The sequence below is a fragment of the Sinocyclocheilus rhinocerous genome, unplaced genomic scaffold, assembly GCF_001515625.1.
Source record: "Sinocyclocheilus rhinocerous isolate Xijiao unplaced genomic scaffold, SAMN03320098_v1.1 scaffold153, whole genome shotgun sequence".
Taxonomy (NCBI): Eukaryota; Metazoa; Chordata; class Actinopteri; order Cypriniformes; family Cyprinidae; genus Sinocyclocheilus; species Sinocyclocheilus rhinocerous.
The window spans coordinates 2,047,121-2,118,484 of NW_015660878.1; the positions used below are offsets into that span (position 1 = coordinate 2,047,121).

General features: G+C 35.3%; 6 protein-coding genes and 1 pseudogene across 9 annotated transcripts in view; 3 read left to right on the top strand and 4 right to left on the bottom strand.

The window, feature by feature from the left end:
- The first annotated feature begins 1,620 nt into the window (after positions 1–1,620).
- LOC107725687 (uncharacterized protein KIAA1644 homolog) lies at positions 1,621–32,247 on the top strand. Of its 2 annotated transcripts, XM_016535060.1 has the most exons (5): positions 1,621–1,845; positions 10,846–10,985; positions 19,231–19,444; positions 22,683–22,973; positions 31,832–32,247. In XM_016535060.1, coding segments are annotated over exons 2-5 (573 nt in total). In that variant the 5' UTR covers positions 1,621–1,845; positions 10,846–10,918; the 3' UTR covers positions 31,833–32,247. The 2 variants fall into 2 exon arrangements, with proteins under 2 accessions (XP_016390546.1, XP_016390545.1); XM_016535059.1 differs by lacking the exon at positions 31,832–32,247 and having other exon boundaries at positions 22,683–22,977.
- Positions 32,248–41,519: 9,272 nt separating this feature from the next.
- On the bottom strand, positions 41,520–46,802 carry LOC107725671 (zinc finger protein 2 homolog). 2 transcript variants are annotated; one of them, XM_016535030.1, is made up of 10 exons: positions 46,603–46,802; positions 46,176–46,381; positions 45,986–46,063; positions 45,760–45,855; positions 45,566–45,676; positions 44,805–44,928; positions 44,154–44,703; positions 43,239–43,288; positions 42,545–43,121; positions 41,520–42,499 (listed from the first exon to the last, which is right to left on the bottom strand). In XM_016535030.1, the coding sequence occupies exons 1-10, from the start codon at positions 46,634–46,636 to the stop codon at positions 41,812–41,814; spliced, it is 2,514 nt and encodes an 837-aa protein (XP_016390516.1). In that variant the 5' UTR covers positions 46,637–46,802; the 3' UTR covers positions 41,520–41,811. The 2 variants fall into 2 exon arrangements, with proteins under 2 accessions (XP_016390516.1, XP_016390515.1); XM_016535029.1 differs by having other exon boundaries at positions 41,520–43,121.
- Positions 46,803–47,577: 775 nt separating this feature from the next.
- On the top strand, positions 47,578–50,343 carry akr1b1.1 (aldo-keto reductase family 1, member B1 (aldose reductase), tandem duplicate 1). Its single transcript, XM_016534999.1, has 10 exons — positions 47,578–47,773; positions 48,009–48,176; positions 48,446–48,562; positions 48,656–48,733; positions 48,818–48,940; positions 49,042–49,148; positions 49,225–49,306; positions 49,457–49,540; positions 49,658–49,740; positions 49,845–50,343. The coding sequence occupies exons 1-10, from the start codon at positions 47,711–47,713 to the stop codon at positions 49,885–49,887; spliced, it is 948 nt and encodes a 315-aa protein (XP_016390485.1). The 5' UTR covers positions 47,578–47,710; the 3' UTR covers positions 49,888–50,343.
- A 2-nt stretch (positions 50,344–50,345) lies between these two features.
- akr1b1.2 (aldo-keto reductase family 1, member B1 (aldose reductase), tandem duplicate 2) lies at positions 50,346–54,892 on the bottom strand. The gene is made up of 10 exons (XM_016534998.1): positions 54,707–54,892; positions 53,820–53,987; positions 53,573–53,689; positions 53,349–53,426; positions 53,049–53,171; positions 52,398–52,504; positions 52,195–52,276; positions 52,032–52,115; positions 51,804–51,886; positions 50,346–50,758 (listed from the first exon to the last, which is right to left on the bottom strand). Exons 1-10 carry the CDS (start codon positions 54,791–54,793, stop codon positions 50,716–50,718), a joined length of 972 nt encoding a protein of 323 aa, XP_016390484.1. The 5' UTR covers positions 54,794–54,892; the 3' UTR covers positions 50,346–50,715.
- Positions 54,893–55,223: 331 nt separating this feature from the next.
- Positions 55,224–62,411, bottom strand: LOC107725682 (PR domain zinc finger protein 4-like; annotated as a pseudogene).
- A 357-nt stretch (positions 62,412–62,768) lies between these two features.
- Positions 62,769–66,596, top strand: LOC107725669 (26S protease regulatory subunit 7-like). The gene is made up of 12 exons (XM_016535026.1): positions 62,769–62,935; positions 63,266–63,303; positions 63,402–63,483; positions 63,579–63,699; positions 63,907–64,023; positions 64,115–64,187; positions 64,271–64,366; positions 64,476–64,640; positions 64,938–65,025; positions 65,795–65,997; positions 66,121–66,217; positions 66,315–66,596. Exons 1-12 carry the CDS (start codon positions 62,866–62,868, stop codon positions 66,470–66,472), a joined length of 1,308 nt encoding a protein of 435 aa, XP_016390512.1. The 5' UTR covers positions 62,769–62,865; the 3' UTR covers positions 66,473–66,596.
- Positions 66,597–67,469: 873 nt separating this feature from the next.
- LOC107725620 (prestin-like) overlaps positions 67,470–71,364 on the bottom strand; it is a 15,545-nt gene continuing 11,650 nt past the window's right edge. For both annotated transcript variants that reach the window (XM_016534948.1, XM_016534949.1), the window contains exons 12-19: positions 71,243–71,338; positions 70,943–71,049; positions 70,308–70,377; positions 70,015–70,107; positions 69,726–69,854; positions 69,218–69,430; positions 68,731–68,785; positions 67,470–68,046 (exon numbers count right to left, since the gene is read on the bottom strand). In XM_016534948.1, the coding sequence (XP_016390434.1) occupies positions 67,907–68,046; positions 68,731–68,785; positions 69,218–69,430; positions 69,726–69,854; positions 70,015–70,107; positions 70,308–70,377; positions 70,943–71,049; positions 71,243–71,338 (903 nt within the window). In that variant the 3' untranslated portion in view covers positions 67,470–67,906. The remainder of the gene's footprint in view (positions 68,047–68,730; positions 68,786–69,217; positions 69,431–69,725; positions 69,855–70,014; positions 70,108–70,307; positions 70,378–70,942; positions 71,050–71,242; positions 71,339–71,364) is intronic.

Below are 71,364 nucleotides of genomic sequence, written 5' to 3' on the forward strand. Positions count from 1 at the left end.
AGACATGTTTTTTAATGGCATCTAAAAAGAGCAATTTCATTCTGGATTTGGGAGTGTGGGCAATGATGTGCACACACTTTTATATATTTACTAAATATTTAACATATGCTACCTGAATGTATCAGTCTAACCACACAACGTACCAGAGACCTACCATTATCCTGCAATGACCAATGTTCACCTTATTGAGTAGCCAGTCATTTATATGACCTTTCTAGCTCTTAAGCTTCTGTTTCATATTCCAGCTTCACACAGAGATCAAGCAGAATAAATGTGATAGTAATGCTTTACAACTGAGAGAGCTGAACTGAACTGTATTACTGTTAGGTTTTGAATGTTCTCACTTGGGTCATATGAGGACAGAAAGATCTTGACCTCACGCACACACATGCTATTCATCTCTCTCTCTTTCTCCTTTTTCTATCAGGAAGGGAAGATCTTCGTCCATGGAACGGGAGATTTTGAGCTACACCGAGGAGGATGATTGTGTATGTGTGTGTGTTTGAGAAAGACTGGTTGATTGAGCTCTAGCGAGCTGTCAGAATCACACCCAGACCATCCCTCATTAGTAAGCCAATACTGACCTTCTGCCTTCAACTGCTGGACTATATCCAGATCCTGCTACACATGATCTGGATACTCACCCACTCACTCTCTCTCTCTCTCTCTCTCTCTCTCTCACACACACACACACACACAGATTCAGCAGCATCCACCCACTCACAAACACACACATAGATGTTTAAATCATCTATCTATCTATCTATCTATCTATATCTATCTATCTATCTATCTATCTGGAGCGATGCACCAATATTACAATTCTAGCTAGTACCAATAAACTATTTTTTTTCATGTTATGGCTGAATATTAAAATTGTATACTATGTAAATGAATTGTTTTTTAAAATAATAATAATAATAATAGTAATAATTTTCATAAATGAACAACAATAATATAAACAAACAATAAAAAAACTGTTTTAAATACTACAAGTGCATTCACATTAAATACATTTATAGTATGCACTATGAAAAATGGATATTCATTAATTATTAGTGATTTTAAAAATGAACTTTTGAGTGTTAGTTCATAGCAAAAGTAAAAACAGACCGAAATGAGCAGGCATAATGAAATATCTAATACATACATACATATCCAATATGGGCTAATTTAATCAATAAATCAACCAATATGTTAGCGCTATATTGTGCAAAATAAAAATAGAAAAAGGAATGATTTTAAAAATTATTAAATTGATTTTGAATGTTTGCTGCATGAAGTGTAAACATTTTCTGAAATTAATTACTTTTTTATTTATTTGTTTGTTTATTCATTTATTCATTCATTTATTGTTTAATTTTTCTCATTATTTAAACTCTTGGGTGGGGGGTGTACTTCAAGAATTTCAAATATTTTCTGCATTTTGAAATTTTCAATTAAAACATTTTGCATGTTTTTCTCATGGACATGGACCTTTGACTGCTCCACACAATGTAGGTGATTTCAGGTTTTACTATCCTCTCAATATAGGGCAAAACCTTACCCACACACACACACACACCTCCCTCCCTCTGCCTCTCACTCTCTCACTCGTTCTGTTTGTGCTCAGTTTAAGTGCAGGGACCCAGCGCATGGAAGGTAGAGGGCAGAAGTGCGTGTTTCCTCTCCTCCCCTTTACCTCCGTTCATCTTCTCTTTCAGATGACAGGCTGAACGCTCAGTGGAAACAGCAGGATGAGTGTGTACCTGTGTGTGTGTGCCGTACTCCATCGGAGAGCCTCATTCAACACGCTGTAACATCAGGCAAACTGGCTCTACAAGAGAGAAAGAGACACAGAAAGAGGTAAGACTGACTCTCTGCTTCTCATTAACGAAAAAAAACACACGCTTTTCTTTCTGTTTTCAAAAGCGCAGCCAAATGTTTAACTCACATGTGCTGAACTTGGAACAGACCTTTTGGTTTTATTGAACTCACAGGCAAGTTGCGGTACGTTATTGATATTTCTGAGCATTGATTGGGTGAAGAGCTTGACTGTTTTGAGCTAATGTGGAATATTGTGGGAACGGATATGTTTGGTCACAGGATATCAATACATCAGGGCTTCAAGCTTTAGATAATTAGACAGGTTAAAGAGGAACTGCTATTTTGGGTTTCCTGAGTGTCTGAATATTCCCTTTGCTCGGCACTGGAAAGGGAACATCTAGAGAGATGGTAACTTGGAAACAAGCGAGTTTCTTGTTTTTACAAGGGATTGTGGGGAAATGTAATGAACTTGTCTTAGTCAACAGCAGATGGGCATCCATTCAGCCTCTGTGTGTATTTGTAGATGACAGAAGCATCCCAGCAGCACTTCACAACTACTAATTGGGTTCCCCACCTCTGTTATTTCTCAGACTGTGTGCGAGTCTGCGTGTGTTTGACAGCTCTCTTGTCGGTGAGAGGTTGGGATGTCAGTTAATGTACTTTAGTTTATCAGAATGCGTCCTCAGCTGAGCAGTGATGAGTGATTTTGGACGGAGTCCTCGAGCTGGTTTTTATAGAGTGCCACAGCATGCTGTCAGAAACCCTCACAGCTCGATCAGACGCATCTAGTGTCAACATGACCAGAATACTACTGCTCTAAGCTTCTGGGTTTGGGTTTGAATGATTCATTTTACTCATTTAAAAAATGTAATATAAATAAATACATATAAAATATAAATATTAAAAATATAAAATATATCAAATAAATAATTTAAATGAACTGTTGGGATTTCTTTAAAACATCATATATATATATATGATTATTAATCATTTTTCATAATAATTTGTTATTTATATAAACTTTTTTCAATTTATTTAGATGTATTTAAATAGTTTTTAATAATTTTAAAATGTTTTAAAGCTAAATATTAAAACTTAATTCAATTAGGGGATAATGAACAGTCAGTTGGAAAAATAACAGAGCGATATACCTGACATGAAATATGAATTATATTACTAATTGTATATATTTATATACATGTATAATTGTATATAAATGAATGCTATATTATATTTCATTATCATACCTATACATTATCCTATGTAGAAAATGCATTTTCTAATAAAGAAGACGAACCTCTAAGGTCATTTTCACTATAAGTCAGCATTCTATTCTATTCTATTCTATTATTTTAAATGAGTTATTATTTTATATTTTTATTTGCATTAATTTTAGTTAGTTTGAATCATTTTGTTATGTGCCTTTGTCATTTTTTTATATTTCTATTTATCTTCAGTTTTTATTTCAGTTTTAGTAATTGCAGTAATTCAAACTTTTAACAGTTAGTTGCTTAAGGTAACATTTTTAATTTTCACTTAAGTTTTCCATCTAATATTTATATTTTATTTAAACTTTATTTCAATTACAAAAATTTTTTTCCAGTCAGTGATGTTCAGTTACCCGGATCTGCTGTCTAATAAATAGCATTGCCATGGACAACAGCAAATATTAGGAAATATCTTCTGAATACTTCTGTGACTGACCAATCAGAATCAAGTATTTCATAAAGTAATAATATTACTGTTGATCTTTAATAGCAGCAAAACACATCCCTTTTTGTGACTCAACCTGGATTGCCAGCATGGGGTTAAAGGCTTTTGAAATCCCAAAGTTTAAATTCAGAAATGTGACATTATTATTTATTCTCAGACCTTTAGGAAACACTGTCTAGAAAATGTTCTCTCTGAATCAGAAGCCAAATTTATGCTCCTAATTTTAGTCTCGACACGTCATCTCTCTGAGGTGAGAAATACATTTAGGAGGAGAACAAAGGGGCTAGTATTAATGAGAGCCATATTTCAGCCCCCTTTTGCCCCAGCAGCATTGGTTATCTGCCTTTCACAGAGACAGAGAGAAAAAGAGGTTCTTCTCAATTACAAACAACCCGCTCTGGATGTCTCTGACCAGTTTGCTTTGAATACATGACTTGAAAGGCAAAAATCTGTGCAAGTCTTACACCTGATGCTCTGCTTTAAACACCAATCCGTCTGAGGCACTATAGCTTAAAGCTACGAGCAGTCGATCACACTGCAGGTAAGTCTTCCCTCGGGTTCATGATGTACACACAGGCCATCTGAGTATCTTAAAGACGCAGACAGTGTGTTTAATGAATAAGCCTTTCTGCATCACTAACATTACAGCAGAAACCTGACACAGAGGAGCAATAAAAGAGCTCTTTAGTAACACAGCAAAAAAACAACAACAGAGGGCTGAATTGGACAGAGAACTGGGTAAATGGACAGAGAAGGAGGGGATATGTCTCTCATTTAAATGGACAATCAGTGCAGTCAACCTTTATGACTGAAAAAAGTAGGATCAAAAGCTGGTCATAGTAAAACAACCAATTTATTATCATATTCTCCCCAGACTCTTATTTTTAGGATGGCTCCCACCAACGAGCTACTTTATTATACAACTTTTTAATGAATAATGTTATTATTATTACATACAATATATTTTAGTAATATTAAAATAATAATATTTAATTATAATAAAATACATTTTAATTTAATAATAAAAACAACAACAATAGTTATTTTATTAGTAAAAACAAATGATTACATTATAAATAAATAAAAAAGATATAATAATAATCATAATAATAATAATTTATTAATTATTAATTATGATCTTTTTATTGTTTCATTTTATTTTAAAAATAGTATTTTGTTATTAGATTTTTTAAAATAATATATTTAAAAGGCTCATGATAAAATATTTAATGTCAATAATAACAATAATAATGATGATGATGATAAAACAATAACAACAACAACAATAATAATAATAATATCATTATTAATTATGGCCATAATGTCTCCAGATTTCTCTGATTTTAGGTTGTTTTCCCATCAATGAGCCATTTTATTAAAATAATTATATTTTATTATGAGAAATATACTTTAATATTTTAATATAAATAATATAATAAAATAAAATAATAATATTATTTTAAATAATAATAATTTTTCATTCTGAATAGCAAAGAGTAAATTCAAAGCAGAACACAACAATACTAGTTCTCTGATGTTTAAGTTGTTTGAAGGTGCTTCTCCCTGTGATTTTAGGTAAGGGGTATTGATGGTAACTATGGGGATGAGCAGAGAACAGACTGTACCATCTGCAGTGCTAATGACGTTAGTTCATGTTATCTAAATGTACCCTTCCCTCTGCTCAGTGTTCAACACACATTCTCAATTCATCCCAACACATTAATCCCTGGACGCATAGAGGGTTTTTTCTTCTTTTAGACTACCATAAGCATAAAAGTAAAAATCTGACATTTTGGAAAATCATTTTCAATTAACCTCATAGATTTGCATTTACTAAAATGGACTGCTTTTTGTGAGCTGACGGTTGACTTTATGGAAGTTTTTTGCAGTTTCAAATTTGCAGTTTCCAGGCAGAAAGCAAAAGACCAATAACTGAAGGACATTTTTGAAATTCTTTGTCACTTTGCATTTGGTCCTGCGGTGCTTTTGAATATGAATAGTGCGGTCGGGTAGTGAGCGTTGAGCACTGTAAAGGCTCTTTTTGCGTGCCAGATCCATCTCATGCACATTTCAGAGACCTCAGAGAATACGTGACCCTGGAGCACAAAACCAGTCTTAAGTAGCATGAGTATATTTGTAGCAATAGCCGAAAAAACATTGTATGGGTCAAAATTAATTTTCCTTTAAAAGGAATGTCTATAGAGTCTGACCAGTCAGAGCAGGTACTTTACCCACAAGTTTGGCTAGTTAGCATGATCCAGTTAGCAACTGCCGATGCCAACTATAGCATCTTGTGAACAAAAAAAGCATCTTTCTCCAGAGACGGGCATTTAAATTAGACATGTATGCTTTGCAAGTAGCATATACGTATTCTTTGTTGTATATTTTTACCTGTCTGCTACTTCTGGGAGTCCTGCGCCAAAAACTGCCACTGAGATGAATGGGGATGCTAACGGATACCTCTCTTCAGGTATTACAGACCTCCCCTACCCAATTCTGTCAAAAAACTCCCCTCGAAACCAAAAGAACAGAAAGGAACTTGTCTCAAAGGATTATGTTGAATCTTCTCACAATCTGGCATTGTTTCCCTCTAAACTGACATTAGTTTACAAAGCATTCTGTAGGCTAATAAAATATTAACAAGCAACAGAACATTCACAAACAATTAGTAAGTAGCTACTCTATTAATCAATAGTCAGAGGCAGCGGGTGTGTGGAGGAGCATATGAATATAAATATTAATTGATCTTCAGAGAGGAACAATGACTTCAGCGCAGTTCTAGGAGAATTTTGTGATTTCTGGTTTGCTCAAAGACAACAGGAGCGTCTCCCATTCTCTCCTACATTCTCACACATGCACAAGGGTCTGGAGGGGATAGATAAACACAGTGTAGTGTAGCTCTGGGAGAAGAAAGTCCTTCACACTCTTCTGTGCTTCTGTGAAGCGCTATGTGATGTACTGCCAGGAGAGCCACTGCTAGTAGATTTGGACACAAATGTCAGAGATTTCAGAGCCATATGCACCACACTTCTGTTTCTGAGGGACTGATCCATCTGAGGAACACAATGTATCTTTCTTTGTTTTCAGTTTTGCTGAAAATATGAAAAACTTTCGGGTTTAAATGGGGGAGATCACAGATTTTCACCTGTAAAACAAGAGCCATTCTACACCTGATACCAAAAGATGATCTTTTTAAAATCTTGTTTTGTAAAGAAGAATTATAAGAAAATATAAAAAATAAAAATAAAAATATGTATAATATTTAAATCAATATTAATATATTAGAATTAAATTAATATATTAATATTATGTATAAAATATATTTAATATTAATTTTCTTATTTACAAAGCAGAATAAAAAGATATTTTGAAAAATATCTTCGTCTTCTTTTGTTGTTGTCATCGTTTGTTTTGTTTTGTTTTGTTTTGTCTTGTTTTTACTATACAAAACTCCACAGACTTTTCCTGTGGACAAAACAGTCTTGAAACAGTCTTGAAAATATCTTTTCCGTGTTACAAAAAAGAAAAAGTCATACAGGTTTGGAACGCCATGAGGGTGAGCAAACAATGACGTCATTTTCATTTTTGGCTAAACTGCCCCTTTATTCTTCACATACTTTCTGAATGTCTCTGAGTTTCCACGGTAACACTAAAGCTGTTTGCATGTGCGTAGGACCGTGTTTTCTGCTTTTAGCATATAAAAGTGCAACTTTGGTCTCATCTGAGCCACACAGCAGATGCTCGGTATCTCCTCAGACCTCGGTGGAGTATTAAAGCAACAATAAACACAAACAGAGCTGCTTTCTTTATACGATTAAGATATGAAGATATCAGCTTTGACTTAAGGCATAATGACTGAGTAAACAGTCATTACCTCATTTGGAATTCAGAAAAAGCGGGAAATCTGATTGCTGAGACTCAAGGGTGTTTTTTTATGATTCTGTAACTGCACAGTAATATATGATTTCTGTAAAAACATATAATAACACACAGTGTTGATTATTGATTATTTCCACACTGGATACAAACAAACATACCTTATCTGTTACCAGGAGGATTTGAAATCAAATAGATATGTCTGGAAGCTAATATTTTAGGGTGTGTTTATCTGTGCCATAGGTTTATCTGAATAAGAATGCATATGGATACACGTTATTAGCTTCTGGTGTGTGTGTGTGTGGTTTGTTTTCTTCATGTTGGCAAGAGGGAGTGTTTCTCACTGCCAACAAGCCATTCAGAGGCCTGCATGGGTGACAGAGGCGGATTGGCATGGTGACGTGTTATGACAGACGGCCAGCTTTGAGTGAGTGTAGCTGTAAACCAAACACAGACATGCTGACTGCTGTATAAACACACAGAGAAAGATAAGAAAGATTGATGATAAATATATATCTGGAGAGACACACACACACACATATACACACACCAAGCACAGGAGATCACAGATTTTCACCTGTAAAACAAGAGCCATTCTACACCTGATACCAAAAGATGATCTTTTTAAAATCTTGTTTTGTAAAGAAGAATTATAAGAAAATATAAAAAATAAAAATAAAAAAATAAAATATATATATATATTTATTTGCTCAACTCTGGCCCTCAAGGTCCACTGCATTTCAATCCTAAACAGGAGAGAAAGAAAGAAAAGAGAAATAGCATATATATACGTTCTATTTTTTTTCTTTCAAAAATACTATCTTTTTGTTATCCATACATGGGTTAAAATATACAGATTAATTTACATTTACTACACAATCCGTGTGTTTACACGGTACATTCTTTATTTATTTATTGTTTTTCTTTTTAAGTTTTTATTTATGTTCACATTTAATTTAAATATAAATATTTAAAAATAAATGTTGTTGTTTATTCTTTGTTATGCCTTTTCCAGTGAAATGATACCAATTACCGTGCCAGTTTATTGGCGAAATATTGAAGCCAGTGCTGGTCCTGTGTGACCTCTGCTCCATATTTGTGATAGCAAAAAGATGTTGTGATTGACTCCTTATAACCTGCAAGTAAACAAATGGTACAAAGTTAGTATTACTAGAATTAATTAGTTTAAGTATTATAACAAATAATACAAGGGTGTTTTTTTACGCAATATGATTCTGTAACTGCACAGTAATATATGATTTCTGTAAAAACATATAATAACACACAGTGTTGATTATTGATTATTTCCACACTGGATACAAACAAACATACCTTATCTGTTACCAGGAGGATTTGAAATCAAATAGATATGTCTGGAAGCTAATATTTTAGGGTGTGTTTATCTGTGCCATAGGTTTATCTGAATAAGAATGCATATGGATACACGTTATTAGCTTCTGGTGTGTGTGTGTGTGGTTTGTTTTCTTCATGTTGGCAAGAGGGAGTGTTTCTCACTGCCAACAAGCCATTCAGAGGCCTGCATGGGTGACAGAGGCGGATTGGCATGGTGACGTGTTATGACAGACGGCCAGCTTTGAGTGAGTGTAGCTGTAAACCAAACACAGACATGCTGACTGCTGTATAAACACACAGAGAAAGATAAGAAAGATTGATGATAAATATATATCTGGAGAGACACACACACACACATATACACACACCAAGCACATATTCTCATAAACCCCTTTAGTTCAACCCATGCATTATGCAGTGCAGCTCCATTTAACTAATAGTTGGTTGTGCTTAAGGGACATATTTCCTCTCTTCCTGAATGAAGATCTCTGTCTTAGATAGGTCACATGCATCTATTCCATTTGGTCCTCCTGTCAGCCCCTTTCAGCGTCCTTTGCTAGTCTTTAGGTACTGTATAGAATACTGCTTTCACTATTTTTGCATCATGAAGAACACATACTGTGCACAGTATGTGAAGTTTCTGTTTGATTGATTGATTGATTGTGATTGGACTGCCAAACATTAGAACATTTTTCTATTTGACAATCAAATGGGGGAAAAAATATTTTATTAAATTAATAATCAATTAATTAATTTTAATTGATTATTAATTCAATAAAATATTTCCCCCCCCATTTGATTATGCAAAAAAATTTTTTAATTAAATTATTATTAACAATTATTAAATGAATATCTTAAAATATATAAATCTATAGTATTTAAATTAACCAATATTACTGTACGATCATTAAATTTAGTATTTGCTATTATCTATCTTGTTTTACAAAGCATTGTTTTGGCTTTTTTGGCACTTTTATTAAAATAAAAACTGCAATAGTAATGGGAAAATACATATGCCGGATTTGAGCTCAGGCCCACATTGTTCACATGATATAATAACCACAAGGCCATGGCTCTGACCATATACAACACACACAAAAGTATGCAGTTATACTGCATGGCCTGCAGTAGCAAGTACGTTAGAATTATATTCCAAACACACCCTCTTTGGCGCATCTTATATTTTTTCTTATGTGTCTCACGACAGTTGCACCAGGGTCTGGGAGGATACGGAGGCTTTGAAAAAGCTTTAGACAGAGAGATTTGATTTGATGTGTTGTGTTGGGACTGGAGAGCTTTATTCATATTGCTCTGTTATAAAATGTGCTTTTCATCAGAGAGAGCACATGCAGAGACAAGCACGGACGGAATCATCAATAAGGAATTATCGCATTTAATCCTTTGCAACATGCTGTATCTATTTGTCATGAGCGCATATTGTGTGGTATTGTTCAAACCAAGATTCCCCTCATCAATATTCTCAAATCTCAAGTCTTCATCATTAATCTCTCAGAGTTCCCTTTTGACAGCAATAATGAAAGGATCGGTGTAACACCAGCTGTAGCTCCATCTTATCAGTTTATTGCATGTGTAACTCAAGCCCAACAGATGTCTTTGTTCAAATAATGCATGAGTTGTTCACTCCATTACATTTCATGTTGGAACAACATGGGGGTTAGTAAATGATGACTGAATTTTTAAGTCTTGATCAGAGAATATAAAGTTTAAACACCTGTATATTGTCATTGTGTGTGTGTGTGTGTGTGTGTGCGCGTTTTTGTGACAAATGAGGACATAAATTTGTATAATGACAAGGGTATGACATAGGTATTACAAGGGGAAGGTGACTTTTCAGGACATTACCCCATGTCCTCACTTTTCAAAACGCATATAAATCACACAGAATGGAGTGTATTGAAAATCTGAAATAGCACAAAGTTTCCTGTGAGGGGTAGGTTTAGGGGTAGGGTTGGTGAAGGGCAATAGAATATACGGTCTGTACAGTAGAAAAACCATTACGCCTATGGAGAGTCCCCACTTTTCACAAAAACAAACCCGTGTGTGTGTGTGTGTGTGTGTGTGTGTGTTTTCTTCCAGAGCTTGCAGAATAAAATGACCACCAGGCGGTGAGAAATGAGTGTGTGTTGACTTTCTTCATGAGGGCTGAGAGATGACCATGAACGGCCGCTGGTCCTTCAACACCCTGGCCGTCATCTTTATCCTGCTGTCCACTGCAGGTAAGACCAGATCAAACAGGTGTTGCATATTTATATTATTTCTATTTTACATTAGAACACAATCTCAGTCAGGCACATGCCCTCAGAAGTCATGAAACGTTAAAGGTAACCGTTAGTTTACCATTTGTGTAGCGTTCCAAGAAACAACTGCCATTTTTGGTCTAGTAACGGCGCAAACACAGTCAAAAAGTCTGCTATTTATTTATTATTAGATTAAAAAACTTTAAAAAAAAAAAAAATTTATTAAAGAATTAAATTGAAACAAATTTAAATACAATAATTAAAAATTTAAATTAAATACATGTTAATAATTTTGTGTGTGTATGTATGTACAGTATACACACACACATACACACACACACATATATATATATATAGTATATATAGTTACTATATATAGTTCATTTGCAAAAACAGAAACATTGTTTTTGTTTAGAAACTTTTGTTTTTGTTTTTTTTCATTGTGTATTCCAATTAATCTCAAACTGCAGTTGGGTTATTTTGATTAGGTAAAAAAAAAAAAAATTACTAAAAAAAGACAGCTAACTAACACAATAAAACACAATAAAAACATGATAACATCATAAAAAACACCCACAAAGCAATTAAAAGATGGATGCAATTATTTTTTTTATTAATAAATTATCATAAAACCCTGATTTATAAAATATGATACATACAGATATACGCAGATTATTATTTTAATTCATTTATTCCAAAAAGCAATTGCCATTTGTGGTCTGCTAACCATCCTGGAACAAAAACCTGCAAAAAAAATGATTTACTTAGGACTTCATGGTCATAAAATGATGCATTCCTGACCCTAAAAAACAAATATATTATTGTACACTATATTTGTATTTGTATTTTTGATTAAATAACAATTGTCTTTATTATGAAGATTCGATCACATACTTGAAGCTGTGGAGTTCATACATGGTTTATTCTGGTAAATTTGTCATACAAATGATCTCATCTTTTCTGACTTTTTAATAAACCTCTGGTTCAAAACTTGCATCCAACTCACATTCAACTGAATTCAATCTGAATCTAATCTGCTTTTTTTACTCTTCAACTCCCAGCAAAACTCACTAAATGGAAATCTTAATGCAAAGCATAAGCCGCTACTACTGTTCATCTACTCACTAGAATCTCGCCAAACATTTCATCAGATGGCCCTCAGATTAATTCAATACCTACATCCACATTTCCCGTAAGACAAAAAGCCAGTACAAAAGCCTCAAGCCTGATTCTGCCATTATATTAAAGGCCAGGGCCATGACAGATGTGTGTTTGGATCGAGCTCCGAAGACTATGCTGTTGTTACAGGATGTAAGAGAGGGAGAGAAACTGAATGAGAGAAATATTTGGGGAATATTTATACAAATACCTTTTCATTTTGTAGTCCCGTTCACTCGCTCTGTAATGTTTCAAGACAAGCGGAGCCAGACGTACCTTACTCAAGGGGAATTCACTAAGAATGAATTGTGCCTGCTGACAGTCGTTTATTTGCAAATGCTGTTTGTGTTGTTTTAGCACCCGATTCACTAAAGGAATTATGCAAATCAGGTAACGTCCCAAACATGGCCAAAAAAATTGCCTGAATGCAATTTGCACAGAGCAATTCTCAATCTTGTAAGCGAGGTTTGAGCGCTAGGTTATGGATAATTCAGGAGACTACCGCAATCTGGCATATTTGACTGTACAGCATTGCTCCACTATATATACTGTATATTTATACTCCAATTCAAAAGTTTGGGATCCTTTGTTTTTTTTTGGAAAGATATTAACACTTTTATTCAGCAAAAATGCATTAAATTGATCAAAGTGACATTTATAATGTTACTTTTTTTCTTTTTCTTTGTTCAAATACATTTCAAATAATCCAGAAAAAAATGGATATGAAAAAAATGGATATACAACCTTTTTCAACATTGATAATAGTAAGAAATCTTGAGCACCAAATCAGCATATATATGATTTCTATATGACACTGAAAATTCAAAAGACAGAAAAAATCAGCATTGCCATGACAGGAATAAATGGTATTTTAAAATATATTAAAACAGAAAACAATTATTTTAAATTGTAATATTATTTCACAATATTGCTGTTTTTACTGTGATTTATTTATTTATTTACAAATAAAAGCAGCCTTAGTGAGCATGTGAGACTTAAAAAGAATTACAAAATCATATCAACCACAAATTTTTGAATAGTAGCATGTATGTATATTTGCATAAAAGTTGATATTTATATACTAATGGAATTTTGTGGCTGTTTTTGACTGCTAAATAAAAGCAAAGATAGTTTCTTTATAAACAACTAAATTAAACCAAGAGAAATTCTTCAAAGATTGCAAATGCAATGAAAATATTTTTGTTGTGATTAATAAATTACCATTAAACGCTAATTTATCAAATATGATACACACATACAAACATTTTTATTATTATTATTTTTTTTTTTTACATATTTTGTCTAAAGGTTCAAAGTTTCAATAAACTTCAAGTTAAAAAAAAGAAAAGAAAATGCTAATTACTCAAAATGTCACATTTCAATGCATTTAGCGTCTGCTTAAACTGGATTGAGAGTGTTTTTGTGCTGAATTAGTGCACACTGAAGGGGCACGACTGTTTAGTGAATTCACCCCAGGATATTTCAACACACAAGCGGAGCCAGAAGTATCACACACACAGACTTTTGAGATTGTTTATGTAACTCCTGAGCCATATCTCACCCGACACAGAAGAGATAAATATCTCAAATGAAGCGAAACCTGTCCCCAAAGTGAGCACGGCAAAAAGCGGAGAACACAGTTCTTTTTTTTTTCACAAACCTAATGGCTGAACATCATGGAGAAATGGCGCACAGTGTCATTCATAAACCATTTTGCTGCCATTCTCCAGTGAGTGCAGACATGTTAATTCTAACATAGACAGACACAATTACCCAAAAGTAACTTGAGGACAAGGCCCTTATTCAAACATCTGTGAATATTTAATATTTCTTTCATGGAATGTTCTTTGCAGTGCAGTCATGTAACTAGTTATAATGAGTGAGAGCTACAGTCCACCATCATTATAAAACACAAGCAGGTAGATCTGCTCTCTCTGCCAGAAAACACATGCTGACTTCCTTCATCTGCCAAAACTCCCACAAGAGGGTGAACTTTCACCTTTACGAGTCCACACAGCTCGTGTTTGGCTTCATGAGGCATTCTACCCCATCCAAAATCTGCCGTTCCCTGAGGTTAATAGTCATAAACCTATCCATTTATGGTAACGTCAGTATCCTTAAAACATTTAGTAGACTCTCTTGACTGAGCTCACTTCAATAGGCATGAAAGAGTTCGCTATTCATCTTTGGTTTTCTCTGAGCAATTGTCTTGTGCGCCTTTTGTATGCAAAGAGAGAATCGTCATGGTGCACTTTTTAGCATTCAGACACATCTCTCTCAGCTGAACTATCTGAAAGAGCAGAAGTCTGAGGAAAAGCACTTGCCAAGCTCAGTGTTAAGTAGGACTGGGAACCGGTTCTATGGTTTAAAAAACACCTGAATTAAATGATTTATGACTTTTGGTTCTGTTTACGGTTCCTGAATGTGCATTCTTCCACCAACACAGATAAAACACTGTACTTTTGCACTTAGAACCTGGGAATTCACAAAACATACAGCCGACACAACAGTCTGGTTGTTTTTCAGTGAATCAAAAACACTTATATCTGAATGGCTACTGAATTAATTTGTCTCACTTACTGAGCACAAGTCATTAAATCAGTGTTGCTTTTGACTTGTTGTTTATATGACAATGTTTATTTACTGATAACACATTTGAGTTTGATTGCATCAAGGAGTTATTTATACTCTAAAAGTGACTTAATTATTCAATGAACACAAGTGAACAATGTTTTTATTTATTCAGGGCTAATTAACAGATTGCATTAACACACATTTTTGTGCTGAATTAAAAAGAATAAAAATGCTAAAGAATGAACCATGGTGTTGCTCTTTGCATGCTAAAATTGCATTTGATTTATTCATGTTTTGCAATATCTATTTTGTTGAAGACTAAAATGTTCTCATCATTTATCATCAGACTGCTGAAGGCAGTAAAGATTACATCACTTATTTCCAAATATTTCTTTCACTAACTAGACTAGCACCAAACCAACATTAAGATATGGAAGCCTGTTTCCACCTTAAGAGTACAAAATAAAAATGGTAATCATGAGAAAAAGTTTTAAAAAATAAATAAATAAAGTGACACTGTGAAACATAAAGTAGCAACTAAATGATATAAAGTCAAATTGCAACAAAGCCACATTGTGAGACATAAAATCACAATTAAAATACATAAAAACAGTAATATTGTGAAATATTATTACAATTTAAATGAGTTGTTTTATATTTTAATAGATGTTAAAATGTAATTTATTCCTGAGATGACAAAGCTGAATTTTCAGCACCATTACTCCAGTTTTCAGTGTCACATGATCCTTCAGAAATCATTCTAATGTTGATTTGGTGCTCGAGAAACCTTTCTTTTTATTATCAATGTTGAAAACAGCTGTACTGCTTAATATTTTTTGTGAAAACAGTGATATTTTTTTTCCAGGATTTTTTCATGAATAGAATGTTTTTAAAAATCTGCATTCATCTGAAATGGAAGTCTTTTCTAACAATATAAATGTCATTGAATAAAATTATTAATTTCTTTAAAGGGGTCATATGATGCAATTTCAAGTTTTCCTTTCTCTTTGGAGTGTTACAAGCTGTTAGTGCATTGATAAGATCCCTAAAGTTGCAAAGACTAAAGTCTCAAACCCAAAGAGATATTCTTTATAAAAGTTAAGACTTGTCCACGCCCTCCTAAAACGCCTCGTGATCCTTCAGAAATCATTCTAATGTTGATTTGGTGCTCGAGAAACCTTTCTTTTTATTATCAATGTTGAAAACAGCTGTACTGCTTAATATTTTTTGTGAAAACAGTGATATTTTTTTTCCAGGATTTTTTCATGAATAGAATGTTTTTAAAAATCTGCATTCATCTGAAATGGAAGTCTTTTCTAACAATATAAATGTCATTGAATAAAATTATTAATTTCTTTAAAGGGGTCATATGATGCAATTTCAAGTTTTCCTTTCTCTTTGGAGTGTTACAAGCTGTTAGTGCATTGATAAGATCCCTAAAGTTGCAAAGACTAAAGTCTCAAACCCAAAGAGATATTCTTTATAAAAGTTGTTTTATTGTTTTTGCCTCGTTGCTCCGGCCGGGACACGGCATCACAGTCATCACATGTTAAGGGGCGTAACATTTCCGTAACACGCTTGAGGTATTCAGCCAATCACAACGCACTGGATAGCTGGCCAATCAGAGCACACCTCGCTTTTCAGAACAATGAGCTTTGTAAAAATCGACGCGTTTCAGAAAGGCGGGGCATAGAGGAGAAACAATAATGTACAGTATGTGGAAGATAATGTGTTTTTTTAACCTTAAACCGCATAAACACATTGCATTACACCAAATACACAAAATAATGTTCTTTTTAGCAACGTCATATGACCCCTTTAAAAAATATATATTGACCCAAAATTTTTAAACAGTAGTGTACACACCAAAAACTGTTTCTGTAGTAAACTTCGGCCCTCAAACAGGCAGTCATACATGATTTTAAGGGTTAATGTTATGGTTTCAGACCTGTTAGAAAGGTCTTTGTCCGCCTGGACACATCGCACATACATTCACATTTCATTCTCACTGTACTTCTGGTGAAATGAGCATGAACCAAGGTGCTGCCTGTCAGCGCAGAAAACCATAGTAGGTGCTGATCATGTGGCGTACCAAAATAAAAACAATTAAATACTCCCGCTGCCACGGTGGAAAAGAGAACGAAAAAATCTCCAACAGGTGGTTTTCATTTCACACCCCAGCTTTTTCTTTTGTTCTTTATTCCCCCTTTCCAAATATAAGAGACCTGCCTTATTGACTGACTTTTTGCCTATTTGGTTGATGGATACATAGCCTGAGCACTGCCAAATAACTTCCCCTGTAATACTGGGCTCTTTATAGGGTCAAAGGTGGCACTGGAGAGCTCTCTGGCCCACGCTGCTGTCAGCGCTGATTTATTCCGATCATTACCAGGCTCTCTGTATGCCTGCGCACTCACGTAATTGGACGCTTTGGTCATTAGCAAGAGGTCAAATGCGGCAAACATTAAACTGTTTCCTGTGTCATAATATTTTTTGCCTAGCTTATTCAACTTCGATTCACGGCAATTAACGTTAAAAGTTGTTGTTTCTATTCCAGTTCTTGCGAGTCTTTTCCAAGCCTGAACCCCTTCTCTGCTCATTCATTGTTGTAGTGTGAATCAGAATAATTGCCTTGAAATAACTGGAAAACGTAAAAAAATTGTCCACCCGAAATGAAAAATTGCTGAAAATGTATTCACCCACAGGTCATCCAAGATGTAGATAAGTGTTTCTTCATTAGAACAGTTTTGGAGAAATGTAGCATTACATCACTTGCCCACCAATGGATTCTCTGCAGTGAATGGGTGCCACCAGAATGAGAGTCCAAACAGCTTATAAAAACATCACAATAATCCACAAGTAATCCACATAATCAATTAACATCTTGTGAAGTAAAAAGCTGCATGTTTGTAAGAAACAAATCCATCATGTTGTCAATTTCATTGTATTAAAATATATGTCCTCTATCCATAATGCTCCTTTCTCCAGGGGAAAAAGTTGTCTCGTCTGAATCAGGAGAGAAATATGCACAGATCAGGCACTGTTTACAAGTGAAAACAGTCCAAAATTGTTCTAAACAAATCTGTTGGTGGATTTTGATGTGAGAGGACAACAGGGGATGGACTTTTTCACTGGAGGAAATGTTATGTAGGCCTACTCAGATTTTGTCCAGAAGTGACAGTTTAAAGTTAAAAAACCTTAATGATGGATTTGTTTCTTACAAACACACAGATATTCACATCACAAGACATTATTTGATGGACTGGAGTTGTGTGGATTACTTGTTGATTATTGTGATGCTTTTATCAGCTGTATGGATTCTCATTCTGACGGCACCCATTCACTGCAGAGCATCCATTGGTAAGTAAGTAATGTAATGCTAAATTTCTCTAAATCTGTTCTGATGAAGAAACAAACTCATCTACATCTTGGACAGCCTAATGGTGAGTGAATATTCAGCAAATTTTCATTTTTGTTGGACTATTCCTTTAATGCAGTTTCTCAAGGAAAAGCTTGCACATGCTTTAAAAAATACAGTAATTTTAACAGTTAAACTTTTTAAACTGTAATTTTAAGTTTAATATATAAAACCTAAATAGTTCTGGCAACCATATAGCTGTTTTTTTTACCTTAAATTTCACAGTTTTATTATATTTTTTAACAGTGCATAAAATCTCAGCAATTTCTTCCACAACAGTACTGACTCTAAGGTGTAGCCTACAGTTCAGAGCAAGAATGCCTCCGGCACAAATATTAATACACTGTAAAAACGGACAGCGAGGTCCATCAAATTCACAGAGATCCAACTCTAGTGTTCCTGTCCATTCTACTTTACCAATAGTGCATTCTCAGACAGCTCTCATCTATATGCAAATGACGGCACAGTGCTTTCTTCTTTTCCATAAAGCTCAATATGAAGCTTTAGAGATGAGCAGGTGCACTTTGAGAGTGAGTCTATGAACATTGCTGATGAGCAGAGAATTTTTCATTGGAAAAAAGAGGAATGTCCAAGATACTTGCTCATTCATTTGCCTTGCCATTAGGATGTTTTCCGAGACTCTGTGAACTTCATTATCTGAGCAATTACTGGTGCCAGGATTGTTTGACAGTGAGTTAGTTCATGAGTTGAGAAGCTGTCCGCTTTGGCGCGAGAGGAACATGTTTGTTATGTCACTTATGATATTAAAAACTCTCACTTTACAGTGCTTATGGTTCTGGAGTTGAAATGTGCCACATGACAGACTTCAGAAAGTCAGAAAGGACGTATTTAATGAATCTGGCAGCGTTTAGCAGCCAGAGCTCTAATTACTGAAGACATGAAAGATCTGCTCCGTAAATCTCTCCCTCTGTTCCACCCCAATAATCTCTATCTTGCACATATCAGAAGTCATTCATCCTACCTTGAATCAGATCTGTTTGAAATCACTCAGCTCTATCGACCCATGAAAGACTTGCTTTATTCCCTCATACTGCATGTTTTATCTCTCTGCAGCTCTCTCTGCGCACTTCAGGGTGTGTGAGCCTTACTCCGACCACAAGGGGCGCTATCACTTTGGTTTCCACTGCCCTCGACTCTCAGACAACAAGACCTACATATTCTGCTGTCACCATAACAACACGGCCTTCAAGTACTGCTGCAACGAAACTGAATTTCAGAGTGTGATGCAACTCAACCTCACCACCAACTCAGACGGCTTTGCCCACAAGTGAGTAACTGTTTTGCTAGCATGCACTTTGCTTTGTTGGGCTCTGAACCAACAGCCATCATAAGGGTCAACATTTTTTTCAAATGGTGTACCCCCATCTAAATTTTGCATGACGAGTTGTCAACAAAATTATTTAATTGAGTTCAATTTTTTTTTTTTTTTTTCATGTTTTTTTTATTAATTTTTATTTTAATGTTTTTGAATATTTTTCTCAAATTTTTGTCAAAGGTATATTTGAAATGTATTTATATTTGTATATTCCCTTTTTATTTTTTTTGGTCAGCCTTCATTACGACCCAAAAAAATAAAAAAATAGAATATACAAATAAAAATATAAATACATTTCAAATATACCTTTGACAAAAACTTGAGAAATGTATTAAAAAAACACTAAAATAATAAATAATGTTGTAATAAATAATGTTCAATAATGGCATTTTTTAAATGTTGATACTTGTTTACGTGCATAAAATGTTTGTTTGTTTATTTATTTATTGTCAACTTATATTAGATTCCATTTGAGTAAAACTGACTAAAATTAATGAATATGACATGATAAAATATTGACAATTTAAAGTATTTGGAAAATACTTATTCTGTATTAAGTATAACATATTGTAAAATATTAATATCATACAAAAGAAGAGATATTAAAAGTAAGTACATAATTCACACAAAAAAATGCAGATTCGTCTTTAATTCACTAAGTTAAACTTTGGTTTCAGTAATATATATACACATTTACAAAATATTTACAAAATATATACATTTTGTCAAATATTTTAAGCAACCCCTTTGAAAATCCTTGAATTAAATGACACTAATAATTTTGTAATAGATTAATAAGCATATGATTAATGAGAGATTAAAAAACATATATAATAATTTACTTATATTGAGAAAAACAAATAACAACTGAAAATGATATTTGATTGTATTGTCATGGCCAAATATTCAAACATAGAAAATTTGAATATTTAGTTCAATTTTATAATTTTTTTGTCAACTTTTATTAGATGCCATTTGAGTAAAACTAACTAAATTTAATGAATATGGCATGATAAAATATTGAGAGTTTAAAGGATATTTTTCTCAAAAGACAAAAACTGTGACTAAAAAAAATAGATGCAGTTGCAGTAATATTACGCTGTTTTAAACATATTCCTCACACTCAGTGAATATACCAACTACTGCATGCAATATCTCCATCTCCATTTCAAACTCTTCACATCCTAAAACATGACAAATAACCTCTGATGCTGCTATGGTGTGAAATAAATAGAGATTTTCTGAACATTTCTCATTCACACTTTCTGCTACTTTTTATTTTATTCATTGGGAGATAAGAGATAAAAGATAGACAGTGTAATCTGCCCTCTGCCCTCAGTGCAGTCCAAACCCTACCACAGCCAGCCTGCACCCAACCAAAACGTCCTCTTACAGGGTCCTGACCCGTACGCTGTGTTGTGAAAGTGCTGTAATGACCACAGAAGGTTAGCAGTGCCGTTCAGATTTTCCCACAGGCTGTTAAAATAACGAAGTCTGAAAAATGACTCCCGGTCTCTGGTGCAGTGAACCAGACCAGAGATCAGTAGAGTGATGCCTTTCTTCTGAATATCATCACGGCTTGTTTATCCCTCCAGCTGACTGAGAGGGAGGTTAGAAAAATATGACAATCAGATGGACTCGCTTATTTGCGGCAGGCCTGATTTTGTCTGCCATCCTCAGACATATGCAAACACGGTTCAAAATGCATAATGCCACAGATTCAAATCTACATGCATGCAAAAGATACAGAAAACATCTGACAGAACAGGTTAAAAGCAGGTTCATTTAAAATATTTTTCATTAAATCGGGGATTTCCAAACTTTTTGATGTCAAGGACCTGCAAATATCATTACCCAGTTGTGAGGGATCCCCTACCTAAAATATAAAGGCACTGGCAGCTATTTATTTTTATATGTAATGACCCATTCATACTGTGTAAGAAAAATATGTGATGATATAAAACCGTTCCAAAATTCAATAATTGTAATTGGCCAAAAAGATAAGAAAAAAGCTCAAAGAAATTAAGTATATTATTAAGTAAAAATTAATTAAAATATACTTGCTATTAAGTATAACATATGAATATAAATCAAGTGAATATTTGATTTTTTGAAGGAGAGAACTTAGAAATAAACAGTTTTCTCAAAACATATGCAGATATGTGTGTGTGTGTGTGTGTGTGTATACACTGTAAAAATTGATTTCCCAAAGTTGTAAATAAAAAATAATATTCAATCATGTTTTACAAGAAAATACTCTTATTTAATTAATATAGTTAATAGGTTGTTAATATAATATGTACATTATTTTATTCTAATATATACATTTTTTTAAATATATTTTGTAAATATTAAGTGACATGAATAAATTTTTTAATCACCTCCTAATCTTGAATATTTGAGCACATCCATGACTAGGAAATGACATCAATGCATTAAAAGAGGATTTGAAAATATCAGCACAATATCTTGATAAAAACAAAAGTGATGTATGATTGTACTGTTGCTGCCTGCGTCTGCAGTTTCTGAAACATCTCTGTTGATGCCTGCTGTGTGTGCAATTTCCTAATCACTATTCCCAAGTGAACCACGCATCCAGATCAAATTGTCTGTTCCGATAATGAAAGAATTCCTCTGACATTAAGCCTTCGCAAAAGAGCTCCGCAGGCTGCAATATCTTACTCAGTCACAGCCTCAGGTGTATGCATGAAAAACCAAGCCCTGTTGTTTCAGTCAAGCATCTCTGTGAGAAACATGGCAGTACTAATCCACAACAAATCAATTAATTTTCAGCCCCACGATAGGACATGAACAATGAAGCAGTGACATAAAGGCCAGTCTGTCACCATGCCCTGAATCAGGTCAAGCATGAAAATGTTATTTCACCGCTCAAGATCAAATTGATCCCGCTATAGAATCCCAAACCACTGGGTAGCTGTGCAAAGTCTGCCCCACCTGCACACTATCCTGCCAAAGCAATCTGAAAGGCCAGTGGAAAGCAATTACAGCACTTTACTTCCACTGCATGGGCACTGACCTCTCTTTTATTTGCACCGGTTGATTTAAATGAGGAGAAAATCAGGCCTATTCTTCCTTGTAATGATATGATTATTCCCGTTTCTTTTTTTGCTTCCTTGTAGAGCATAAGCAACACCACTAACTTCCATCATCATCCTTTCTTTCACTTTAGTAACTACACTGCTCTCATCGGCGTGTGGATTTATGGCTTTTTCGTCATGGTCCTCCTGGCTTTGGACTTCCTGTACTATTCGGCTATGAACTACGAGTTGTGCCGGGTCTACCTGGAGAAATGGGGGCTGGGAGGACGGTGGCTCAAACAGGCCAGGAGTCAATGGCACAGCACGGCTCAGGAGGGCGAACACAACATGGGATCAGGCCTGAGTCAGCACCATGCGCGGCACAGTTTGAGAGGAGAAGCACAGAGCCCTACGCTCTTGACCTTCCAGACCTCAACAGCCTGGTGAGTCAACCAACAGGGATAAAGGAGAACTCCCAGATAACTAAACACCCTTATGTAATACGCAGAGAGTCAATGTAGCAGAACACTAACTGATTTCTGATCTTGACTATCGGTGGACTGTATGGAAGCCCGTTTCCGCCACTGAATAAAAAATAAAAAAGGGAATTGCGACTTTTTATCGGACAATTCTGACTTTTTTCTCAGAATTACAAGATATAAACTTGCAATTATAAGTTCTAAAGTGAGAATTGCGCGATATAAAGTCGCAATTTTGTGTTATAAAATCAGAATTGCGAGATATAAACGTGCAATTCTGAGAAATAAAGCTTTTTTCCCTCAGAACTGGACTTTATAACTCACAATTGCAAGTTTAGATTTATTATTGCTTCCAATTGTTTAGTAGTCAGATTCAAACAAATTAACTGCCAAAAACATCAGTGTCAACGAAGACATTGCAAGCAAGAAAAACTAGCATGAATGTGTCCAAAAGAGTGTTAACAGTTATAATTTTAATTGGTTTAGGTTTTTATAACTTGTTTCAGCCTATTTATTTATTAGTCCTGTATTAATTAAACCATGCAAACAACTGCCCCCCAAAAATATTAAAATCCATAAACACATTTAAAATTAACAATTTTAATCATATAAACATACATCTAACAAATGTTAATTTCTAAACATACTTTTGTAATTTTTAAAAATGAACATTGTATTAATTGTATGTATTAAGAACAAACATGAATTAGCTATTTATTTTAGTGTCCTTGTTCCACACTTATTACAGTAATAACAGTAAATTATTTAAAAAAAAACATGCAACTACCCCTAAATCAATCCGTAATCCTAATACTAACACTTTAATAAGTAATTAATGTTATTCAGTACTTAATTGTGTAATAACAATGTAACAAGGACATCTTAAAATAAAGTGTAACCAAAACATTTTTAATATAAATTGGTATTAACTTAAAATAAATGCTGCAAAATGTTGTTAATTGTTATTTCATGAACATCACTGAAGAGTCCTACCAAAACTTTAGTAAACTTATTAATATTACTTTATATATTTAAGATTATATATATCTTAAAAATAAAGGTGCTTCATGATGCCATAGAACAGTGTTTCTCAACCCTGGTCCTGAGCGACCCCCAAACACTGCACATTTTGTATGTCTCCCTTATCTGACACCCATTTCAGGTCCTGGAGTTTCTTTTAATGAGCTAATGAGTTGAATCAGGTGTATTTGATTAGGGAGACACACAAAATGTGCAGTGCTGATGGGCGCCCAGGACCAGGGTTGAGAAACACTGCCATAGAAGAACCTTTTTTGTCTAAATGGTTCCATAAAGAACCTTTAACATCTGAAGAACCTTTCAGTTTCACAAAAGGTTCTTTGTGGCGAAAGAAGGTTCTTCAGATTATAAAAAGGTAAGAAAGAGATGGTTCTTTAAAGAACCTTTGACTGAATGGTTCTTTGTGGAACCAAAAATGGTTCTTCTATGGCATCGTTTTAAGCACCTTTATTTTTAAGAGTGTATGGCTCATACAGGGCTTAAGGCCTGTCCACACCACAATAACAATAACAATAACGGCACAGAGGGACAAAATCTTTGGAATGGAATGACTTTCAGAATGTTTTTTTTTTCAAGCTTAAAACAATGACAGCCAATTAGAATTGATCCTGCTTTAAAGAGCTCAAGCATTTAAAGTGGCTTATGACATAACTGCAGCAGGCACTTATAATAAACAGAATGATATTGTGCATTGGTGTGGACACTAATAAAGAGTTGTGCATTGGTGTGGACGCTAATAAAGAGTATTTATCGTTATAGTTATCAATGAGTCTTCAGGCAAATCAACCAAACTAATGAATGTGAATGGACAATAAGACTAAATTGATGTCATTTCTGCATTATCCATCATGTAGACTGCGTATACGAGACTAAATGTTTGTTTGTTCGCACATGATCCCTGTTCTTCACGTAGGAGGAAATGTGTTAAAACTGTGTAGCAGATGCCTCAACATCTGCTAGGTGTTCCTAGTTCACAGTAAGCATTGGTGATTTTCAAGTAGACTGATGTCTCTGATAGACACCAGGATACACTTAAAAGACTTAAAATTTACCAGCTGAGCATACATGGGTAATAAAAGAAAGGTCTAGAGCTGACCTTTTAAAAGCCTGCAAATTCTTGGCTGGAGCAGAGGAACTACTCAGACGCCACAGAAATTGTTTCAGATAAGATTAAAGGGGAAACTTCTACCCACTGCAGGTATTGGCCACATGAGCCTCTGGTGGATACTCTGGCTCAGTATGAGGTAGCATTTGCTCTGCCATCTGTTGCATCTGTCGCTCACTGTTGCCTGACATGTCCTTGACACAGCGACCCTTGGTCACCCCTATCAAAACAAAGCCTTTGCATCTTTGCCCATGCAATATTGTAAAAAACATTTATTATACTGTATGACGCTATCAGCATTCTTGAATCAAATACTACAAAATGCTTACCAAATGACAAATGAATTGCTTTTGCCAGAAGGCATTAAAGTGTCTTGTCTTTATGATATGAAATATACATATTTCCTGTCACATTATGATAGTACTATCAAAATCAAGATAATGTAAAACAATTCAGTCAGTGCTGTTAATCGTGACTTAAAGGGATAGTTCACCCAAAAATGACAATTCTGTCATTAATTACTCACCCTCATGTCGTTCCAAAACCGTAAGACCTTCGCTCATCTTCAAAACACAAATTAAGATATTTTTGATGAAATCCAAGAGCTTTCTGACCCTGCATAGACAGCAATGCAACTGACAGGTTCAAGGCTAAGAAAGGTAGCAAGGACATCATTAAAATAGTCCGTTACATCAGTGGTGCAACCTTAATTTTATGAAGCTACGAGAATACTTTTTGTGCACAAAGAAAACAAAAATAACGACTTAATTCAATAATTTCTTCTTTTCCGTGTCAGTCTTCGATGCTTACTCATGAGAGTACCACGACGCATATGTGTGGTGCTGCTGACAAAAAACACCATTGACATCTGTCTTGGCTCTTAGCCAAGATGTCACCAGATTGCACAATCTGACAGACAAGAAACGTAAAAGCCGGAAAAAATTACAGAGTACGTCCAAATCTAGAGTTATTTTTGAAGCTAGTTTTTTTGGCCAGTCATTTTGAAATGCAAACTAAACTCTGAAATGAGCCAATGAGCTTTCCATTCTCTCATTCTCACCCCTCCCCTTCCACACCTGTCCTGTCAACTGAGAGCGGAACGTCTGGAGTCAGGCGAGTGGAATCTAGCGTGTAATATGATGATGATGCGTCTCGCACTTTGAAGATGCTGGAGAAATGGAGCTCTTGCAGCTCAGAGATAAGACAGATGGATGCACGAGCGCAATAAGTTCATCTGGCTTTTTGACTCCAAAAGAATTTAGAAGGAAAAGGATAATTGAATATTGGCATACTTGAGATGTAATTCACATCAAAGCATTTGAAACGCAGCTTCTCCCATGTCTGCGTTCTCGATGGTTGTGCTAAAATGTGCTTTAATCAACACCCTGAGCTTGTACTACAAATGATAGGACAATGGTCACTTTAAAAGCGGATAGCAATCTCAACAGCGCTAACATAAAAGCCCAAAAATGTAATTTAATATGCAAGTGAAATAACATGATTTTCTCTGCCCCCTTCCGCCTGGTCAATCTTCATGTGTGTGTTGTGCAGGTGCTGCTAATTAAAGTCCGGCACCTGCATGCTGTTGGCAGGAGATCATTTAGAAGTTAAAGCCTCCCTCTGCCCTCCTTTAGACTGTCTACTGTGTCAAGATTCTCTTCCAGCTAGTCAACACTTTTTGAATGCTTATTTTCAAAAAGTAGTTTCAAAAAGGTCCAAATGTCATTACTTTGAATTTGCAGGCATACAGAAAGATTATCTCAAAACCCCAATTTGTGTAATATTGAATTTAGTTGGAGTCAGTATGCATTTTTCCAAATCTAAGCTGCAGCAGAAAATTAGCCCATTGAATCACAGATGTTAAAGCAGTGGTTCTCAACCTTTTTGACTCAAGATAATATTTAAAGGTCCCCCAAGATATTTCTGGTACTTACAATGAAATACAAAGCTTCTATTTTTCATTTTGAATGAAACTGAGGGTGCAAATATATAAAATATATAAATAAATAAAATGCAAGTTTATAAAATAACACTGCCCTGCATCATATTTGCTGAATGAAATACAATACTTGTTTCTTACTAATTTTGGGGTGCTGATTTAAAAAAAAGTGCCAGTTTTTCTCAAGCATCGTACACTTTCTCACAAAATATATGCATTTTGTAGCATTTTTGCTTTTGGCCACCATTTGCAAGGTTATGAAGTCTTGTATTATTCTTCAATCACCAGAAAAACTGCCACAAAGACAAGATTCCTGTTTTATTTGTTAAATTCTCTGCTGATTTTCACATTCGGAAGATAACATTTTATAGTCCTGATTTCCACTTTTTCCAGTCTTTTCCAGATTGTAAGTTAAATTATACATTTAGTCATATTATCATGTTTTTGTCATTTAAACCAAAACTTTTGACATTTGACAAAGAGAACACTGACTTTTAGTGTATGAACTGAAGACAGAAATTCGCTAACAGCAATATAAACATTGCACTGGGTTTCACAGGCAATAATAACAGTCTACAGGAATCTAATACAAGTGGTCATCAACTTGGGGTGGGTATATTTTGATAATAGTGTAATTTGAGGGGTCAGATTAATTCTTATAGTAAGAGACAACAGTAACCGAATATCCTGCTGGCTACGCCAAATGAAAAACACTTGTTCTACATGAGCTGATCAGAGTGATGTTTGGAGTTTTACAGTCAACAGTACATCTACCTGCAGGCTGTGGACTATTGTTGGCAGCAAACCAAATAGCATCACTGAATAAAATGTAATTTTTCATAGAATTGCATAAGAGAGAATCCATCTGATAATAATTAAACAATTTCCAGACCAGTGGTGAGTGAAGATAGCGGTTTCCCGTAGCTTTCGTGATTGCATTGCTTGTCTGTTTTGGAGTTTTCTCATCATGGTTCCAGATGGCATTGGTATTACATTGGCAGATCCAGGTTTTTTTATATAAATAAAGAAAGAAATTAAGAAAAAATGGGAATATTTTGAATACCCTAAAGGCTATAGTGAAATTACAGACAATTGCTGGGTTATGGCAAATGCATCATTACGTCTTCAACAGGCATTTAATAAGAATAATGAGGCGGTAAGCTACGTTAGGAGCTAAAGCCTGCACTTCTACTTTAAACACATGCCTTTAAGCCAATTAAAATGTGTAAAAGGCTGAGAATTTGACACACTATGCAAAGCCGACACTCAGTTTTCATTATGTAATGGAGTGTAGCAGCAAGCATTGTTTAAAATTACCAGCCAATTTGCCTTTGATACTGAGAGCCATAGTCTTCTGAAATTCAAACATATTAATTTGGCTATTTCTCTCCGAAAGGACTCCATTCGCAGAAAACTGATATTTTCATTTGAATGTCACCAACTCGGAGCACTTCCCATCAGAACGCCTCTGTCTCATTTCCCAAAACAATCATCTCTCAGGGGTTGTGGAGTGAAGGCAGGCCCAGTGGGGGCAGTTGATACTTCTATTGCACACAGAGGGCTGTGCTCATCTTGTGTAAATATCTCAGCATGAAGTGACTCACCACTGTCTCGGCTCTCATAAGCACAGGGTTTGGTTTGGATTAAGAAGAACTGTCTTTCTTTCACATATGTAGACATAATCAGCTGTTCTGTCTGCCTTTCAAATTAACTTTAAATACTATTTTTTACTATTACTATCACAGGGCTAAACAATAATGATGGCTCACTGACCTGAGGCCAGTGTGAGAGAGTTTTGAGGCTAATGAATATTTTATATTCATTGATTTAGTTGATATCCATTTTTATGCTATGCAACTTACTCTTCTCCTGATATTATCAGATGAGGTTTTGACCAAATTTTGAAAATTACTTGTGATAGGTCTTGGAAAAAACAGTGGTGGAAAACCATATCAATCCATAATGGAGCTACAAGCAGCATTATATAATTTGCAGCTTGTTGCAAATATTCTTTTTGTTAAGTAAAAAAAAAAAATTACTGAACATAAAAGTAATAAAGAAAACATAATATTTGGAAAAAATAAATTGTCACACCCCTGGACTGTTTTTGATGTGTTTTCATCCCTCATGTGCTCTGTGTGACCTAGTTTCTGTCTCCCGTTGATTATGTCATTTAGTTCAGGTGTGTCTTGTCTATTATCCTCGTTTACGAATGTACTTAAGTCCCTGTCTGTTCAGTTAGTGTTTGCCCGGTCTACTACGTCCCTATGTGTGCTCCTGCCTGTTCTGTCCTGGATTTACCCTTGTGTGAATTTATTAAAGACTATTTGCATTAATCTTCATCTTCTTCGTGCGTTTATCTCACCGTAGCTGTGACATAAATAAATATGTATAGGGTAATTACAGTAATTTTAAAAAATAACTCTAAAACATAACACAGTGCAGTGCAAAAATTTAAAATACAGGTGTAACATCTGTAAAAAAAAAAAAAAAGTACACTATACAGTATTACAGATTTTTTTAGAATGCATATAATAATAATAATAATAATATATCTAGCTTGTTATAACCATGTTTTCTTTTTGCAAATGAATAATTTTTTTAGGATATATATTATTTATTTATTGCTATATTATTTATATATAAACATTTAATATTTATATATTACATTTAAAGCAACAGGCACCTATCTTCAACAGGCATTTAATGAAAAGCAGAGCACGTACATTCGTAAAAAACTTTTTTGTTGAGCCCTTCTAATATCAATACTATTCTCACAGTTTTTTCTTTTGGTGGAGAGTGTGTGAAGACTAAATCTGGAGTGCTCCATTTTGAGTATTTTCCAGGACGCCTGTGGAGTTAGGGAAGACCTGTGTGTGACATTTCAACTGGTGTGTTCCTCAGAGGCGTGTTCTCCAAGACCAACAAACCTGTCTGCGCTCCTGGCCTACATTGCTTAAAAGCGTTCTGTAATGCATTATAAATGAGCACGGTGCTCTGTGCAGACAGCCCTTCTCTAAAGTAGGCCAAAGCTCTGGACATTCCCGAAACTTTCACCAAGACTAAATTCTTAAAAATCTGACCACGTCCAGAGGAGTGCAAGGATCAGCCAGTCGAATGGAGTCAGGCATTCATCATTACAAACAGGATTAGCTTGTAGGAACGGGTTGATTAAATGTTCTGTCTTTATCTGACATTTCCATTTATGAGACTCACAAGTCTCACTCAAGTGGCAGTGGGATCTAAATGTTTATGCTCTTTCTAAGTAACTCAAGTCAAGTGTACCAGCAGTCAAGTGTGCGCTCAAGCTCTGCCAGGATGGACATTTACTAAGCAACACTTCCAGAGAGAAAATTTTTTTGCATTTAGCTTTTATCCAAACCGACTAACAAAAGCAATTCTTCAAGGAACCAACAACATTCATGATATATTTGTTATTATTATTTACAAACCCACATGACTTTCTTCCTTTCAAGAAACACAAAGGCAGTTTTTGAATACATGGTCAATATTTTTTTCAATATAATTATGGGAAATGGAAAAAAGCAACATAAATGTACAAATGCATCCTCATTGGTTGATTTCTTGCTTATTTGTATTTGGAATCTACAATGTGTATACATTGGTTAACAGCTGACTTTTTTGTTGCCCACACCTATTCAGGTTAACATATTTAAAGACTTTCAAGTTTGAATGTTTCTGACATCCTAACAATGATTTAAATGGTTTGTCAATCATTAAATATGTTTTGAGAACAGTGTAGGTCCTTTTCTTCTTTTTTTCATGATGCAAAAATCAAGGTTACAGTGATGCACTTACAATATAAGTATTTTATAAAAGCACTTACATAAATTATTCCTTTCAATTGTTTGAATTATTTGAGCTATAAAGCTGTTCTCCTCGTTTTACATTAATTTTAGAGTTTTACTGGTTATGTTGCCATGGCAGCATTAGATGACTTTACACAGAAAAGGTTAGAAAGTGATTTTTTCACACTTAAGTCATATTAGCATGCATGTTGTTTATGTCTTGTGGTTATACTTTTGACATGGTGAGTATTTTAACATTTACAGATAAGCACTTGGTTTTGAACACATAAGTACTTGCATAAGTGTCACACTCTATCCAAAATTTTAGCTGTTCATTTTTGTGGTAATCAACATTATGCAAGTGCTGTCACTTTAAGACTAACTTGTATTGTACCTACTTGTACTGAACTTCTATTGAACCCACACAAGTGTGTCACGTCAGCTCGTATTTATAGAGAAAAGTACGTTTACAGAGTTGAGCTGAGGTTCCCAAAATACATTATATTGATTTTGTTTATGAAAGTTTTGGGAAGGATCTGTGTTGTGTCACTTCTGTATTAGGCCTTATTAGCCATCCAAAGTCTCTCAGTGATGTAGATCAGCTTGTAAACAGACTGAGATTGTTTGTGAACGCAAGGCTCAATCGTGCTCCGGCTTGCCCATGGCTACAGAGCTGTTGTCTGATTATAGTAAAGCATCCACAAGGGCCTAATCAACACATCCGTTCCACTGGGAGAACTTGTTTTCCCTTTTAAGATCATCATACATCACTGACAGAGAATACATGCTTGTATTCTAAAATGTATTTAATACTCTTAATAAAACTTCTGAGGCCTCCATGAGCCACAAAAATATGGGTGTCAACAGACAGATCTTTATAATAAGATTATTTAAATTTTAATCTTGATCTCCTCTCTCTCCGCTTCTCTAGATATCCAGTTTTGATCCCAAGGATATACTTAATATGACAAAGGAGGAACAGCCAGGAAATGGAGATTTAAATTCAGAGACTCTTTTCCTGGTCCCATCTACATTTAGGACACGGACTGTGCCGGCTACCTCCTGCAGCTCTGCTGAATGGCATTTTCTCCACACAAAGAAGCTGATGCTGAGACTGACAGCTGCAAATGAGTTTCTCTGCCCAATCAGAGGAGGCTTGTTCAGATGGATCTACTTTTCGACAGCTGTTGAAGGACTTTTATGAGATTTTTGTCTTAGATGCCCACTACCTTGCCTTGTCATTTCGGAAGTTAGGAACAGGGAATAGGACTTTGCGAAAAGATAGAGAAGAGGCCGTTGTGTCCATAAATCTCTACAGTAAACAGTGCTGTGAAAAAGTTTTTGCCCCCTTCCTGTTTTTTTTTTATTTTTTGCATATTTGTCACACTTGAATGATTCAGATCATCAAACAAATTTTAATATTACACAGGGATAACCCGAGTAAATACAAAATGCAGTTTTAAAATAATGATTTCATTTATTAAGGGAAAAAAGCTGTCCAAACCTGCCTGGCACTACGTGAAAAAGTAATTGCCCCCTTAAATCTAATAACTGGTTGTGCCACCCTTTGCAGCAACAACTGCAATCAAGTGTTTGCGATAACTGGCAATGAGTCTTTCACATCGCTGTGGAGGAATTTTGGCCCACTCTTCTTTGAAGAATTGTTTTAATTCAGCCACATTGGAGGGTTTTACTAACAGTGTTATATATTTTGCTCACTTGTGTACTTACAGTGGTGTGAAAAAGTTTTTGCCGCCCTTCCTGTTTTTTTAATTGTTTGCATATTTGTCACACTTAAAAGATTCAGATCATCAAATAAATTTTAATATTACACAAAGATAACCTGAGTAAATACAAACTGCAGTTTTGAAATTATGATTTCATTTATTAAGGGAAAAAAGCTGTCCAAACCTGCCTGGCACTACGTGAAAAAGTAATTGCCCCCTAAATCTAATAACTGGTTGTGCCACCCTTTGCAGCAACAACTGCAATCAAGTGTTTGCGATAACTGGCAATGAGTCTTTCACAGGAATTTTGGCCCACTCTTCTTTGCAGAATTGTTTTCATTCAGCCACATTGGAGGGTTTTTGAGCATGAATGGACTGTTTAAGGTCATGCCACAGCATCTCAATCGGATTTAAGTCTGGACTTTGACTTGGCCATTCCAAAACCTTAATTTTGTTTTTCTTGAGCCATTCAAAGGTGGACTTGCTGGTGTGTTTTGGATCATTGTCCTGCTGCATAAACCAAGTGCGCTTGAGGTCACAAACTGACGGCCGGACATTCTCCTTCAGGATTTTCTGATAGAGAGCAGAATTCATGGTTCCATCAATTATGGCAAGTCATCCAGGTCCTGAAGCTGCAAAGCAGCCGCAGACCATCACACTACCACCACCATGTTTGTCTGTTGGTATGATGTTCTTTTTATGAAATGCTGTGTTGATTTTACGCCAGATGTAACAAGACACACATTTTCCAAAAAGTTCAACTTTTGTCTCATCAGTCCACAGAATATTTGCTCAAAAGTCTTGGGGATAATCAAGATAATCAAGGCAGGCCTCACAAGGCAGAAATGAGGCCTGCCTTGATTGAGGCAGGCCTCACTTGCCTCAATCAATACTGACCTTAATTGAGGCAAGTGAGGCCTGCAGTTCTTTAGATGTTGTTCTGGGTTCTTTTAGAACCTCCTGGATGAGTCGTCGTTGCACTCTTGGAGTAATTTTGGTAGGCTGGCCACTCCTGGGAAGGTTCACCACTGTTCCAAGTTTTCTCCATTTGTGGATAATGGCTCTGACCGTGGTTCGCTGGAGTCCCAGAGCCTTAGAAATGGCTTCATAACCCTTTCCAGACTGATACATGTCAACTATTTTGTTTCTCATCTGTTCTTGAATTTCTTTAGATCGCGGCATGATGTGCTGCTCTTTAAGCATGCTTCTCTTTGTCAGACAGGTTCTATTTAAGTGATTTCTTGATTCAACAGGTCTGGCAGTAATCAGGCCTGCGTGTGGCTAGTGAAATTTAACTCAGCTTTTTAAAATAATGTGGTTAATCACAGTTCTTTCATGATTTAAGTGTATAATATTAAAATTAGTTTGATGATCTGAATCTTTTAAGCGTGACAAATATGCAAAAAAATTAAAAAAAACAGGAAGGGGGCAAAAACCTTTTCACGGCACTGTATGTCATGTTTGTACTGCTCTGAAGCCATCGGTTGGAGCAAAAAAATATTATTTTGATTTCAGTTTGTCCCAATAGGATCAAACACATCAGTTTAAACTGCAGTTAATATAACATTTCTTCTTTCATGCAGTGTTTTAAGGTGCGGTCACATTTACCGTTGTTCTGCGAATTTTTGCGGGCGAAATCCAGACATTTTATGGCGAAATATCATGAGGGACAAATGTTTTCCAATGCAGATTTCTCATCAATGTTGACCAACAGGTTGGTTTGAATAGACAATGGACGTTTGTTGTCCACAAACCTTTGGAGAAAATTCGTTAATATGAACGAACCTTTAGACTGCTTTGGATTAAACATGATTTGGAATTTTCTAATTCTGTTTCCAAGAAGCGACATCACCATTTTAGAATACTTTGTATCTACTGAGATTTCAGGCTGGGGAAATCATTTCTACATAAAGCAACAGATAATAAAGAAGAACGTTCATTTATTGACCGTAAGAACCTGAAACTTGACTTCATGGAGTGTAGATCTGGAAGTCACTTCATTGTAGAAATACAGCAACATCATTTTTTATCCCTATTGAACTTGTGCACTGAGTCAAAACCAACTAGACATAGGTAAAAGTAGCCACTGTTAGGCTGTGAGTATTCACCTGCAATAACACACAGCGTTGTGCTGAGTTGTGTTGTGTATAGAGAAGAACTTGTTGTGATCTTGTTTATCTATTTAAGGTGAAACTAATAGTTTTCCCCTTGTGAAGGGAAGAGAGATGTGTTATGTTTTGGATTAATAAGTTATAATGGTTATAAATTGCCTTACGGTAAATCTGTAGTACATGCCTAGCACCTTGTTCTGTGATAGTGGTTGGTATCTCAGTTGAAGTGTGATATGGCCGTCCACCTGTTAAACTTCTCTCTGTTTTTATTATGGGGTCCGTGGGTGGGATGGGGGGCAGCGGAGTTGTAATTGCACTTGTTAACTTTTTACTGTTACAATCTGGGAGAAATAAAGATTTATCTTTTGCAGTGTTTTTGGACGTCTATCAGAACTCTAGCTATCTCTTCCTGATCCTACTCGAAATGTATTTTATACACTACTGTGCAAAAGTTTGCCACCAGCTAAATAAAAAAAAATTTAAATTAATTATTTTATTCAGCAAGGACACATTGATCAAAAGTGTCAGTAAAGGCATTTATAATATTACAAAACATTTCTATTTTAAATAAGTGCTGTTTATTCATAAAAGAATCCTGAAAAAATATATAATGTTTTACACAAATATATTAATGTAAGTGGCATAACTGTTTTCAACATTTAAAATAATAACAAATGTTTCATGAACACCAAATCAGAAAATTTGAATGATTTCTGAAAAATCATGTGACACTGAAGACTGGAGTAATGACGCTGAAAATTCAGCTTTGCCATCACAGGAATAAAATGTGAAAATTGTCAAATATATTAAAATAGAAAAAAGTTACTTTAAATTGCCATAATATTTTACAATATTAGTGTTTTTCTGCATTTTTGATCAAATAAATGCAGCCTTGGTGAGCATAAGAGACTTCTTTCAAAAAAACATTATCTTGACCCAAAACTTCTGAACAGTAGTGTCTCTATTTTATTTGTTATTCTGTTAATTTTATCCTTCTTTAAATTGGCCATATCACTTTTTTTACAATAAGGTTCAGTTAGTTAATGCATTATGAATCATGAACTAACCATTAACAAAAAACATTTATGAATCTATAGGTTAATATTAATTTTGCATCCTACTAATACATTTTTTACATTTTAAGTTGTATAAACTGACATTTATGTATTATGAAGGGGCATAAATGAATACAATTTAAACAATAGCGCATTTATAAATTAGCATTAAACTAGATTAATAAATGCTTAATGCATTAACTAATGTTACAAATTTAACCTTACTGTAAAGTGTTTAACTAATACTACAAGTCTACTTATAATATTAGTAAAGTCTTGCACATTAAAATCAGACCATTTTAAATCCTGTATCTTGGAACCATTTTTTGCTACTGTGCCTTTAAGACAAATATGTAAATATCCTCTGAAACCTGTCGTATGTTTTTATAGTACAACAAGTGCAAAAATATCTCAAAGGAGAATTCTAAGTCCCCTTTATTTTTCTTTTACACGCCAGTCTGTCAAAGACGAGTGTGACCCAGCACTCTCCAAAGTTTCCCATCTCACCTTAGAACAGAGGTGCTGTTGATTACTTCTCCAGAGGAACGACAGTAGCACCTGCCTCTGTCTCCACACCGAAGGCGCCTCTGCTGGACTGGTGGAGGGGCTCCTTCTGCTCTAATTGGTTCCAGGCCTGGAAGTTTGTCTCTGAGGGGATAACACAGCTCAAATAAGTTTGTGCGACCGGCTATTTCTGGACTTCCCGTCTGAACATAGAACCCTAGGCCACTAAAGTGGCACAGCCGCCGACTGACGCTTTTGGTAGACTGGCCCTGTCTGAGTGTTTGAAAGTGAAAGTCTCATCATTAAAGCCGGAGTGATGTGAAGTGCAGAGAAACACATGACACAGGTGTGAAACTCAAAAAAAAAAAGACAGATCTGAAGATTCATAATTGAGAAAACGATTCAATCACCTTCATTTGTCACTAGTTCTAGAAGCCTCGGATCCGACCTCAACAACAAATCACAGAAACTGCATTAATCTATTAAAGGTCTATTTATAGTCCTGCCGCCCTGAGGGGAGACTGGAAGCGATTCTTTGGTGGGTGTGAAGTTAGCATTAAACGGATTAGCTCATTAAGCAGAGGCAGGGCATTTAATGTATGCATTAAAACTTTATCATGCTCTCAGAAGAGCTATTAAATATCACAAAGCCCACTAGACACACACCTCATATAGGCAATGACCCTCACGGGACCATGTTTGAATGTTCGTATGTGAATCCTTTCCTAAACTAATGATTTTCTAAAACCGAAATGCACTGTCTGCCCCAGTTTATCTTTCAGTGGTGTCCCTTAACAGCATGTCTCTTTATCTTTTCTAATACACATTTCCACAAATGGTTTTTCCCTTTTTCACAGAGGATATTCGCCGTTCCATTGCACACCTGTTCAAATGTATTTAGGATGCTCTCTGAGCAAATGCAACTAGGTCAACAATATACACTACCGTTCAAAATTTTGGGATCAGTAAGATTTTTTATATTTTTTTATTAAGTTTCAAGGATGTATTTATTTGATCAAAAATACAGAAAAAAACGGTTATTTTGTGATATATTATTGCAATTTAAAATAACAGTTTCTATTTTAATGTACTTAAAAAATATAATTTATTCCTGTGATGCAAAGCTGAATTTTCAGCATCATTATTCATCATTACTTCAGTGTCACATGATCCTTCAGAAATCATTCTAATATGCTGATTTATTATCAGTGTTGGAAACAGTTGTGCTGCTTCATGTTTTTTGGAACCTGTGATACTTTTTTCAGGATTCTTTTATGAATATAAAAAAAAAATTAAAAAAAAACAGCATTTATTCAAAATGGAAATCTTGTGTTACAATATACACTACCGTTCAAAAGTTTGGAGTCAGTAAACTTTTTTCTTTCTTTTTTTGAAAGTAATGAATACTTTTATTCAGCAAGGATGTATTAAATGGATAAAAAGTGATAGTAAAGACTCATATTGTTAGTAAAGATTTTAATTTTAAATAAATGCTGTTCTTTTTAACTTTTTATTCATAAAAGAAACCAGAAAAATAAAAACATGAAGCAGCACAACTGTTTCCAACACTGATAATAAATCAGCATATTAGAATGCTGTTCAGTTAGCAAACAAACCTCATGACAGCCTTGATGAGCACAAGAGACTCCATTAAAAAACATTAAAAATCTTATTGATCCCAAACTTCTGAACGGCAGTGTATGTCAGAGCAACCTGATTTGGGCTGTAAAAATACATTGATCTGATGCTAAAAATTCAATGTAGCAAATTTAATAACTGATTATAAGAAAGTTAATGTGTTCAAACTTCTTCATTTTAAAAGCAAATTAAGGTAACACTTTAGGGACCAATTCTCACTATTAACTTGTTGCTTATTAGCATGCCTAAGTGTGACCCAAATTAACAGTTGCTTTCCTTTCCAAATTGTGAATTATTATTATGCCTATTTTGGAATATTTGGAGAATATACATAGAAATGTGCCTTAACTAGCCTTCACTCATTCCTTACGTGTTATACACCATTAATATGTGGTTGATTATGACCCTGTTTGATTTAATAATCTATATTCCCCTATACTGTACATTCATTTATAATTTAATTATTGGTTCATAATCCCTTTTATTGGATAAATAACAAATGTATATTACTTCTTTATCCAAAATTTTATTTTTGAGGCTGTGAATGTAAAGCCTGATGTCTTATTTTGTCAATATCAACTGTAGTAAAAAACTGTTTCTCCAATATTTTTTTCAAAAATAATTATAAAACCTTTCAAAACACTTGAATCGACTGATTTCAAGAATCACAATCAAATCGAATAATTGTCTGAACAAATATTTACACCCCTACATTTAACATGTAATAAATGTTACATAAATAATACACACACACACACACAGTACAGATAGATTCAGACTTTAAAGTGGAGATTACTAGTTATACAAGTGCTTGAAGAACTAGATCTCATATACACACACACACCTTCACTTGTGTCATCACACTTCTGTCCTCACTTCTTCAGTAACAAATCCATGGAATACCAGATTCCAAAATCCGCTCTCTGAAACAAAGCAAAAACACAAACAGGGACACGGTTCGTGAGCTGTTCACACAGACTTATGTTTGGCAGATGAGGGAATTTCTCCTCGTCAGGGTCTCGGCCCTACGGAATTCAATCACCATTGGCTAATCTGCTTTATTTGGCTTGCATTGGGCGCAAAGGCAATTTCCAGCTAAAGGCGTTAAGGGCTTACTTCAGCAAGGTAATTGATTGTTTGAGATGAGAGGGGAAATTAGATAACACAAATGGAGGGAGAGAGAACAGTGCCCTTGTGTTTGCCATAGTTCTGTAAAGCTAATGAGGAGAAGACTAAAACTGAAGTTAAGGACGAGTGTCAAATTACTTTGGACAAACATTTAAATAGCCTTTTTGTCACTTAAAAATGGGGTGCCCCTTTCACTCCCCTGTCTTTAATTATTTACAAATTACACTGTTATGGAGAACTGCAGGCCTTTCAGAATTAATCAACCCTTCTGCACTGTGATTAGTCGTACAATCGAAAGGATTAGAGCGCATCCTCATGCTCAACTGGAATTAAAGGGTTAGTTCACCCAAAAATGAAAATTCTGTCATTAATTACTCACCCTCGTGTTGTTCCAAACCGTGTAAGACCTTCGTTCATCTTCGGAACACCATCAAGTTGTATCTCTTACAGTCTTGTGTTTAATTAAAGGAAAAGTGCACTAAAAAACGAAAACTTGCTGATAATTTACTCACCCTCAGGCCATCCAAGATGTAGATGAGTTTGTTTCTTCATTAGAACAGATTTGGAGAATTTTATCATTACATCACTTGCTTCAGTTGAAATGTATTGATGGATTTGTTTCCTACAAACACGCAGCTTTTCACTTCACTACACATTATTGATGGACTGTAGCCATGTGGATTACTATAATGTTTTCATCAGCCATTTGGACTCTCATTCTGACGGCACCCATTTACTGCAAAGGATCCAGTAATGTGATGTAATGCTAAATTTCTCCAAATCCTCCAAAATTCATCTACATATTGGAGCCCCATTTATGGCCCTAACATACAGCCTGCAAATGCAGAGTTGATTTAAATAAAATCATCTTGCAAAATAGACAATCACCAAAAAAGTCATATGGATCCTTGTGCTTCTTGCATTAGTAAATGACTCTGTAAGTGGAAGGTCAGTGCACAGCAGCTGGGCAGGCGCCGGCCTCTCCCATCCCAGCTGGAAACACTTACAGAATGAATGGACCAAGGGACTCCAAACAACCACCCACAAGTGTCTGCCCTTTGTTGCTTTGTGTTATAATATAGCTGTATTGATTTTATGTTTCTCTGTGAGGGGGAAAAAGAAAGGCAGGAATCTTACTTTTTTGGGAGTCCATTAATGACAGCTGTAGAAACCTAAAGGAAGAGGAAAATATGGAGGGCAATGGAGCTTTCAAGCTTGTAAAAGGATGCAAAGCACCATTTAAGTAAAAGCAGTCCATGAAACTTGTGCACTACATTCCAAGTCTTCAAAAGCCATATTATAGATATGTGTGAGGAACAAACTGAAATGTCAAGATTTTCAGTCAGTAATGTCCAGTTGGTGGAAAAAGTCAGATCTTTTCAAAGAATCAGTTGATCTGCTTTGGAAAACCAGTCTAAATGATTCATTTACAAATCATACCGGATGATCCCGTTTTAATCGAGCACCAATTAACAACTCACTGGAGGGAAAGAGTATACTAAAATTAATGACCAAGCTAGCATATGAATTCAGAAGGCTTAAAATACATAAATCATCTTCTGATTGGGGTCTCAAAGACCTAAAGTATAAAGCTTAAATTCGATGCATTTTCTTCTTCTGGGATTCTCAGAATAACAGGGTTCACTGGGCACTGAAATGCTTTTAAGACCTGGGCTCCAGGTCTGTTTTGTTAGGGTCATCAACAGCAAGAAATCAGCATTCCTTTTTGTTTTTGTTGTTTGTTCATTTTTCTGTACTTTGTCATGTGTTTTGTCAATTTATCACATTAAAGGCATATCATTTGTTTGATTATATTTTCACCTATGCTTCTTTGCTGATGGACCACAGACATGGGAGTTGAATCCAAATTAGATTCAATAGGCTATGGTTTGAGCATAATTTTCAAAATATAAAATATATATATTTCAGTTTCAAAATCATCTGCTGTTAAATCTAATCAATAACTATATCCAGAGCCAGAAAGATGATGATGAAAAATAATATTTTCATACCATTTATTGTTATTGAGAGCTGCTGGTAGGTACTGCTGTAAACACTGTGGAGCAACAGTGAACAGGTGGAACGCATTTTAATTGTGTTGGACGTTGTGTTGGTGCCACCTGGCTGACGATGCAAGTAGTGCAGAGGACAGGCATTGGTTTATGTATATAATGTTGTTTAAACTTGCACTGAAAAACTAATAAGACAATGCAAAGATTTCCAATTTACCTTCGAGGCACAGTCGAGGCTCGTCTTTTAGATCAAATTAACCAAACTAGAACGCGACTTCTATTTCGTTACGTCGCATTTTACTTTGGTGTTAGGCAATTTAACCCTTATATAATACATAAATAGAGGTTATAATATAAAAAGTTTATAGTTACTGTAATATGTCAAATTAAAACGTTTTAGCATGTTTGTTATACCCAACCGTTTGTTATAAATCAACAACGCCTTTTTTTATTGCCCTCAGCCATAATGAAACACCAAAACAAACTGTTCACCAAATAAACACTTATTAAACAGTTTGTACATGTCCCTAACCACATCATTTTCACTTGTGAAAAATTAAATGAGGCATCTAGCCTGACTTTGGTACATTTTCACTTACTGTTGATATAAAACATAATTTGACTCACATTACAGGTTCCTGTGTGTATGAGAACAAATATGAAAACAAAAAGCAAAAAGTGTGTAAATTCTTAGCTTTATAATATTTTATATTCTTTTCCCCCCCAAGTTAAGTAATTATGATGCCATAAATGAAGCATTAGACACCCTGCTTTCAGATCTCTTTTCTACATGAGTCTGGAAGTGCACTTTCAGATGATATGACTGTTGAAATCTTTTTCCGCAGTCCAAGCACTGGAAGGGTTTCTCTCCCGTGTGAATCCGCAGGTGTCTCTTAAGGCGGGAAGAACTGAAGAAACTCTTGTTACACTGAGAACACGAATAAGGCCGTATGCCTGTATGGTGCCTCATGTGGACCTGCAAGTAGCAGGCTTGCGTGAAACTCTTTTTGCAGTCTGGGCATTGGAAAGGTTTATGTCCTGTGTGGTAGCGCTGGTGCTTAAGCAACTCTCCAAGGGAGAAAAAGGCCTTTCCGCAGTCTGCACAAAGGAATGGTCTTTCTCCGGTGTGTGTGAGTTTATGCCGGGTCAAGCTGGCCTTGAACACAAATGACTTGTCGCACAGAGTGCATTTAAAAGTTTTCTCTGTGCCGTGACTGTCCGAGTGTGAACAAAGAGAGTTATCTATATTAGAGTTCTTCCCACATGGTTTCTCTTTGGAGTGGGTCCTCTGGTGTTTCGCCAAAGCCCCTGGGTACAGAAAACCCTTCCCGCAGTCCATGCAACAGTATGGTCTCTCCTCCAAATGGATGCGCTGATGAGCCAAAAGAGCACCGCGGTATGTGAAGCCCTTCCCACAGGTACAAAGGAATGGTCTCTCTGGTTGATGGGTCAGCATGTGTCGTTTGTACGAGGTTGAGCAGATGAAGGTGGACTGACATTCGGTACACTTATAGGGTCGTTTCTCTGCGTGGATCCGCTTGTGTCTGATTAGAGCTGCCTGACAGCTGAGATGCTTCCCGCAGGCGTTGCAGCGATGCACTGCTTCTTCAGGGTGGGTCTTGTGATGGTCTCTCCTGGCGCTGAGCGAGCTGAAGGTCTCTACACAGTACAGACAGTCATAAGTTTGGTATTCTGGCTTTTGTGTTTTGTTTTCCTCAGGAACATCGTTTGGTGATGTTAGGATGGCCACATGAACGAGTCTATGGCGACGGAGGGCCTGGGAATGGGAGAAACTGCGGCCACATTTAGATACCGGACAGAGAAAAGGACGCTCTCCGGTGTGGGTGCGCTGGTGGGCTTTTAATAAGCATGGGAAGCTGTAGCTTTTGCCACAAACATGGCAGCTGTTGGGCAAAGAGGGGCCGACTGCAGTCTCACTTCCCATAACCTTAGTGGAGTGGACTTTCATTATGTGACTTCTGAGGTTTTCCACCTGAGAGTGATTGAATGGACACTGCAAGCATGAGTAGGTGTGAGAGGATCCATCTGCAAAAATAAACAATCATCAGCATAGTCATTCATTCATTTTTTTATATGTACCTCTATGGCATCTGTACATCAGAACCTCAAAATAAATAGTGGAGTGATTAGAAAGTGACTCACTTGTGTTGTCTAAGGTGCAATCAGATGTATCAGACTCCACAGGGTGACCCCTAAAATCATTTAACAATAGTACCACAATAAATAGATGTGCAAGTTAAGGTTGTGAAATGTCATGTGTTATGTGACTCCTCAAAAAAGTAATATATATGAATTAATAATTCCTATTTAAAAAAAATAAAAAATGTACCTTGAAAAAAATAAAACATTAATAAAACATTTTTAAAATATTGTTGAAAAAAAGATGAAGTACAGTTATCGATACATATGATGTATTATACAAGAAATAAATATATTACTTTTTATTTGAAAGTTATACCATGTGATATTTTTTAAGTCTAAACTGAAATTGAAAACTGAATTATTTCTTGAAAATTGCTAAAAGGGTTTTTTAAACCAAATGCAACTATTTTTATATTATACTATTTATTAAATTGCTTCTAATTTTTATATTTTCAGTTTTTAATTTAAGTGTTAGTCATTTGCCGTTTTTTAGATTGAATTTATTTTTATTTGTTTTAATATTTTTAGTAATTCAATTTAAACATATTTGTTTTGTTATGTTAAAGTTGTTGTTTTTTTTTACTAAAGTTTATAATATTTATATTTTATTTTACTTCAGCTTTATTTCAATTACAGAAAATGGCTTTTAATAGTGAACAAAAACAACACTGGAAACCAACATTTCTAAGAGCCCATGTAAGTCATCTTAACTCAGATATGAATTTCAACAATCTATACTATAGTATAATAAACAATATTTGCTCTGTGTACCCAATTTGTTTTAATGAAGACATTAGGAGTCATACATATGTTCAAGAATATGTTCTTACATATTCTTATGTTATATCTTATGATCGCGAGCATAGTAATACTAATGTTGAAACTGCGACAACAATAAGCAAATGATGAGCTTACTTGTTTTCTGAGGTAACAGAGTCTACCTCTGCCTGATGCTGCAGGTTTGTTCCAAACGTTTTCTTAGAAGTTGCTGATTTTCTCGTCAGCTTTTGAAGGTTGACCATTTTAATCTTCAACGTGGTTTTAGGCTTCCATGCAGATCTGCCTTTGCCCACAATTATTTTGGGTACAGCACTATTTTCAGACACTGATTGCGCAGACAAAGGAGATGATAGGAACTCTGACGGTTCAGTATTAGAGTCTGATTCCTCTATTACATCTGTAGATATGTGGTCTTCTCGAAGTGTTAGCACAGAATCATTTAAACCCACACCTCTTGCACACTCTGATTCTAGAATAAGATGCTCTCCATCTTCATCCGGTCCTACCAGAGTCTCAGCACATTCAGATGCTCCTACTACTGACTCCACGGCACTTTTCTGAATGTGGTCCGAAGTCCGTCTGTCGAACATCTGAACGTGACCTACTGTTTTCTGATGGATGTCACCTGCTTTGCCAGAGAGTGTGGACAGGATGCAGTTTCCTGCATTTATGGGCTGACAAGAATCTGTCACAATATGGAAATATACTGTTAGAAACAGAAGCTACCGTAACTGTTATTGGTTTCAGCAAATTGTTGAAGACAAACAGACTTCATAAAATTCTTACATTTGGTATCTAGATGTCCAAGGTTCTTGTAGTGCTCAAGCAGTGTCTTTAAGTGATCTGAATGACTATTGAACTCCTCGCAGTCTTTAGAAACAGGCAACATTGGGTCAAGCCAAGCCAGAGTCTAAAACCAAAAGGTTAGCAATAGCAAACTTAGGACATATACAATTATGTTTGGACCTAATTTATTAGAAAATCTTTCAAAAAATATTGAAAGTGTTGTTATCATTAACTAAAACAATTAAAAACATTTCTGTTACGTGAAAAAAGCTGAAGTAAAATAAATTATCAATATTAGATGAAAAACATAAACTAAAGAAAAATTTTGTTGAAGAACTAAAATTACTAAATGAGAAAAACTAAACCTGCAATACAACTAAAAATGAAATTAAGATAAATAAAAGCTATTTACAAACTTTAAACTAATAAAAATGACAAATGCATATAAAAAATTACTAAAAAATTAAATTAAAATATAAAAAGAGCTCATTCAAAATATTAATAAAACTGTTATAAAAGTTTATAAACAATACTAAAATAACACTGTTGAAATCACAATAATCCAAATATACATAATATATGCCTTAAAGGACTAGATCATAGTGGATAGTTTCTCACAAAGTAGTACTATAATATGATACAAGATGATAAAAATAGTGTTTTAGTATTCAGTGTCATCTTTGCAAAAACTCCAGGTTCAATAAAATAGGTTGTAGCTCCCAAACACAACTTCTAGGATTCTAGAATGACCCATGACCCACCTGCTGAAGGTCAGGAATTGGCAGGAAGTGCTCCAGCCTAGACAGGAAATGCCACATCAGGACCTGAATGGCTGAGTCAAAGTCAGTGCCGAAATCTACAGGAAACACGTGCTATAGAAACCAGAGAGAAGGACAGAGAAATAAGCAAAAAAAGAATCAAAAACACCCTTAACATAATGTTTATAAGATCTGACCAGGAAGAAATGCTCCTTCTCATCCACATCTTTAATAAGTGTTTGGACCAGCTCCACAAAACGAACACCTGCTTCTCCAACCACAGTGCGATCCACCTGTTTGACATCACAATCGTTTTCATTTCTTTTGAACACTTTACAGTGTTTGAAACACCGTAACAACAAAAAGCTAGAATTGCTTGAAAGTATCAGTAATAAGACATAATTATAAAATGATGAAAATTACAAGTTGAATGCTGTTGAGGTGAGTATGAATTGCGTGCATGTCAGCAGCGTTGTCTCTCTCACACAACTCCAAAACAAGCTAGATGCAAGAAGAAAAAGAGTATTCGTTATCAGACAACTATTCAGCTATGATTTTCCCATGAATAATATATTTATTGAAGAATTTGACCCACTCATCTGTGGTCACTTACCTTTGCACGCAGTCCTAGAATGAGTTGAACTCCAAGTTTATGACTAACCAGTTCTGGAACTGCCTCTGACACCAATGAAACCAAATCTGCCAGCATCCCATACTGCATCACATCCTTCTGCTGTACAGTTCTCCACATGAAGGCAGACATGAGGCGCACAGGAGGGACCAAGAGGCGCAGGGCCGAGAGAGGGAGAGGAATTCTGTCTGGAATTACATTTTAAACCATTGTCAAAATAAAACAACCATGATCAGGTCAGTGGAGTTAGGGTGAGTTTTTAGAGTAAATATTAAAATTGCAATTAAAAAGCAATTGTTTGTAGCTGTCTAAAGAGTTAAAGTTCAAATATCTGCAAAGAAAGAAAATTATTCGATGATAAATGACACACTTGCAGCATTTCTAAAAAAAAAAAAAAAAAAACTCTCACCTAAGTGCTCTTGTCTGGGGAATTCAATGTCCATGATGCAGTCATTTAACTGCTTTTCTTTAAGTCAAGAATCTCATATGTTACTTGTCAAATCGCTCATTTCTGTTGTGCAGAATTTAGTAGATTTACCACGCAAAATTACATTACAAGTCTCTCTAAATGTTTTGGGTGTGAACCACTGTCTGTATAAAAACATGGACGTAGTGTCCGTGACGTAACCCGTAGACTTCCGACGAGCGTTTTGAAGCCTAAAGTAGGCGGAGCCAGCCGTCTATGAAAAACAAAAGATGACGCTCGGTGTGAACACAGCTCTGACGACGACATTACGAAATACAGTTTCAAAATAAAAGCTTGAGGCGTCCGCTAAAATTAAACGAAATAATAAAAAAATAAAATAAAATGCTGCTACAAGTGCTTCGGTGTTTAAAATAACAAACGCAGATGCTTCGCTGCTATGTTCATCGTGTCATTCAGATTTTAGAAATCACAAACTGTCTAAATAAAAACTCTTAAAACTGTCTAAATAAAAGAAAGAAAGAAAGTTATATACTGTAAAAAAAATATTTGCAGATGTATTTGCAGTTATTACTATCGATATATCATGTCATTCATGTTTTAAAAACCAGAAGCAATCACAAAAAAGTATTTTATTAATGTCTGTAATTGCTATTATATTTTAAAATTAATTTATTCTTTTAAATAATAAAACTTATTTTCTTTCCAAATCTCCGTGTGGCTAGAAGGGATACAGCTAAAACCGGAAGCTACCAATAAATTTAATTTTCTACCTATTAGATTGTGTTTTATTAACGTCTACACCTACCTCAGCCCTAAACCTACCCCTTACAATAATGCAAAAGTAGTAATTATTGTTGTACAGTGTGACAAAAATTACGCTGTATTAATGTGCGCATGCCCAGTAGCGCCGTATGTATCCCTTCTAGCCTTTAAACCTTCCAAGGGGTGTTTCCAGACCTGACCAATCGAATCCACTTACATATGGAGCTTCAAAGGAAGAGGCTGCTGCAGAGTGCGAAGGCTGTTAAAGTGTGCAGACTAACAAGTGTTTTATATTAGGTCTAATAAGTGCTTTATATTAAAAGTCACCATGACATTTGTAACTCTTAATAATGGAGCTAAAATGCCCATTTTTGGACTGGGAACATGGAGGGTGAGTATTCACATTTTTTCATTTTTGTACAGTACAGTTTCATTCAGGATGGTTTCAATTATAGCAATTGTTTTTTTTCTGCTGTTGCTTATTGTAGTTTGCCAATTAAACACTGGAAATACTTCTATTTAATATGAATGCTTTTCACGTTTTATTTGTCATTTTTGAGATTTTATCATATTTGCAAGGTAGCCTATATTAAGATTTAATAGTAACATTTTGAAACCTGCTCCAGTCTGCTCCAGGTGAGGTCACAGAGGCTGTAAAGGCAGCCATCCTGGCCAGCTACCGCCACATTGATGGGGCCCATGTGTATGAAAATGAGAATGAAGTTGGGGACGGAGTCAATACCATGATTAACCAAGGAGTGGTGAAGAGAGAGGACCTATTCATAGTCAGCAAGGTAGAAGCACATGTAAAAATTAGTATCTTGAGGCACATGACAGGAGTCATGGTCTCACAAGGCCAATCATGTGCCTTGGAATTTCACACAACATCAAACCATGTCACAGATCATACACAAGGCATTTGTATAACATGTATTATTGTGTGTTATAATCCACTGTTACGTCATGCTTTGATTACAGTTAAAAATGTAGAAAAATGCTCAACAAATACATTATTTGAAAGGAACTTTGGCCATTAACTAAATCCTGCATTTTTTTTTTACAGCTGTGGTGCACTTACCATGAAAAACACTTAGTAAGAGGAGCCTGTGAAAAGACCCTAAGTGACCTAAAACTGGACTACGTTGATCTCTACCTAATGCACTTTCCCATGGGCACTAAGGTAGTACTAATAAGTATATAACTAATAATAAAATAAGAATTGCTTGTTCTTTCTGTGCATAATTTATACTGATCTCTGTATTAAAATTGGCAGCCTGGAAAGGAGTTTTTCCCATTCGATAAGAATGGCCAAGTAATTCCAGACAACAGCAACTTTCTAGAAACATGGGAGGTAATAAATTTGAGATTTGTGTAACTCACATTTGAAGAACAATTGCTGTTTACTGTACATTAATGTTAATGTCTTCTCACAAAGGCAATGGAAGAGTTAGTGGATGCTGGGTTGGTCAAGGCCATTGGTGTCTCCAACTTCAACCGGGATCAGATTGAGAGAATCCTCAATAAACCAGGACTCAAGTACAAACCTGCCAACAATCAGGTAATGTGTTGTTTGCAGTAAATCTGAAGAACTTAAAATGGATTAAGACTTTGCGGTTCACTGGTGCCAAAATCTTTCCAATAACTGCTTTTCACCTCCAGATCGAGTGCCATCCATATCTGACTCAGGAGAAGCTGATTAACTACTGTCAGTCCAAAGGCATTACAGTCACTGCATACAGTCCTCTGGGTTCCCCAACCAGACCATGGTAAGCACTCTCATTCGTTAGTTCATTAATAGTGAGATGGCTATACATTACTTCATGTAGATTTGACTTTCTTTAGGGCACAGGCAGGTGAGCCATCACTGTTGGAGGACCCAAAGATCAAGGCCATTGCAGATAAGCATGGTAAAACCACAGCACAGGTAGGTGTAAACGTGCGTTTTTTTTTACTAAATTCACGTATCCATCAACTTTGAAGTACAATGTTTTAATGTAAGTTGACCCTTGTAATATTTGCATTATTACAAATGCCTTCATTATATGACATGCTAAGCAAGGAACATTCTTTCCAGGTTCTAATCCGCTTCCACATGCAGAGGAATGTTGTGGTCATTCCCAAATCTGTAAACCCTAAGAGAATCAAAGAGAATTTCGAGGTATTTCCAATTGAATTAAACCATGTTCTACATGTTGCACAAGTACACCAGATATACAAGAATAACCCAATCAGTTTTTGTAAATGGTCAACATACTGTATACTTTTGTCCCTACAGGTCTTTGATTTTGAACTGAGTAAAGAAGAGATGAACACCATACTGAGTTTTAATAGAAACTGGAGAGCTTTTATGCTGGAATGGTGAGTCATCGTTATGCAAATTTGCAGTGGACTTTGTATCCATTTGTGTAGTATTAGGTCTCTAGAAGTGTTAACTAATGGCCTCCTTTGCCTTATTATTGCAGGGCTTCCAAGCATACGGATTATCCATTGAATGCAGAATACTAGTTAATCCAGTTTCTAACTGCAATATGAAGTAAATATGACTTCTGCATTTCTCATCATGGATAAATGAAGTATGTCAGTAATCTGGCAAGAGATTGCAAGAAAGATATGAGCAAAACCACATTATAAACATTTATTAAGTGTAATACTGTCATTTGAGGGACTAAATGTGGTTAATTGTAAAGTAAAGGTCAAGTGAGCAGTTCAAGACACGAGAAACACATTTAAAAACGTAAGCCAGAGAGCTGTTTGACGCAGAACTTTATTTGGATTTTTAAAAGCATACATCAATACAGTAAACAAGAGCTGCTCTTGTGAATTGGAAGTGCTTCTGTTGTCATTTTATGAAATTAAAGAGTGTGTATTAATTAATATAAAAAATATATATATTCAAAGGACCAATACTTTCTCATGTTATCTGCCCAATTGTGCAAAGTGTGTGACATTGTTCAAATAAAAGAAAAAATGTTACTAGTTTCTCAGACTTCCTTATGATTCATTTGTGTTGTTTTGTCATAATACATTTAATGCAAGTCTTTTTAGATTTGTTCTAAAGTAGTAACATCTTAAAATTGTCAAAGCATTAACAAATATAACTTTATGGGCAAAAAAAGAAAATTAATTTGAAGTATAGTGGCTGCTATAATAAGGCTTGCTTTAAATTCCAAACCTGCAAATCACATATCACAGTAGCTCTGTAAGGAAGTTTCTCAGTAACTAAGATTCGTAAAGCAAAATGAAGAGATTTTCACATTAATCAAAGGCAAAATCAGCAATCTCGGAAACAAGGAACCTGTTTTTCATAAACAGCATGCTCCAAGATGTCTTCTTTTAATACTCAGCATTAAATGGGTAGTCTTTGTGCTTCACACCCCTGCGTTGACAGAAAAACGCATTGTTAAATGATGAATAAATTAGAATTTCACAAAAATATTTTTTTCCCTTTTCATATATAGTAAAACCAGGGTTCCCGCTCCATTTTCCACTTGTTTTCGATTACTGGATATTGATTTTTATAATTTTATAGAGACTGTACTCAGTAACAACTATTTCTAGTACGTTAGGTGACTGCAAATTTTAGAATTTTTAAGACTTGTTTAGGACAAAGTAAAGAAAATTGAAGGAATAAATTGAATGGAATACAATTATGGACTCTAAATGTAAATGTCTTGTATTAGCAAACCTTCAAAGACTGAAACACAAACAATCAAGAGATCTCCGTTCTATTTTGATTCATTTTACAAAAAAAAAAAAAAAACTCTTAAAACCTCTGCTCTTAACCACTAGAATATGTAAATATGTAAATATCTTTTACTGTACCCTCTGATCACACTGAAAAAAAAAGTGGTACTCGTTGTTTTTTCTCCCCCAGTGCAAATGTCCAAAGATTCTTAAAACAAGACACATTTACTTGAGTAGTAAAGTGCCAGAAAATGGGTTTTGAAAAATCTACTTAATTAACTCAAATGGAAAACAAGTTTTAATAATCACCCATTGGCAGATATTTGTTCTCATTTTAGGCATTAACTTAATTTTGTTCAATTTCTCAGAAAACAAGACTTTATATCTTTAATTTACACCTCAAGTAAATGCATCTTAATTAACAATATTTAGATATTTGTATTGAAAAACAAAACAACCGTACTGAAGATATTCACTTTTTGCAGAGCATGCAACAATTCATGTCATGACTTTATGAATTTAATACTTTCTGCTCTGATTTTAATCATTTTAAAGCCTTAATTTGTGAAAGTGCAAATTAAGACCTGCAAAAACTATAATTTAGTTTGACTACAATTGACTACAAAACTATCATTTATATTGACTACTCTTCTATGACTTTATTTTTCCAAGATTTTATTAATTTCCATAAAATTCCATGATGACCATAACCTGGGAACCCTGTGAAAGATACTCACCATTGCATTGGACAAGCCCTGAAATTCTTGTTGAAGCCCAAAATGGTCTTCATGTCCTCCTGACTCAACTCAAAATCAAAGACCTTTTGGTGTAGAAAAAATATAAAAAAGTAAAACAATCAAAAGCAATAAATAAATAATAATAATAATTCAGCATATTGATACAGTACTAGCAACACTATGATTCCAAGACCTTATTGAGAGTGTGACTTCTGAAGATGAACTTACTTGAAAGTTCTCTTGAATACGCTGAGGTGTGATGGACTTGGGGATGACGATCACATTCCTCTGAATGTGGAAGCGGATGAGAACCTGTGCATGGATGTCAAATAAATATTATTCTATAAGTCAATAACAAGCTTTGACATAAGTAGGACGGAGGTCTCCTCACCTGGGCAGTAGTCTTTTTGTGCTTCTCTGCAATGGCCTTGATTTTTGGGTCATCAAGCAGTGAGGGATCTTCAGGTTTAGCCCTAAGTTTGAGAGAAAGCTCAAAGGTTATTCACAGAAACCATATATAAAGTCACCAACTGCACCTTGAACCTTCATAGCAAAAAAATGACAAAGCTTCAGCATCTGGGAACGGCGGCCTACCAAGGTCTGTCTGGAGAACCCAGAGGACTGTATGCAGTGACTGGAATGCCTTTGGACTGACAGTAGTCAACCAGCTTCTCCTGAGTCAGATAGGGGTGGCACTCAATCTGAAGAAGAAAAAAAATAAAAATAAATATTTAAACAAAAATACAGTATAAAAAAAACATAGGATTTTTTTTATAATCACTAACTAATGTAATCAATCAGTGTCCCACGATTCATCAGAAATCATTCTAATAAGCTGATTTGATGCTCAAGAAACATTTCTTATTATTATCAAAATTGAAAACAGTTGTTCTGCTTACCCTTTTTTTTTTTTTGCATATAAATGCTGTTTTTTAACTTAGATATTCCAGATTATTCATACATGAAACAAAACATACTGCACTCCCTATAACAAAATCTCCCTTATAATAAGCATTAGGCCTGCGGACTAAAAGTCAAGCAGCGTCCTAATGATATTTTAAGCCTATATCCAGACAAATAACTGCGCCTGTTCTTGACAAGTAGCAGGAAATTGAAGGAGTATTGAATTACACAGTTGCTGTAGGCGAAATGCTGGTCATTAAATATATATTGACCTTTCTTGGGCCGTCTGTAATTGTCAAATGAAAGCACACTGATGCCTATTAAAGAGTATACGGTACCGACCTGATTGTTGGCAGGTTTGTACTTGAGTCCTGGTTTATTCAGGATGGCTTCAATTTGTTCTCGATTAAAGTTGGAGATGCCAATGGCCTTAACCAGCCCAGCATCCACTAACTCCTCCATAGCCTAACAAACATTATGCCATAATTACACTTAATTAAATACAGCTAAAACAATTGCTGGAATTGCAATAAAAAGCTGTTATGAATGCAGAAATATGTCAAACAGATTAATTTGTTAAGAAGGAATGTGAATGTTTACTTTACAAATCAAATAGGCTAAATCAAATCCATTTCCTCGTACCTCCCAGGTGTCCAAGAAATTGGTGTCATCACCAATGGTTAACCCTTCACTGTCCAGTGGGAACTGATCTGGCCCAGACTGAAAAGCAATGATGAATGTATTTCTGAATATTGTTACAGTGAGATTTTAGCTTTCATTGTGAAGATCAACAATAAATACTATAAATAAATGACAGACAGGAAGGTGTTTCATATGGACTTTCTCAAAACTTTTTAATATATCACCTTAAAGCCCATTGGCCAGTGAACCAGGTAAAGATCCAGGTAGTCCAGCTTCAGGTCACTTAAAGTCTTCTGGCAAGCTCCTTTCACTAAGGCCTTCTCGTGAAAGGTGCACCAGAGCTGTGAAACAAAATGACATGCAATGAATTCGTTTTCCTTCATCACAAAGCTACTAAATCAGCACTTGACCTTCCATTATAAAAAAAAAAAGATAAAGATAAATTGTGATAAATTGTGCAAGCTGGCATACCTTGCTGACCACAAAAAGTTCTTCTCTTTTAACCACATCATCTTTTATCATGGCCTGAATTCCCTCTCCGACCTCCATTTCATTGTTGTACACGGCGGCGCCATCGATGTGTCTGTACCCTGCAGCGATGGCTGCCTTCACAGCCTCTGCCACTTTACCTGGAGGAGACTGGAAAGAAAACGACATAATACAATCACCAAAAAGGAAAGGAAAAAAAGAGAAAGGGAAGGAACGGGAAAAGAAAAATGGAAATTATATGGGAAACGAAAGGAAAGGAAAAAGAAAAATAGAAAGGAAAGGAAAGGGGCAAAAAAAGGAAAATGAAAGAAAATCAAAATGAAACAAATAACTGCACAATGTAAACTGTTTTGCTTTTTCCCCAATATGATTCTGCATATGGAGAATAACAACAATGTTCTTTCTTCTTTAGTCACTTCAGTATTCACGTCTCAATATCTCATCTTATCTATCAAACAAAGGAGGTATTGAATGTTATCAGTTAATAGCCTCGCAAAAGACTGATAGAGGTAAAATTGCTTACTCACTATGACCAAACTACTTTCTCTAGACACAGACATTCATTTTTTGAGGATTGCTAGTTTATTTACCATCATTACAAAACGTTAAAACCAAACTTTTCATAACAGTCTTTGCAACTTCTCTCGTCTGAACTACGCCCTGTAAGATTCCTTTCGCACTTTTTGCAAACTCATTATTACTGTGCAACATAAACTTATTATTTTGAAAGTGTCTTTTCTATTCTATTCATATTTCAATATTGCATGCAATTTAAAAAACTTTTGGGCGTGAATTCCACATGCAACGTGCCAGCTAAATTAATGCACTTATATAATGTAACACGATCTCTCATAGAAGTTAGACCATACCTTCCATGTGCCCAGTCCGACGATGGGCATATCTGCCCCGGTATTGAGCTTCACAGACGTTGCCATGGTGAAAGAGAGATTAAGCATTAGCTATTTCAACAGACCAGCTCCAAGCTCAACCGCCTGTGAGGTGGAGGAGTTCACACAGGTGCTGCTAGCTCTGGATCGATTGCTCTTGTCTGGAATTTTGTGTCGACGGGGCGACGTCGCTGAATATTTACCAATAAAACCCTGCTGTCAGGAAAAAAATGTTTCATTTGCATCAAGTGTAGCATATTGTGACGCATAATTATTTGCATTTTAAATCAAATGTTTGCACGTAAAATGCAATATTCATTTATTTACAATACAAATGCAGAGTATAGAACAGGCATGGCTCCCGTGAATGAGCTGACTGAACTAACAGGTTAACTCAGAAAAAAAATAAAGGAACGCTGTAAACAAAAATGTACAAAAAGGCAATGTCTTTTGTTTATTGTTTAACCAATAATTTATACATTTAACAGTGACACTTGACTTAAAAATATGTGATGCATAATTTTTCTTATTTAAATCTTAATTACATTTCTGTTGACTATTTGATTTAGGCATACACAAATTTAGGCATCAGGAATTAAAGGCTGATGGGCAGAACAAGAACACACACAAAAGGACAAATAAATAGGCTAGATAAGGTTTGGATTCATCCCGTTACATATTTTTTTCTCTAGTAAATCCTCTCATGCCTATTCCACACTCATCCTAGTTGGCTTCAGCTTCTTCCTCCTCCTCGTCCTCCTCGTCTTCCTCCTCCTCCTCACCCTGCGCTGCCCCTCGACCGATCTTAGGACCCTTGCAGATTTTGAGGTGGCGTGTGAGGTGGTATTTAGTGAGAAAGCCCTTGCTGCACTTTTCACAGATGAAGTCCCGTTTCCCGTAGTGAGAGTTCAAGTGTTTTTTGAGATGGTCGGTCTTCAAGAATTGTTTGTCACACTTTGGACAAGTTATCTGACGGTCTCTGGAATAAAGAAAGGAGGCTATTAAAGCAGGTAAGAAAAAATTATGAATATGACAGGTTTACATGATTCCATATACGTGTAAATCATATTTTTAAATGGTTTTGTCAGGGAAAGTAAAATATTTGGAGAACATGCAACATTCTCAATGCATTTTAAATTCATAATGTTATATATTACGTAAATGTTACATAATTACATTTAAATGACATTTAAATTAATTTATTGCATTTCCCGGTAAATCAAATGTTTCAACAGGAAAAAATTGTAGGATTTGATTGGACTATGAAATGTCAGAATTTAATAATAGTTCATATTATTTATATTAATAAAATTTTCCATTATTAGTTACATTTTATATTACATATAAAATATATTCATATATAATATAATAATACATTTTAAATATAATAAATATAATATATAAAATAATAATGCATATCATTATTTATACATTTTAAAGGGATATTTAAAATGTATACTTTAAATAAAATATGAAATATAGTCTTATTATTTATATTAATACAATTTTCCATTATTAGTTACATTTTATATTACATATACAATATATTCATATATAATATAATAATACATTTTAAATATAATAAATATAATATATAAAATAATAATGCATATCATTATTTATACATTTTAAAGGGATATTTAAAATGTATACTTTAAATAAAATATGAAATATAGTCTTACAGCGAATGTGAATACATGTGCTGTTTGAGATCTTGTTTCCTCACAAACATCTTGTCACAATGGTTACATTTAATGTTCTTGGCACCAGTGTGTATAACCATATGAGATTCCACATGTGCTTTCTGAGTAAAAGACTTCCCACATACTGTACACCTGAAGTTCTTCTGACCTGCAGAAAAAAACATATACTTCATGAGCAGAGCAGTAATGATGAGAGCACATTTTTCTGGCCAATAATAAAGTAATTTCACTGAAAACAAATTAACCTCAGGTCATTTACCAGAATTCATAAACCACTTTGTTTCTATGATGTAATGCATTTTCAAGTGGGATCGGGTGTAATTTTATCCATCAGGATTTGATTTTTGAATATCATTAAATCATAATGGATTAAAAAATTGTATTACCTTGTTATTATATCAAAATGGCTTGTTATATATATGTGAACAGTTTCAAATGCCATTTTCAAATGCAATTATCTACAACATGTGCATTGACCTGTGTGGATTCTCAGGTGTTTTCTGAGATTGCTGGGATCACTGAAGGCTTTGCTGCAGTAGCTACACTTATGTGGTCTCATGCCCATGTGCCCCATGAAATGCACATTTAGCTTAGTGGACGTAGTGAACGCTCGTATGCACATGCTGCATTTAAACTTTCTCTCGCGACCGTGCCCATTGCTGCTGCTGCAATGTTCATGCACATCGGAGTGGCACTGCCACTGTGGGGAGGAAGCGGACTGGGACGACTCATTGGTCACTTTCTCTTGTGACTGGGATTGGTTGTGTGTAGCGTGAGCAGGGTGGTCCTGGGTGGGGCTGTGGCTCTGGGCATGGCTGCTGAGGTGGGATTTAAACTCTGTGAAAGAGCCACATTCTTTTCCACAATGACATATCTGGCCCTCTGGCACTCTGGGCACACCTGATGAGACAGAAATGAACAGATCTTATATGGATATACAGTACAATTACCTTCTTACAGGTTAAGGCAGAGGGTTCCATGAAAGAGGAAGTCCCACCTAGCTGTCTGCTGTAGTCCCTGCCGTAATAAAACAACAGCTCCTGATCTGGCAGAATCTCTCTGGATGTGCAGAAATACAGCTTCCCATTGTCAATATATGCCACGAGATTCTGTTCCTCTGTAGTCCTGCAAATAGAGTTGATTTTAGTGTTCAACTACCTGATTGTTTTCATACAATGCATGGTTTCAATATAGAGCTTCCTGAAATAAGTGACATGAAAATCGTTTTTATGGATGTGGTTACCTTGCGTTCCGTACAAACATCATCCAGTTGCATTCATGCTCATCTGTCGTCACAATACAGAACTCTTGGATGTCACTGTGGAACATCTACATTAGATTAAACGCACAGTGACCTATTAAAGCTATTCTTAGGATTACAACATGACATGTCAGTGAAATAGTGAATAAAATTATGTAGATGATGCCATTTAGTAGTATGCACTACCTTGCTAATGTTTGGGGTAGGTAAAACCTTTTACCATTTTTGAGCCTTTTATGATCACCAAGGCTGATTTTTTCAAATACAGTAAAGACAGTATTATTGTGAAATATTATTACAATTGAAAATAATTGTTTTCTATTTTAATATATTTTGAAATGTACTTTATTCCTGTGAATGCAAAGCTGAATTTTCAGCAGATCCAGTCTTCAGTGTCACATGATCCTTCAGAAATCATTCTAATATTCTGATTTGGTTCTCAAGAAACATTTCTCATTATTTTTATGTTAAAACATTTGTACTGCTCAATATTTGTGTGGAAACTGTCATTTTTTCAGGAATCTTTGATTAATACAAAGTTCAAAAGAACATAATTTATCTGAAATGGAATTTTTTTTGCAACATAACTGTCTTTACTGTCAATGTTGATCAATTCAATGCATCCTTGTTGAATAAACATATTATGATGATAATAATAATACTGATCCCAAACTTTTGAACGGTAGTGTGCATTCAAAAATGTATACGTTTTTTTTTTTTTTGGCTGTTTGGCCAATTCACTTATATTTAAAAATGTGGCATGTACCTTCCATATTTGAGGAGTATCTTTATCAGACCAGTCTGTAAGTTCTACACTGTTACAATGCTGTCCGATCATCGGCCCAAAGCAGGTCCTGGAGGGTATGGTCTCTCTAGCAAACACACCTGAAGGAAACAAAAAATGGCTTCAGCAATCAAAATCCTCCATTTTCAAAAGCAAATGGACATCACTTCCCATTAACTACAATTAACAAGCTAACTGATGAATTCACTCACCCAAACATCGGTTGCACTTTATTACACGTTGTTACAGTGTAATTACTCATTTAACTACTAAGTAACATTAATTAACAACATGTACTTACTATAGTGTTAGAGTCAGAATTAGGGTTTGGTTTAGGGTTAGTTGCAAGTAATTATGCATAAACTACTGTTACATGTGTAACAAGTACTGTATAAGTACATGTTACATGTGTAACAAGGAGACTGTAAAATAAATTGTTAACCAAACATCTTCAATAATGAAAAGTAGTCAATTGTTTCTGGCTAAATTTGACTATCAATAAGATATTATATAGCTAGTTTCATAATTTATTGGTAGCATGTAGTAGATTATTGGCCGAGAGTATAATAAATAAGTTCTGAGCAATATTAATTAACATCACATACTTATTAGAAGGTTAAAGTTTGGTTTAGGGTTATTTGCTTGTAGTCTTGCCAGTGGCGGCTCGTCGAGGGGAGGCAGGGGAGGCACAGCTTCCCCATAATTTTGAGGTGAAAATGGGAGGAGGACGATTTAATGTTAATAAACCCACGAGCCGCCACTGAGTCTTGCATAATTTACTGTTATTGATTTAATAACAACTGTAACATTTATCATAAGGACACTACACAATAAAGTATTAACTATATTTTGAGAATTGTACACAAAGTATATACCAATAGGTTCATCAGCTACAGAAATGCGGAGGCAGAGGGGGCGGGGCAGAGAGAGGCGGGCTCTGCTCTGAATGGGCGTGTCTGGACTCAAAATCGGCAAGCAAATCTTACATATGTTGAAGGCAGTGGCCATGTTTTCCTTATTAGATGTTGAGTCTTCTAGTTGTAAAGTAGAGTTCACTAGCACCAGACTGTTGTCCAGCCCAAGAGACACTTCTGCGGTGATGGGCGACACATTAACAGGCTCGAGTCCCATTCCTGAAGGTCCATGTAGAGATACCGGTTCTAGTTGAGCCTGAGGCGGCATGGCCCCGTGAGCACCACACTAACCACCCCAGAGTTCAGTTCTCCAGTAGAATGCAAGGCTTCACCAAGTGTCCTTGGACCGCCCACTCCTGTAGTGCTGGTTCCTACTCTGCCGCCCATGTGCTCCTGCTCCATCACCACTGGGAGCTCCAGCCCTGCTCCATGCAGGGGCATCACACCTCCTGAGGAGTTCACACCTGCCAATCCCTCATGAGGCTGAGGTCTGGTACCCAGCTGCTGCTGGGTCTCTGCCACCACGACACCCTCCATGGTGGCCAAGTCCTCTTCCATTCCATCAGGAGACATCGGACTACTTACACGTGACTCCATGGTTAGTCCTGTGGCGTCTAGCTGAACTTTGTGAGTGCCTCCTTGGTGGAGATCAGCCTGGCCTCCGACCTGTCTTGTGTCTAGGGTCACCAGGCCTTGTTCTAGAGGGCCGCCGGGGCCACTGTATGGGTCTAAGACAGAGGGGTTGTTGTTGGACACAGAAAGAGTCCCATCCATGTTAAGGCTGCTGGGATGAATGTATTGGGGAGGGGGACGATCTGCCAGATATGACAGAATACCTAAAGAGATAAAAAAAAGAAGGCTAGATTTTATTCATTTGATACATTAATAAAAATACATCTAAAGCCCCCTGGGGTTCCATGAAGGTACTGCATTGGGTCAGTGAATTGATAAACAATTAAAAATGTATTTTAAATGAGCTTAATTTGCTCTTAAGCTTCATTAAAATGTATTTTGGCATAAATAAAATATTTTATATGATATATTACTTCTGCCAACAGTACATTTTAATTAAAGCTTTACAGCAAATAAAGCATATAAAACAATTTTTTTATTTATAGAATTTCAAAAAATACATTTCTGTTTATAAAATTTATTTAAATGTGCTCAATTTGCTCTAAAGTTTTATATAATAAAATGTGTTGTTTGCTGAAATAATATAGTCTAAGCAACAATTATTTCTGCCAACAAAAATTAATAAAAATGTATTAGCACTAAAGCTTTATTTAAAATACATTTCAACAGAAATAAAACAATTTATAGAATATATTATTTCTGCCAACAATACATTTTAATTAAAGTACATACAAAACAAAATTTTGTATGTAAAATACAGACTTTGTATTTAAACACTGATTTAAAAATGTAATCATTCATTCACTCACTCATTCCTATATAAAAAAAATATTTTAAATTAGCTTAATTTGCCCTAAAACTTGATTAAAAATGTATTTTGTCAAATATAAAATATTTAAATATAGTAATATAATTTAAAAATCTATTTTAATGTGCTTAAATCTTACTATAAAAATATATTTCTATATATTTATCTATTAAATATATCCTATTAAACTATATATTTGCCTACAAAAATATAAATGAATTTGCTCAAAAGCTTTATATGAAAATGTATTTCAGCAGAAATAAAATATTTGATAGAATATATTATTTCTGCCAACAAGAGGTTCAGATAACTCTATAGAGCAAATTAAACACATTAAAAATGATATTTTAATAAACATTTTATTCATAATACTTCATCTTGAATGATTAAACAAACATACATTTCTTTCTGTTTGACACTAAACAGTGTGGTACAATGAATCCAAGATCCTTGCAAAAAGTTGTAAAGATATGTTAGTCACTATTATAAGACATTATACCGTATTATTAAGAAATTCTATATTTGTTGTACATTCAGGGAATTCCTAGGTCCAAAAAAGATTGTCAGCCACTGGTTTAAAATGCACCTTAAAATTTTTTCAGTAACATTACCTGGAAGGATATGTCTGAAGTAGCTGCTCTCCAGGTGTGGATATGGAGGAGGTGGTAATGTATAATTTCTCTCTGGAAGGCCACACATAACACCTCTGTCCCCTAAAGGACCCATGGGTAACATCAGGGACAATGCAGAAGGAAGAGGCCCAAGTGATGGACCCAAGCTGGGTATAGCGACTGGCATGCCTGAAATAAAACTGATGTGTTACTTCTCCATACTTCTCTATATATACACACACATCTTAGAGGCATTTGATTCCTGACCTGGAGTGGTGATGGGATTGTGCGTTGGGGATGTGGGGAGGCCGAGGTGACTTGCACTCACAGGAGGCACGCTGAGCTGGTCCATGCCCACTGGGCTGAGGTTCATGTCATTCATGCTAAATAAAAGAATGCTACTGCATTTATATTACAACTCATATATCATAGTGCTTGTGCAGAATCAGACATGTGAATAAATTATGTTTGTTTACCTGACAGCACAGATCACTTAAGGCACTGATGTGATGGATGCATTCTAGGATCTGGAATAGGGAAGGATTCATCTTTTTAGTAATTACAGCAGCATTTAGTTTAGATCACAACATTCCATCATCAGCCTCTTTAAGTCAAGTTTTATAGTCATTCTGGCAATGAATTTACTTGACAAGCTGTCTTGGTCACTAAACCGATAACGAAATTCTAATAACTCATACTAAATACAAATATCTATATAATATTTAAAAAAAACAAAAAAAAAAATATATATATATGTATGTATGTATGTAACCGCACATCGACAAGAAAGAGCCAGTAATGCAGCCAGAGTTTAGCCAGTTAACAGAAGGTGTTCATTGCAAGGTACATATATTATTTAAAAGACAAACAAACAATTTACCTACTATAAAGAGCAAATATTAATCCTTCCGTGGAAGATTTGTGGTATGAAAACAATAACATGGATAAAGGCAAACAATTAATGTATGACTCAAGGCGGGGTCGTGTTTCAAAATAAGAGTCCCGCAATATGCTCTGTCAATACAAACATGAAGCCAGACTGATTTATTTATTGATTTACGTATGTATTTATTTATTTAATCTATAATATACACTTTTATAGATAACCAATAATAGTTATAGGAATAGGAAAAAGGGTAGAGCGAATTAAAATAAACAAATAGGTAAAATGCCAAATTAGGTACATAAATAATAAAAAAAAATATTTTGTACGAGTGGAAATGGCTCTCTTTCTGTCTGTATGACCAAAAAGGTAATTTTAAAAATGTTGGGGGGGAAATTTAACTTTTAATTTGAAATACATTCGCAGTTTCCTGTGTTCTTACGCACCGGAACAGAAAAGCGCTGTGACTGTTCGTCTGAAAACCTGCTGTGTAATCTTGCATCTACAGTCACTAACCGAATTTATTACAAAGAAAAAAGCAGTCATGCCTGATTACTTAGGAACCGAGCAACGCAAAGTAAAAGAAGAGGAGAAAGAAGACAAACCAATTCGAGGTATTATTTGCAAAGACTCTCGGGTGGATTTTAAATTATATAAATTAGCAGACAGATTAGCATTTATTGACTAGCCGCTGTGCAGTTGGAATTTGTCAACAAAAGCCGAATCTACTTAACTAAACTATTTTAATGTTGTGTCATTATTTATTTCACGTATTTACTCTACCACGTTCATTATATGAGTTGTCAAATGTCTCAGTATTAGTTATGTCAGTCTGATTGCCTGAACAGACTTATTAGAGAAAGATAAACACGCTGTGTCTGCCATCCTGTAACATATGCATATCTCATTTATTTATCTATCTTGATCTGTTTTTTATTTCTCAGCGTTGGATGAAGGAGATATTGCACTCCTGAAAACCTATGTAAGTATTAGTACTAAAAAGATTCAGATGGCTTTCATTTAGTAAAAGTTACAGCAGTGTTATTTGTAATTTATTCACTTGTTTTTGTTTGTGAATAGGGGCAAAGTACGTATTCCAGACAGATTAAACAAGTGGAAGATGATATTCAACAGCTTCTGAAGAAAATAAATGAGCTCACAGGTAAGTGTGCTATCGTTTCTTTGTGAGGAGCTAATTTTATGGCGAATTACTTTGTAAAACAAATGCATTGATGCTGTATTTTGTGTGTCTTGCAGGTATTAAAGAGTCTGATACAGGTCTGGCTCCTCCGGCATTATGGGATCTGGCTGCAGACAAACAGACTCTACAGAGTGAACAGCCACTGCAGGTGGCCAGGTATGAGAGGACAAAAACATTTCAGTTATTAAGGGTTACCCTTAAAGAAATAGATTATTTGCTTATGCTATACTACCTTTTTTAACTTTTTTTTTTTTAAGAAATAATGCTTTTGTTCAGTAGGGATGCATTAAATGGATTAAAAGTGACACTAAAACATTTATAATGTTACAAAAGACTTCTATTTGAATAAATGCTGTTCTTTTGAATTTCTATTCATCACCAAGATAACTCTGACTCTGAGGATCCAAAGTACATTATTAATGTGAAACAGTTTGCCAAGTTTGTGGTGGACCTGAGCGATCAGGTCGCTCCGACTGACATTGAGGAAGGAATGAGGGTTGGGTAAGCTAAAATGATGGATCAGACATTTCTATATTTCCTTCATTAACAAACTTTTCATCTGGTATTTAAAAGAGTTGCATTCTGTTAACAGAGTTGACAGGAATAAGTATCAGATCCATATTCCACTGCCACCCAAAATCGATCCTACTGTGACTATGATGCAGGTACGAAACCGCTTAAGTTGTTTGGGATCATGTACATTATCAAGGCAACACCGCAGGAATAATTATGTACTGTACATAAATAGGTGGAGGAGAAGCCTGATGTGACCTACAGTGACGTTGGAGGCTGCAAAGAGCAGATCGAGAAGCTGAGAGAAGTGGTTGAGACCCCTCTGCTCCATGTGAGTCAGGACTACATACAAATGTACCTATTAAAAACAAACAGGAGGTATTACACGTCTGAAATACTGCTTAAGTTCTAAAAATCAATCTCTATCTTTATAATTCCAGCCTGAGCGCTTTGTGAACCTGGGTATTGAGCCTCCAAAGGGTGTTTTGCTGTTCGGGCCACCCGGTACAGGGAAAACCCTGTGTGCTCGAGCTGTGGCTAACCGCACCGATGCTTGCTTCATCAGAGTCATCGGATCCGAGCTGGTTCAGAAGTATGTAGGAGAGGTACGTGCCTTTTCCATCAAGCTGTTAAAAAAATAGGTTATTTAAAGGAATAGTTCACCCAAAAATTTAAATTGTCATCATTTACTCACCCTCATGTCTTTCCAAACCTGTATGAGTTTATAGTTATTTTGAAGAATGCTGGTAATCAAACAGTTGATGGTTCCCATTGACTTCCATAGTATTTCTTTCCCTACTATGGAAGTCAATGGGGACCAACAACTGTTTGATTGCCAGTATTCTTCAAAATATTTTCTTTTAGCTTGAACATTTTTTATAACATGTTTGTGTTTAATCCAGGGTGCCAGGATGGTTCGTGAACTGTTTGAGATGGCAAGGACCAAGAAAGCCTGTCTGATCTTCTTTGATGAAATTGACGCCATTGGAGGTAAAATTTCCTATTTGCAATAATCTGATGCTACAGTCAGGGTCAGATGATTTCAGCTTCTTTTGGCGGTCTCAAACTGTGTGGCTTGAGGTTTTGAGGTTCCTGTCTATAAGCCAGCCCTGAATATAGTTTTAGAAGTCTTAGGAGTATGTTATTAATATTTCCATTCTACTGTGCTACTTTTCATTGTTTTTCTATGTAAACACAATCTAGATGGACATGTATGATCATTGCACTCATGTCCTTTGCAGCGTCTCTTGCATGACAGTGTTGTAAAAGTGTGACATTCAAGTTAAAATAATTTAAACTCATCAAACGTTCATCTAGAGTGTTTACATAGAAAAACAAAGGAAAGGTAGCACATCTCTGTGTGAATGGCCTCTTATTATATTCAAACAAAGGGATAGTCAACTCAAAAATGAAAATTCTGTAATCGTTTACTCACCCTCATATCGTTCCAAACTATGACTGATGTTCTTCTGCTGAACATAAAAGATATGTTGGTAGCCAAATAGTTCCTGCTCCCATTAACTTCCCTTCTATGGACAAAAAATGGGAACTACCAACTTCCCAACATTCTTCATAATATCTTCTTTTGTATTCAGCAAAAGAAATACATACAGGTTTGGAATGACATGCGGGTGAGTAAGTGGCAGAATATTCCTTTTTGGGTGGAATTTCCCTTTAAAATCTTAGCTTTTGTTTTTGTCTCAAAGATTTTACCTCTATATTAAGTCTCAGTTATTATGCTTACGCTGCCGTCTTACAGGTGCCCGTTTTGATGATGGAGCTGGAGGAGATAATGAAGTGCAGAGAACCATGCTGGAGCTGATCAACCAGCTGGATGGATTCGATCCCAGAGGAAACATTAAAGTCCTGATGGCCACCAACAGACCAGACACCCTGGATCCTGCTCTGATGAGACCTGGCCGTCTGGACAGAAAGATTGAGTTCAGCCTGCCTGACTTGGAAGTGAGTGTTAGCTACAATAGTGACAAAATAGCTACCATTTACTGGATAAAGATAGACATGTAGTATAATATCACATTCTGATAGATATGTAAATGTATGTAACCATTTGCGCTCTGTTTCTAGGGACGTACTCACATCTTCAAGATTCATGCCCGCTCTATGAGTGTGGAAAGAGATATCCGCTTTGAGCTTCTTGCACGTCTCTGTCCTAACAGCACAGGTGAGTGCACACAATTTAAATAGACAATATTTGCATAGACCTAAAGGTAGAGGCCTTGCAAGCTATGGTTAACATTGCTGTGTTTTTCTTCTCTCAGGTGCTGAGATTCGCAGCGTGTGTACAGAGGCAGGAATGTTTGCCATCAGAGCTCGTAGAAAAATCGCTACAGAGAAAGACTTTCTGGAGGCCGTGAACAAGGTCATCAAATCCTACGCTAAATTCAGCGCCACCCCTCGCTACATGACTTACAACTAAATTTTTCCTCTTATGTGCTTTTCCCCACTTAAATGTTAGTTTTTTGCCTGATTATTCAAGGATTCTCATATGTCTTGTCACTTTTCCTGTGATATCAAATGATTCAATAAAAACATTATCCTTACTAATTGTCTTTTTATTGCTTAATATTAAATACATATTTTTCCCCTTATTCAGGTTAGTAGACCTGTTACATGTAATAAATTTAGTAATGAATGTAGAAAATTATATAAATAGAAAGGCACTTTTGAGGAATAAATGTTTAATAATTTAGAGTACTGATTTGCTTTTATTATACAAAAATATCTTAAATCCACACCAGCATAAAAAGACAAAATGCACCACATTACATGCAGGCGCAACTGATTGTTGAGCTTTGGTCTTCATTACTACAATGAAACAGCATCTAAATATTAGTACAGAAAAATCTCAAATCGATGGGTAATTGCGTGTGAACACTTGATTTGAAACAAAAAGTGCTCGGAGTGGACATTTCATAGGCAGCATGTGTGTCAAACATGTCCAAGACAGTCTTAGCCTGTGGACTTTCCATGTAAGGTTCTAAAAACAAGAACACCTGAATTGAATTTTCAAGAATTTTCGTGGAATCAGCTGTTTCAGTAATCACTAACCAAGACCCCTTTATGTTAATAATGTTCTTTGTAGCTACAAAAACTAATTGAAATTGGTTCCAAGAACCCCTGGAGCAACCTAGATAAGCCTTTAGCCAAATGTGTCACCGATTGAGTTGAGAAGGGGGAAAACCTAAAACAAACCAATACAATCAATATCTGGCAAGCGTTTTCTCAGAAACATCAGATTAAAGTATATACCATGAAACAAAAAGCAGCATCTTCACCAACAGTGCAATTATGTGATCAGGTCTTTAAAAATATGTAACATATTAGCACTTGTTTTACTGAATACTACAGTCAGATGAAAAACTGCAGACTTCCAAAAATATAAAATAAAAATTAAATACAACAAAAAGAAAAACTAGCACATGGTGTACAATTGTAAAACTTAATTTCTATCATAAAAATAAGCTTACTGGAATGTCAATATAAAGATTTAAACCAGTGCTAAAAAAATAAACATTGGTTAAGAATCCATCTACACTAATTGCACTTAAAAGAACTGAAGGTACAGAGTGTTTTATAGTCGTCAGTAACAAATTGCAGTGGAGCTTGCGATTATGTCTAGTGCAATAAAACAACAGCACCAATCAGATTAAGGTCAACATTTGCTGGTATATTCACATTAAATAAAGTGTTTCCATCTAAAACTTTTTGGCCTGCTCACTGCTAAAACTCTCCTTGTTATCATGACATCCTAAAGTGATATCCATCACTAAAGTGATTCATAAGTAACAGTCCTTGTGCTCGTTTCAGCACGACTCTTTCCATATTCTGCCCCTCAGTTTGGTTTGTGTGTTCACTGGACATCAGGGCAGACGGGGACGTCCCTCGAGCGTTTACAATGCAACACTGCGTCATGAATGGTGGGGAAAATGAGGTCAGGGGTCACGGGCTCACAGAAGAATTTTAGTGTCCTGAGATCAGAGAGCAGAGTCCCTGCACAACACACAAACATTTAAAAGATCTTACAAGGATCTAAGAAAATAATTTATTAGTTACATTAATATATAGTAACATTGAAAATTAATTGTTGTTAATATCAACATAAACATTAGTTTGACTTGTCCACATGATGGTTTATTAGTTCTAACTCTAGGTGGAGATGTTTGCCACATTCAACAAATATATCAGAATGAACTTTAACCTACATAAAGCATATGAACTCTGGTGGAGTTCAATCATATTATATCATTTTGTATTATATTATTTTATAGAAATGTATGTACGTATAAATGTAATTAATTACTTACTGCTACATCTAGCAAGTATGAGTTAAAACATATTATTATATTATATTAAGACACCAAATTGCCCGAAGAAAACATGTCAGACATTAACAATAACAAAACCAAGTTTACAAAAAAGTTCTCAAAAAATAAGCCATCACATGAGGTTAATCGAGTGGAAAATTGAAAACAAAACAAAAAAAAAACCTATTCAAAGAAAAGAGGTTTGTTTATTATATGATTTATTATATTACATTATATTAAATTATATAGAAATGTATACATGTATAAATGTAATTAATTACTGATACATCCAGCAAGTTTCCACTCAGATTGAGTTAAAAATATTATATTATAAATATAAATCTATGTAAAAATGAAATTAATTACTTACTGCTACATCCAGCAAGCACAACTTTCACATCGACTGTTGCAAACTCCTTTATCACCTGCAGAAAAAAAAAAGAGGAACTATTTCAAAACATATAACCACAAGTGACTCAATATGGTTTCTACAATGTTGTGGGTGGTTGCCAAGGTGTTGCGAAACAGCTGCTAAGGTGTTCTGAGTGTTTTTAGGTCACTGGACCTATGGTATTTTGTATCCACTGAGCAAATATCATGAATCAGATCGCTTAAGTAACAGCACACCCTTTCTCAACAAGCCATGTCATATCAATAGTGCAAACAATAAGGGAAATGTAACATGTTTAATATTAAGAGTCAGTGGTTTGTTCAAACATCTAACCCTAAAGTATGAGAAAACGTTAAACTGATGCTGCTCAATATGCAACAGCGCAACGTGTGGTCTAATGTATTAAGCCAGATCTCACTAATCGGTCTTCAAGTGTCTTCTTTGGAAATAAAAGCTGTTGACTTACTGATTTAATGGTTTTGGCTCCTACAGAGTCAATAAAGTTAACAGGAGTAAAGTCCAGTATGATGGTGTGAATGGGGGTTAGACGCTGGAGAAAGAAGTCATCCTCAGATTCAGACTCAGTGTTGTTCTCATTCATCTGGCCATTGGTATACACATGATCCATCTGCTTCTTCGGCCCAGCCACTACCTCACGAGTGACGCCTAGCTCCACATCCTGTTGTGGCACCACAGAACATGTCAGTCAGTCACATACTCAGAAATCTTTCATCACTAAGCCGCCACATTACATGGAAAGATTTTACAGAAGAAAAGCTACAGTGTTTTGTTCTGAAATTTTGAGATTGTACAGTGTAATTTGCATAGCTCTGAAATAACATTTGGCTTGCAAACATAAATTTATTGATGCATCAAAAATCCCAACATGGGGAACCCATGTTGAGGTTCAAATACTTTTGTAAAGGTCATAGGTCACAGATCAAATATATTTAGATGAAAAAAAAACATCATACCAAGAAGACAACTGCATTTTTCTTCACTGAGGAGCAGTGGTTTACAGCCTTCCTCTCCCCATTGTCTCTTTTTGCATATTTTAGCTGTGATTTCCTGCCAGTGAGCAGTTGTGCTGGGTCAATTCCAGTCTGTAGTCACAAAAATAAAGTGTTCCGAACTTTATGAAGCCAAAGGCCTGCTGCTTATAGGAATCTCTCTACACAACGTATGTTCAATAAATACTCAAGGACAGAACCATAAAACACACAATATTTTAAGTTAATAATAACTTTAAGCATTTGGTCTCACCTTTGCCTTAAGGGCGCTCACATACAGGTCACTGTTTGCAAAGTATATGGAAGTATTGGACTGAAAAATCTTAATCCCAGAGCATTCCTCAGCCTTGAGAAAGAGAACAAACGACTGATAAGAGGACAAAGATTGTGGTGGAAAAAAGGATGATGGATTAAATCAAGCCTAATTGGGTGCATGTGACTAAGAAAAGCTTGAGAACAACACTTTTGGAATGAAGCAAGTTAAGGATCTAGGCTATTAATGGAAAAGTTAAGATGATTTAATGCATTTTAAAAGAAATGTCTTACCTCTTCATACTCATCCACATCAAAGTACAGTCCTGTATCTGGGATTTGTCCAAGAAGAGCATTTTTAGGGCTTAAAATAAATAATAAGATATGAATTAGACATTTCCTTTGGCAAGTACGAAAGCAATAAAAAGGTCAAAATAATCCAAATATAATCCATAATCCAAACAATGCATTGAAAAAAAAAGTATAAATACGAATATATTGAAATAAATATACAATATATTATGATTTCATTATATATATCTATAAATACTTCAATTAAATATTTAAATACAATTCTGATTTATTGTTCATAAAATACTAAATGATTTAAATTAAGCTTTAAAAAACAAAAACTGGAAAAGTTGATTGCTGAAATATTAAATAAATATGGAGCATAAGTGAAATATCAGGTTTCATGTTGATTTACTATATTTCAGCTGTCTTGCATTAATTGCCATTAGAGCAGTATGAATTAATGCATCATATAAATCTTATATGTAAACACAAACTACTTAACAGATACTTTACAAACTATTATCTATTTATTAATACATTTAAATATCAAGATTTCATATTGAAAGACAAAAAAGGGTTTTCAAGCTGAATTTTGTTATCAGTTGGTATCAGAGCAGTAAGACATGGTGTTTTACCATTGTGTTCTGTAAATAACTGTGAGTATGGCAAAGCCCATGGCAACCACCAGACCATAATCCAGACCCAGAAGAACTGATGCAAAAAAGGACACCAGCCAAATCGCCTGAAGAAAACATGTCAGACATTATCAATAACAAAACCAAATTTCACCATGTACCAAAAAAAAAAAAAAACCCAAACACATGAAATTTATTGAGTGGAAAGTTTAAAAAGAGAAAAATGGTTCATTTAAATAGATGGTAACCAGTAAAAACGATATGATGAGCACAACCAAATTAAGTGCCTCTGACACTCACCAGTTCAATCTTGCTGGTTCTCCATAATGCAGGAATGTCTTTCAATTGCTTATACATCCCCAGGAGATTGACCATGATGATAGCAGCCAACACCGTCTAATGAGAGTACAAAGACGTCACTA

Excerpts from the sequence above, each read along its gene's own strand:
- LOC107725687 (XM_016535059.1), top strand. The coding sequence starts at position 10,919 with ATGACCATGAACGGCCGCTGGTCCTTCAACACCCTGGCCGTCATCTTT. Across the intron at positions 10,986-19,230 it reads TATCCTGCTGTCCACTGCAG|CTCTCTCTGCGCACTTCAGG; the intron begins GTAAGACCAGAT and ends ATCTCTCTGCAG. Across the intron at positions 19,445-22,682 it reads TCAGACGGCTTTGCCCACAA|TAACTACACTGCTCTCATCG; the intron begins GTGAGTAACTGT and ends CTTTCACTTTAG.
- LOC107725671 (XM_016535029.1), bottom strand. The coding sequence starts at position 46,636 with ATGGACATTGAATTCCCCAGACAAGAGCACTTAG. Across the intron at positions 45,856-45,985 it reads ACCTCAACAGCATTCAACTT|GTGGATCGCACTGTGGTTGG; the intron begins GTAATTTTCATC and ends GATGTCAAACAG. Across the intron at positions 43,289-44,153 it reads TCTGTTACCTCAGAAAACAA|GGGTCACCCTGTGGAGTCTG; the intron begins GTAAGCTCATCA and ends AAATGATTTTAG.
- akr1b1.1 (XM_016534999.1), top strand. The coding sequence starts at position 47,711 with ATGACATTTGTAACTCTTAATAATGGAGCTAAAATGCCCATTTTTGGA. Across the intron at positions 48,734-48,817 it reads ACTTTCTAGAAACATGGGAG|GCAATGGAAGAGTTAGTGGA; the intron begins GTAATAAATTTG and ends CTTCTCACAAAG. Across the intron at positions 49,149-49,224 it reads GGTTCCCCAACCAGACCATG|GGCACAGGCAGGTGAGCCAT; the intron begins GTAAGCACTCTC and ends GACTTTCTTTAG.
- akr1b1.2 (XM_016534998.1), bottom strand. The coding sequence starts at position 54,793 with ATGCTTAATCTCTCTTTCACCATGGCAACGTCTGTGAAGCTCAATACC. Across the intron at positions 53,427-53,572 it reads ACTGGCCAATGGGCTTTAAG|TCTGGGCCAGATCAGTTCCC; the intron begins GTGATATATTAA and ends ATTGCTTTTCAG. Across the intron at positions 52,505-53,048 it reads ACAAACCTGCCAACAATCAG|ATTGAGTGCCACCCCTATCT; the intron begins GTCGGTACCGTA and ends TTTCTTCTTCAG.
- LOC107725669 (XM_016535026.1), top strand. The coding sequence starts at position 62,866 with ATGCCTGATTACTTAGGAACCGAGCAACGCAAAGTAAAAGAAGAGGAG. Across the intron at positions 63,484-63,578 it reads GAAAATAAATGAGCTCACAG|GTATTAAAGAGTCTGATACA; the intron begins GTAAGTGTGCTA and ends TGTGTCTTGCAG. Across the intron at positions 64,641-64,937 it reads TTCAGAAGTATGTAGGAGAG|GGTGCCAGGATGGTTCGTGA; the intron begins GTACGTGCCTTT and ends TGTTTAATCCAG.